Source organism: Panicum hallii, chromosome 5 (genome assembly GCF_002211085.1).
Source record: "Panicum hallii strain FIL2 chromosome 5, PHallii_v3.1, whole genome shotgun sequence".
In the NCBI taxonomy this organism is placed as follows: Eukaryota; Viridiplantae; Streptophyta; class Magnoliopsida; order Poales; family Poaceae; genus Panicum; species Panicum hallii.
This window is the reverse complement of record NC_038046.1, coordinates 26,374,140-26,446,228: the sequence shown is the minus strand read 5'-3', so window position 1 is coordinate 26,446,228 and position 72,089 is coordinate 26,374,140. Positions and strand designations below refer to the sequence as shown.

The 72,089-nt window shown below is 44.1% G+C and overlaps 1 protein-coding gene across 1 annotated transcript; it reads right to left on the bottom strand.

The window, feature by feature from the left end:
- Positions 1 to 24,528: 24,528 nt before the first annotated feature.
- Positions 24,529 to 32,628, bottom strand: LOC112893467 (ATP-dependent Clp protease proteolytic subunit 3, chloroplastic). Its single transcript, XM_025960817.1, has 5 exons — positions 32,245 to 32,628; positions 31,266 to 31,380; positions 26,329 to 26,504; positions 25,262 to 25,357; positions 24,529 to 25,172 (listed from the first exon to the last, which is right to left on the bottom strand). Exons 1-5 carry the CDS (start codon positions 32,530 to 32,532, stop codon positions 24,894 to 24,896), a joined length of 954 nt encoding a protein of 317 aa, XP_025816602.1. The 5' UTR covers positions 32,533 to 32,628; the 3' UTR covers positions 24,529 to 24,893.
- Between the last annotated feature and the right edge of the window lie 39,461 nt (positions 32,629 to 72,089).

Sequence of the window (72,089 nt, the reverse complement as noted above, 5' to 3'; positions counted from 1 at the left end):
TTTCAACATCGGGATGCCTACCCCTTGGCCATCAGAAAGGCTCTCCGCTACCTGTGCCGGATCTTCGAGGAACACCTCATTCCCACACCGATGAGGCTTTTTCCTCCGGCCATCAGGATGCAAGTCTGGCAGGCCCGCATGAGGAAGTTGGAATGGCGCCGCCATCAAGAAGACCTTTTGTACCATGTGGTCGCCTACCTCGTCTCCTTGGATAAGCTCTTCGACGAGCAAGCCCGATTCCTAAGGGAGCAAACCCACCGGGCCGAGCAAGCTGAGCTTGCAGTGAGGATGCACCAAATCTGGGTGGCTCAAGCCAAAGCAAGGACCACGGCCGCTATAAGTAGCGAAGCCGTCGCTCATGAAAACCTCAAGCAGATCCAGGATCGGCGCATGCAAGAATGGACCAGCAGTGGAACGCCCGTCCCGGCAATCGGGGAGACCCAAGTCCTAATTGGAACACCCATCATAGGATGGGGAGGACTTTTTGGGACCCCACAAGCTCCACCCGAAGGTGCCGAAAGGACAACTGCAGCCACAGAAGAAGGAGCTGTCGAACAGCCCCGAGAAAATGGGATCCTCGAGGACGACAAGGAAGAGCTACTCATTCCACTGGAAGTGCACTCCGCCCCGGAAGACGACTCGCCCCGTGAGTAGCATGCCTTAGAGATGCCCCCAGGGATAGAGCCGTCCCGGCCCCAAGCTTAGAGTTGTGCCCCCTCCCATCTATTGTGCCCTTTGTACCCGACCGTGTAGTGCGTGTTTTGGTTGTACCCTCCCAAGTATTGTACCCCCAGCTTAATAAATAAAACTATTTATGCTTGATGCTTGTTAGTCTGTGTGATTGTCGGCAGTAGGTGGAGTCTGCCTTTTCGAAAATACAAAAATAAAATGTCACTTAATTCCAAATCTAAGTCTCATAAAGGTTTTACCCAATCCACAGATGGCCCCCAGGCGTAACACCACGACCTTCCAAAGTCAGGCACATACCACTCCGAGTGCGGAGAGGCAACAGGGTGTGCAAGGACAAGCCCCCGGCCATGAAGATCAGGAAGATCAGGAAGTAAGCCAGCAGGGAGGAGAAAGCCAAGTAGGATCATGTCAGGCCCCACCCCCACTAGCCATTGACCTGGTGCAAGTGTTGAACAACCAGAACCTCCTACTGGAAGCTTTGACCAATGTCATCACCAACCCAAGGCCCCGTGAGCAGAGTACAAATGACAAATTGACAGCTTTTCTGAGGACCAAGCCACCCACCTTTGCAGGATCCTACAACCCCTTGGATGCAGATGACTGGCTGCGTGTTATCAAGAGAAAACTCGAACCATTTGAGCATGGAGACCATGACAAGGTCCGTTTGGCTGCTCACCAGCTCACTGGAACTACTTTGGCTTGGTGGGAGAACTACTGTGCAGCTGCTCAGGATGCCTCCACTATCACTTGGAAGGAATTTGTGGATGAGTTCTGTCGCTATCACATCCCAGCAGCCACCATGAAGCGCAAGGCAGATGAGTTCCGTGAGCTGCAACAAGGCAACAAGTCCGTTGAGGAGTACACATACCAGTTCATAGAACTAGCTCGCTATGCACCGGAGAAAGTAGACAAGGATGAAAAGAAGCAGGATATGTTCAGAAAGGGTTTAAATGCAGAACTTAAGAAGCTGCTTTCCCCATGCATCTACCCAGACTTCAACACACTGATGAGCATGGCTATCATCACCGAGAGAGCCATGGCAGAGGAAAAGAGAGACAATAAGCGTAAGTTCCTGGAAACCAAGGCTCGCCAGCAGGACCATTTCCAGAAGCCGAGGCACTTTGGCCCTCCAGTGACTAGGTCCCAAGCCCCTATGCAGTATAGGACCCAGTCACAAGCTACTGGCTCTCAGGCCCCCAACACCCAGTTTAGACAGTTCAAGAGATAGAACACCATGAAGGCCCCACAGAGCAATGCAAGCCAAGTTACTACCAGCAACAATGCCCGAGCATGCTTCAACTGCCGTGAGACAGGGCACTTCATTGCCAATTGCCCATATGCCAATAACAAGCCGGCAGCATCAGCCCTCTCCAACTCGGTGAATGGACCAAGGCCAGCTCTATTAGGAGCCAATCGTGTACCCATCCGTAGTAACAATACCGACAACAACAACCAGCAGATGGGGCCGCCCCAGCAATCCTTCGGACGAGCCCGCATCAACCACATCAATGCGCAAGAGGCTCAGGACGCTCAGGGCGTAGTGCTCAGTGAGTTTCTAGTCAGCTCAGTTTTGGCAACAATATTATTTGATTCTAGAGCATCACATTCATTCGTATCCTCAAGTTTTGTGGAAAAGCGCAATATACCTACAGTACTAATAAAAACACCCCTATTAACCCGAACGCCTGGAGGTGACATTAAGTGCCGACTGGGTTGTTCTCGGGTAAGGATCATTTTAAGTGGGGTAGAGTTCCTAGCAGACCTAGTAGTACTTAAGTCTAAAGGTATAGATGTGATCCTTGGAATGGATTGGCTAAGCCTGCACAATGGCCTTATAAGTTGTGCTGACAAGGTGGTACACCTAACCAACCCAGAAGGAGTACAAGTAACCTGCCATACTCGGGGAAGTGGACCGGACCCAATGGTTTTTAGTATGGAAGCTAAATCCTTGGAAGAAGTTCCAGTAGTAAACGAATACCTAGATGTTTTCCCTGAAGAACTCCCGGGAATGCCGCCAGATAGGGATATAGAGTTTGTCATTGACCTTGTCCCTGGAACCTCCCCTATAGCTAAGAGACCTTATAGGATGGCAGCCTCTGAATTGGCAGAACTAAAGAGATAACTGGAAGAGTTACAACAAAGTGGTTTCATTAGACCAAGCTCATCACCATGGGGAGCTCCGGTCCTGTTCGTCAAGAAGAAGGACGGAAGCATGAGGATGTGCGTGGATTACCGTGCACTAAATGAAGTCACCATCAAGAACAAATACCCCCTTCCCAGAATTGATGACCTCTTTGATCAGCTGAAGGGAGCCAAGTATTTCTCCAAGATAGACTTAAGGTCAAGATATCATCAACTCAAGATTAAGGAAAGTGATATTCCGAAGACGGCCTTCGTCACCCGCTATGGGCAATATGAGTTTACGGTGATGTCCTTTGGACTCACCAATGCACCTGCTTATTTCATGAACCTCATGAATAAGGTGTTTATGGAAGAGTTAGATAAGTTTGTCGTAGTTTTCATTGACGACATACTTATTTACTCTAAGAGTGTCGAAGAACATGAGCAGCACCTACGAGTGGTTTTGGAAAAATTGAGAGCACACAAGCTCTACGCCAAGTTCAGCAAGTGTGAGTTTTGGCTTGAGAAAGTAGCATTCCTTGGTCATATCTTGACCGCGAAAGGAGTAGCAGTGGACCCCGAAAAAGTCAAAGCAGTCTCCAATTGGCAGCAACCAACCAATGTTACTGAAATCAGGAGCTTTCTCGGTTTAGCCGGATATTACCAGAGATTTATTGAAGGATTCTCCAAGATAGCCCGACCCACAGAGCTACTCAAGAAAGAGAAGAAGTTCACCTGGACCGAGTCATGTGAGAGAAGCTTCCAGGAGTTAAAGAGAAGACTGACAACCGCCCCGGTATTAACCTTGCTGGATATTCAACGGGACTTTGTCATTTATTGTGATGCATCCCATCAAGGATTAGGATGTGTCCTTATGCAAGATGGGAAAGTAGTGGCATATGCTTCCCGACAACTCAAGCCTCATGAGCATTACCCAACCCATGATTTGGAGTTTGCAGCCGTAGTACATGCCCTCAAGATTTGGAGACACTATCTGATTGGGAATAGGTGCGAGATCTACACAGACCATAAGAGCTTGAAGTACGTCTTCACCTAGCCAGATTTGAACTTAAGGCAAAGAAGGTGGTTAGAACTAGTTAAGGATTATAATATGGTAATTCATTACCATCCTGGTAAAGCAAACGTGGTAGCAGATGCCTTAAGCCGGAAATCTTATGGACCTAAGGATGCCCACCTACGAGAAGAAATGGCACGATTAAATGTGCACATCGCCCCCCATGGTTCCAGTCGCAAGTTGAGTGTTCAACCCCCTTTGGAGGATAAGATCAGAAGGGCCCAAGGTTCAGATAAGGACTTGATGAAAATCCGCATGCATACTGGAGAAAACAAGGCACCGGATTTTAGAGTGGATGACAAAGGAACCCTATGGTACAAAGATAAAATTTGCGTACCTAAGGAAGGAGACTTCCGACAGAATATTATGGATGAGGCCCACAAATCGGCATATTCCATCCACCCCGGATCCACCAAGATGTATGTGGATATAAGACAAAAGTATTGGTGGAGTGGAATAAAGGCGGACATTGCACGGTTCGTCGCCCATTGTGATACTTGTCAAAGAATCAAGGCCGAACATCAGAAGCCAGCAGGTTGCTGCAACCCTTACCCATCCCGGTTTGAAAATGGGATAAGATAGGAATGGATTTTGTAGTGGGTTTACCCAAGACACAGAAAGGACATGACTCCATATGGGTGATGGTGGACCGGCTCACAAAAGTCGCTCACTTCCTACCAGTACGGACCAATTATGGTGGAGAAAAGCTAGCCCGGCTCTATGTGGACAACATAGTGAAGTTGCATGGTGTGCCTAGCAGAATTGTTTCGGATAGAGGAACCCAATTCACCTCTAGGTTTTTGGAAAAGTTTGCATAAGGCTATGGGCACCAAGTTGGATTTCAGTTCGGCTTATCACCCGCAGACTGATGGTCAAACAGAAAGGGTGAACCAGATTATGGAAGATATGCTGAGAGCATGTGTCCTTACTTATGGAAAGGATTGGGAACAAAGTTTACCGTATGCTGAGTTTTCGTACAACAACGGTTATCAAGCAAGCTTGGGCATGTCACCATTTGAAGCTCTCTAAGTGCAGAACACCCCTGATGTGGTTAGAAGTTGGAGAGCGTGCCCTAGTTGGACCCGCACTCATAAAGGAAGCGGAAGAAAGAGTGGCCGAAATTAGAGAAAAATTGAAGGCTGCCCAATCTCGACAGAAGAGTTACTCAGACAAGAAGAGATGAGAAGTAAGCTTCAATCCAGGAGACTTCGTCTATCTCAAGGTTTCACCTATTCGAGGGACTCGAAGATTTTAGGTACATGGGAAACTAGCCCCTCGGTACATTGGACCGTACCAAGTACTGAAGAAAATTGGAGCTGTGGCATACCGTCTAGAGCTACCAGAAGGAATGGCTGACATACACCCAGTATTCAATGTATCCCAACTGAGAAGATGTCTGAGGGTACCCGAGAGAGAGCGTGTGCCGGAAGAAGAAATAGCTTTACAAACAGATCTTCGGTACCAGGAAGTACCTGTCAAGATTTTGGACACTGTCACAAAAAGGACAAGAAACTCTGAAGTACGGATTTGCAGAGTTTAGTGGAGCAGACATGGAGTGGAAGAAGCTACATGGGAACGTGAAGATGCCCTGAAGAAAGAGTTTCCCCATCTATTTAGGAGCCAGCCGAATCTCGAGGACGAGATTCATTTTAAGTGGGGTAGGTTTGTAACGCCCGCATTTTTATCTTATTTAAATTACGTTACCAATCACTCACTTAAAAATCTTTTAAACCTTTTCCGCCGCTTGAGCTCCTGAAGCCCACCTCCCAATTTTCCGCCGTTCCGACATCGCGCAGTCTCTTCCTCTTTTTCCGCCGAGCTGCCCGTCCCTTTTCCTTTTCCACCAACCCTGCCGTCCCGTTACATCACCATCATGTCGCGGTCGGCCGCGTGCGCCTGCCCGGCCGCAACCGTCAGCGCTGCGCGCGTGTCCTATCTGTTCTTTTCTCATATTTTGTTTAAATCCATTTTATTTCTCTCTTCTAATTTTTCCAAGACTCTTTTTTTTGCGCTGGCTTCCTCTTTCTTTTCTCCCCTGTGCTACCTGCTGCCTGCTCGAGCTGTAGCCCGCTCCTTGCACGCACGCGCGGGCCAGCGCACGACCCGCTGCTGCCCGTGCACGCCAAGCCGGCGTGCGGCTCGCTGTTGCGCCGGCCTGTCCCATCCCGTCCCCTCACCCTTGCAGCTCGCGCTTTGTCCCCGAGCATCCCGGCCGCCATTAATGGCAAGGCTCCTGTACTGCCCGTGACCCCCCGCCCACGCCGGCCATCTCCCCTCTTCCTCTCGGCCTATAAATCTGACCCCAAGCCGCCCCTCACTCCGCCCACACCGCCCCAACACCTCTCCTCCTCTACCTCACGCTGCAGCTCGCCGCCGCTGCTCACCATTGCCGCCCACCACCCATCACTATGGACAGCCCTCCGTAGACCGTCTCCGCACGAGGTGAGGGCCGAAATCGGACCCCCTCGGCCTCATCTCTACTTTTTTCCCCTCCCCGGGTGTTGCCATGCGCCAGGGCGCCGGCGCCCATGGCCTGGCTGCCCCCCCTCCTACTATTCCCCTCCCCCTCCTGTTCTGTCTCGAGGAAGAAGAAAGGTAGACTTGTGCATAACCCCCTCCACTTTTCCTCCTTACGCAGTCCGCAGCCCCCATTTCATGCGACATTATGTTCTGAATCGATTCCAAACTTCACCACGCATCAAATATTCTCTCCAAGTCCCAAGATCCACATCCAACAAATATAATAGCCTCCTCTATTTTTAATCGAAGCTCTCTATTTCCCTTTTTAGCTCGTCGGCGAACTTTGTTTTATTGTGTGATTGTTTGTGTGTTGTAGCCGACGGTGTGACCGAGGAGGAGCAGGACAGCGAGCCAGAGCCCGAAGACCCGTACCTCGAGGAGGAGCTTCCGGAAGGCTTTGAGTACGGCAAGTCCAATCCCATCCTTTGATGCATATTTATCCCAGTTTTATAGACGCAACCTATTGGCCTATTTTATAAAATGCATTGTTTTATTGCAAGACATGGTTGGATAGCCACCCCTTGATTGCTATGACTATTCCTTGATAACCTAGGTTAATGTCTATATAGGATTTGCTCTGTTGGACGTTAACTACTGCTAGAGATGCTTATTACCTTTTATTCCCTTTATTATATTTTAATCATGACCACAAAGCGCTTTACCAAAAATAAGGGTGTGAGTGTTTTAAATGATAAAATAGGATTTTGGGAAAATAAAAGAAAGATATAACCTGATGAGATGGACGGTGTTTTCTGTGTGAAATGCCACTGGTGTGCTTATACCTTTGTGGTTGAGCATGGTTGGGAGATGTCTGTCTTGTCAATGTAAGGATGAACTGAGGTGTCATCTTGCCTAACCCACTTATCGTACAACTACTCGACCGTTGTGTGGGCAACGGCTTATCATAAACACCACTAGTTGTTCTGCTAGCCAAAAGGAGAGCGGGTGAGCAACGGGAGAGCATGGAGAAGGAATACGATCTGTGTGAGTTATGTCCCGGTTATGACTTTGTTGATTGGTCATTAACCCCATGGTTGCTTCCGTGTTGGCTAGTTAGGTTCAGCTAAGGTGGGTAATGGCTTTGTTAGGATCCGCCGCGACATTAAGGTGTTCGTAGTGCGGTACCTTACTTGTGGGTAAAGTGTACAACCTCTGCAGAGTGTAAAATCTATTCGAATAGCCATGTCCATGGTATTGGATGAGTTATGGCATGGTCACTTCAATAGACATTTTGGAATGATTGGTTTTGTGGCGTGAGTTGTTTTGAAAGTGCCTGGCAGTTGTGCAGTGAGCTACTGTGGATGTGGAGTCCGGTAGCATTAAAACTTGGATCTTTTGTGTAGGATCAACCCCACTTATTATTCAATTACTATAAAAATGTCTTGAGAAAACTTTTTTTCTATTAAATGAACCCTTGCATGTGTAAAACCTCGCTTTATCGCAAATGAACCCTAGCCTCATCCTTGATATATTCATGCATGATCTTTATTATTCCCCTCCGCGGGTGTGGTTGGACTTTTTGAGTACGTATGTACTCACTCTTGCCTAGTTTTTACAGAGGAGGATCCGAACTTCGTTCCTGAAGACGTCGAGTAGGTCGCCGTCCTGCACCCAACCTTGCCTGTGGTTAAGGGTCTCCACAGGAAGCTTACCATGGTGCAAGACTCTGATGTTATCTTAGATTTCGTTGGCACTATGGTTTGGTTTGTAGTCCTTATGTTGTCCCTCTTGGTAGTGGCGCTTCAGTGCCCACTACCTCGACGGTTTGTACGGTAATGAACCATCTGATGTAATAAATATGTTATCAGCCTCCTGGGACTGATATTTGTATCACATTTAGTCACCTCTGATGAGGGGACGCTTCATCTGTAAAGCCAAGACTCATAGGAATAGTGCTATAAGGACCACCTGTGTTATTTTTGCTGCAGACTTTGAAATTCCATAGCAATTCAAGGAAAAATCATAAAAATGCAAACTAAATTTGTTGGATTCCTTATTCTAAGATCTACAACTTTCCTTATAGGTTGACTTTCAATTTCTAAATAGTTTCTACTCTAATTTAAATGTTAAGTTTAAGTAGTTGTAGATTAAGAAAATGCATAGTAAATAGTAGAAAAATGGTAAAAATGTGAAACCAATTGAGTTAGTTTTGCTTTGGCATGTAGTATTTAGGAAAAATAATTAACCTACTGTTTGTATAGTATTGTTACAATGTATGAGTTTAATCATGAATAATGTTTATTTAATCCTGGATATTTAATAACTACAGCTCTAGACATTTAAAAATTATGAAAATATTTTGAGATGTTGAATTTGAATAGTGTAACCTATACACAAAAATCTAGAACAAAACCTTGCATATGTGTACAGTTATAAATAATACCTAATAGGTTAGTACTAATATTAATTATCCTTGTGGTTCAATTTTTGCAGAAATAAAATCTTGATGCATCTACAATAGCTTAAACATAGTTTAATCTATAATTTCAACCCCAGTACTATGATAGTTTAGTTTGTAACAACAGATCATATTGTCTACTGAAGCTAACTAGGTTAGTTTATACCCGATAAATGACTGCCCAGTAAAAGGGTAAATGAGATGTTTGATGAGTAAATAATGTTGTCATTGGATTGCAACTTTATTGTGAAATAAAATAAAAGTATATGCATCCGTTAAATTACATCTTTGCATATCATATAGATTCAACTACTCTCGCCGACGGAGACTACGAACTGATCCCGGATCAAGGAGTGGAAATTTCTAAAGACCCCGGGAACGTCGTCAAGAATTTAACTGAAGCTCTGAACCAAAGTTCAGAAACTTTGACACTCCTGCCCCCAACCCCACCCAAGAAGGCAAGCCCCGGACATAACCCCTACTTTATTTACACTGCAATCTATATTTATTTATAGCTATCTATGCACTAAGTTCTTAGGAGTTGTATGGGAAACCCTAGTTGCATCTTCCTAGGAACCAATGTACTGAATACTAGAACTTAAGTTCGAGTAGCTGCTACGCTAATAGGACCGGTAGAAGTCGGGTGATTTCCTGTCACTCGCGTGATATAGGAGTTATATGCTCACTATTTGGCAATCACTATAAGGATGATGGACGGGGTCATGTGTAATATCATGACTCGGAAGGTTACCCCGTCTGTGTTGATAAAAGTTGATAAGGTCGCAGTGTGTGGTAGCGGTGGTTAAGCGTTTAAAAGTAGCCGTGAAATATGGTAAGAGGTAAACCTAGTAACCAATCGGCCCGAGGAGTGGACATACCTCCCACCACTCGTATTTGGTTTTTTCCTGTTACTCGCTTCGACGTGTGGGAATACGTGTTGCCGGGCAACCAGGAGTATGGTCGTGTAGTCGCACTACAAATGTACGTCCTGCACATTGGATGTGCGTATGTGTTATCATCATAATTTGACTGGGCTAAAGGATGGGCCGAGAGCAACATGGGCTGAAGGAAGTCATCGTAATAGTCTGCAAATCGGCTTCTGAGCGAACGTGTCAAGGGTCAGGATGGCCGTGTATCTAAGGATAGTTTAAATATAGTAAGTTAGAGATTGTACCGTAATCAGCTAGGATTAGTTAGGAAAAGATTAAGTCTCCGGACTATAAATATGTATCGTGAAACTCAATCAATACAATCAATCATCCACAACAAACTCTCGGTGCATTGCCACCCCTTCTTCAAGGGCTTTCTCCAGGTAATCGACATGCTGCTCCGATCATGTCTTGCATGGTCGGAGCAGCGTTGCGTTTATCTGTTTATCCTTGTGCTGCTCGTACTGAAGCGTTTTTGATGGCGAGTAGCACTAGTTATCTTAAATGATTATGATGCTGCAATGATTCCGAACAGTGAATCCATGCTTTGCTTGCTGCTTGTAATCGTTTAGCTGTCCTCATGTTCGATTTCGGGCACAGGGGCAGCGCCTTGCTCTGTTATTGCTTAGTAGATCTAATCTGTTATGGTAGTTCTTTGTCTTACAAAAAATTGGTTTAATATCCATATGATTAGGCCCTTCAAACGGGTTAAATGTTCCGGCTGCATGTTTGGTGCCTTATGATAACCTGACGAGGGATTGTTCCGGGAATCGACTTGTTAGTTGGTTTTTAGGCCTCCTTTTGGGTTAGCGTATTGTTATCTTTCATGTTCGTTAGGCTTAACCACGCGTAGGATGTTCCGGTTATACGGTGAAAGCTTTTACTGTCGCAGATTGAATTAGCTTGGTAATTACAGAGCATGTTTCTATTCTTTCTATCGGATTTGTGCAAACGTTCATATGTTTAGTAGATCCGATCTGTTCAACATGGCAATCGGCTTCTTCTAGCCGATTCTGATAAGTACCCGAAAGTCCAACCTGGTATGAAGACAGGTTCGACCTAGTACAGTGACTCCGTCGGCTTCTTTAGCTGATCTTGGGAGTCATTGTAAGAGCCGATCACGGCTCGGACTGATGTTTAACATGTCTGTGCATGCAGGAAGATAGCTGACAAACGACTTCTACACCTTCCTGATCAGGTATAGGTTAGGTGGCACGCCTAGCACTCCATCAAGCCAGGGCGTGTGCCAAACTCTTGGGCCGTTGACCGAGAGACCGGGGCCTACCAGCAGTCCCGGAAGCCTCCCGGCTCCTCGTGTTGCCTGTCGTTGCTCGCCGGTGGGTTTTGACCAACAACACATTCTGGCACGCCCGGTGGGACCACATCAACTACTTCATCGACTTCACCGATTACATCGACTACTGCGTCGACTACATCGACTACTTCAGTGACTACTTCGACTATATCGACTGCAATCGGCTACATCATCTTCTTTGGCTTCATCGACTTCCATTGTCAAGATGCCGAGTGAGAACCCAATTACTTATGAAGAGTTATCTGAAGAGTATAAGCAAAGGTATGATGAAATAAAAGCTGCTTTTGAAGCCAATCTCATTGGCTCATTTGAAAGAACTCGACACCACAGCATCAGATGGAAGGGATTTTCATCTGAGGGTGCATTAGATGAAGTGGATCTGTCTACTCCTACGGAAGAACGTACGCGAGCTCTTCGCTAGGAAGTCAACTACATGGTGGCTCACTCATTGCATCGACATTCTGATAGTTTGGTGAACACCCTTGAGTGTGTTGCGCTGCGCGTGGTGCAGGAAATCATGAAACCCCAGCACTCTCCAACAGGACCTGCTTTAGGGAGTCACAGGGGGGAATTGCCTTCTCAAGCCAGGCCACCAGTGCCCTATGCATTTGCTGCCCTAGAGCAACAGAATTCTCCAGCATATGTCATATACAAGGTGGGAGGTGACCCTGCTGATCACCAGTTCTTCAGCGAACCCCCCAAGGAGGTGCCGCACGGATATGTTTGTGCGTATATACCAGATGGTGGGCACCCGGCGCAAAGAGTTACTGGAGGGACATCCGTGGTCGATGCCGATAAACAGGTATGGCTGGCTACTTATGCAACGAGGCCGAGTCATGAAGGTACGCACTCGGCCCCAAGAGCTCATACAGTAGATCAAATCAGTGCTATTTTGAGGGATCAATTTGGCATTCTCCCAAGAAGGTGAGCGATCAGCTACACCAAGCCGTATCCAAGTGAATATGATTTAATTCCCCTACCGCCCAAGTATCGGCTACCTGAGTTCACCAGTTCAACGGGGCAGAGCGATCCAGCTCCATAGAACATGTGAGCCGATATCTGGCACAGCTAGGGATGATTTCAGTGTTAGATCCATTACGGGTGAGGTTTTTCTCGTAGTCTTTCATAGGGCCGGCTTTTGGATGGTACACATCATTGGGTCCTGATTCTATTCGCACTTGGAAGCAGCTAGAGGAACAGTTCCATGTACAATATCATTCAGAAGCTGCAGAAGCTGGGATTGCTGATTTGGCACAGGTCCGCCAGAAACGAGGAGAAACAGTGGCGGAGTACATTCAGTGATTCAGAGAAGTCAAGAATCGATGCTACTCGATTCGAATTTCAGAGAAAGAAGCTGTTGAATTGGCAATCTTGGGATTAGTGAAACCAGTCAGGGATTTGGTTTTCCAGCTGGAGTTCAACTCTTTGGCACATCTAGTATAAAAGATGACAGTATACGAGCAACGCCATCCAGAGTTGTACCAAGACAAGTTCAAGCATCAAGTGGTAATGGTTGACGCTGAAGATTCTGAAGACTCTGAGGATGACCTAGAGGTTGCAGTCGTGGAGTGGGCACGGGGGGGCAAAGCCTGTGTCCTGCAAGTGGGTGAAACAACAGGGTCCTTTAAAAGGACTTGATTTTGATGTAAACAAGGTCGAACAGATATTCGACTAACTCCTGAAAGAAAAGCAATTGAAGTTCCCTGAAGGTTTCAAGATTCCAACAGCCCAGGAGCTTCAGGGGAGATTATACTGCAAGTGGCATAATTCTTTCACCCACGGTACCGGCGACTGCAAGGAACTCCGGCGACAGATACAATCGGCCATTGAGCAAGGCCGATTAATCTTGGGGCAATATGCCATGAAGGTTGATACTCAGCCGTTCCCAAACGTAAACATGGTGGAAGGGTACGACCGATCAACGCGTCGGCAGCTTGATTTCACGCTTGGTATTAACATGGCAGGACATACATCACGTCAACATTCAAGGAGGCAAGAGGCCGATTCCCGCGATCGGCCCCAAAAAGAAGAAAGGGACTATATCACCGAGGAACAGGTCAGGCACGTCAGGAATCAATGACCAGTTTCCTCTCATCTTCTGAAAAAATACCAGTATCAGTATCAGCAGCGTCTCCAACGCGAAACTGAAGAAAAAGAATATGAGCGACGCATCGGGAAACGCCTCAGAAGGCGGAAGGATACACGGGATCATTGGCATTGCCCGTTCTTTATATACTACCGGGATTCTGGTATGAAAAGACTACCTACCCATGAAGATTGCCTAGAATGCAATTCTCAGGAGTGAAATACGAGAAACACCTCAGTTTTTCAGCGTTTGGGACCAGAGCAGCCTTGTCGAGAACAAGTTGAGACATCATGCGCAGGGGGAGATCCGGAAGATGAAGAAAACAGGTGTCACCGACCACGCTGGTGCCCTGACAGGCTCAACCGGTCCTAGAAGCGGAGGGTGCAGCGGCTGCGCAGCCTGGAAGAAGCCGAGGCCCAGTACTTGGAAACATTAAGGAAGGCGCGGCTAGATTTGGCAGAAAAGGTCCACAATCCTCGGAAAATAGAAAGTTCTTCCAAGAAGGTATGGCGGCCCAAGAAGTCGAAAGCCGATGTGAAGACATCGGCTGATGCACACATGGTGTGTGTTCTCCCTGCAGAGTTTCATGCACCAGGCCGTGAAGAAGTACCAGTGGCTCAGCTTGACTTGGGGCCACGACCAGTTATATTCGAGAAGCCCCGAGAAAAGAATTACAGGCACCTGAAAGCTTTATATCTAAACGGGTACATCAACGGCCAACCTGTCAGCAGGATGTTAGTCGATACAGGAGCAGCGGTCAATATAATGCCGTACTCAGTGCTGCGCAAGTTGGGGCATTCTGTTGGGGACTTAATCAAAACCAACATCACACTAAGTGACTTCAACGGACAAACATCAGAGGCGCAAGGAGTTCTCAGTGTTGATCTGACGGTGGGAGGTAAAACTGTCCCTACATCATTTTTTGTGGTCAACAGCAAGGGCTCATACACCATCCTACTTGGGAGAGATTGGATTCATACCAATTGCTGTATCCCTTCTACCATGCACCAATGTCTGATTCAATGGGATGGAGATGAAGTAGAAGTAGTCCATGCAGACGATTCTGTTGAAGTCTCGCACGCCGCCATGAGTGTCTGGGATGCGGAGGACCAGGAACCGATCTTAGGGATCAGCTTGGAGGGCTGCGACCATGTGGAGGCTACAAAAAACGGGGTGAGGCTGGTCTTATCCACTGGCCTTACAGATTAGATGGGGTGCCAAAGTCAGTTTGCACCAGAGAAACAGGAGAGGCCGATCCCCGCGATCGGCCCCAAAAAATAGGACTCGAGTTGTTTTTATTATCCATGTTACATTACACAGTGCACAAAGAGCCCCGTTCAAGTAACCGGCCATGTGTTAATTGTAAAGAAGCACAAGTTAATGAAAAAAACAAGTCGGCCGATCCCTGCGATCGGCCAAATCCTTTTACATCATATTCGTTGTTTGTTTGCAGTGTGGACTTGATGGATGAAGGGAAGCTAGGATACGGGTTTACATCTGCTGACGAGCTAGAAGAAGTCGATATTGGTCCTGGGGATAAGCCACGGCCAACATTCATCAGCAAGAAGTTAAATCCGGAGTTGCGAGAGGCGATGATAACACTACTGAGAAAATATACGGATTGTTTTGCCTAGGATTACACAGAGATGCCTGGGTTGGATAGGAGTATTGTTGAACATCGACTCCCTCTCAAGCTAGGATTTCGGCCGTTCCAACAACGAGCATGACAAATGAAGGCCGAAGTTCTAGAAGAAGTCAAGAAAGAAGCCGAGAAGATGATAACAGCAGGCTTCATCAGGCCATGCAGGTATGCTGAATGGATTTCCAGTATTGTGCCTGTACAGAAGAAGGACGGCCGATAGAGAGTCTGTGTAGACTTCAAAGATCTTAACAGAGCCACGCCAAAAGATGAGTATCCGATGCCAGTTGCGGAAACATTGATTAATGCAGCTGCTGGTCATAAGATGTTGAGTTTCATGGATGGCAATGCTGGTTATAATCAAATTTTTATGGCTCCAGAGGATATTCACAAGACCGCATTCAGAGTGCCAGGTGCAGTGGGATTATTTGAGTATGTAGTCATGACTTTTGGGTTGAAAAATGCTGGTGCTACGTACCAACGGGCCATGAATTATATGTTCCATGACTTAATCGGTAAGCTGGTGGAGATTTACATTGATGACGTGGTGGTAAAATCTGCATCGGCTGAAGGACATTTAGGAGATCTACGGCGAGTTCTGGAACAAACTAGGAAGTTCGGGCTTAGAATGAATCCTAAGAAATGTGCTTTTGGTGTATCGGCTGGTCAGTTCCTGGATTTTCTGGTTCATGAACAGGGAATCGAGATCGGCCTGAAGAGTCAAGAAGCTGTAAAAACAATGGTACCACCTACTACGAAGAAGGAACTCCAACAACTCATGGGTAAGATCAACTTTGTTAGGAGATTCATTTCCAATCTGTCAGGAAGAATCGAGCCATTCATGGAGTTGGTGAAGATTAAAGCCAATGACGAGTTCTGTTGGGGGGCAGAGCAACAACAGGCGTTTGAAGATATCAAGGAATATTTATCCAAACCACCTGTGTTAGTCCCACCCCAGCAGGGTAAGCCATTCTATGTTTATCTGTCAGTAGGTGCCGCCTCCATTGCTTCAGTTATCGTACAAGTGCAGGATGGCAAGGAAAGAGTTGTTTTTTATCTCAGCAAGAGGATGCTAGATGCAGAGACAAGGTACCCTAAAATTGAGAAACTATGCCTTTGTCTATTCTTTACTTGTACAAAGCTCCGCCACATCCTGCTTTCCGCTGAGACAATTGTCATCTGCAAATCAGATGTTATCAAGCACATGTTGTCGGCCCCGGTGTTGAAAGGCCGACTCGGTAAATGGATGTTTGCTCTGTCAGAATTTGACATCCGGTACCAGCCCGCAAAAGCAGTCAAAGGGCAGGCGCTGGCCGATCTCGTTGCGGAAAGAACCAGCTCAGACATATCGGTGTATTTTGATGGGTCGGTCTGTGGAGATGGTTCTGGCATAGGTATCTTGCTCGTTTCGCCTCGGGGGGCAACATATTCCTTTTCAATCAGATTGCCAACACCTTGCACCAATAATCTAGCCGAGTATAAAGCAGTGCATAAAGGTATGGAGTTACTTCTCGAAGCTGGAGCAGAGGCAGTAGAAGTTTTTGGGGATTCAAAACTGGTCATCTCACAGCTCACGGTGACATATCGATGTGAAAGCGAGTTGTTGTTTCCTTTGTGGAGACAATGCCAGGAGCTGATGGCCCAGTTCAGGTATATAAATTTCTACTGGATACCAAGGGTACAAAATTCTGAGGCCAATGATCTTGCCCAGATGGCTTCAGGTTACAAGCACATGGCGGATGAAGCCGATCTTCCAATAAACCTGCTGAAGCAGGGAGATTGGAGAGCCGATATCTTCAATTACTTGAAGGATCCGGCTCGGGGGGCACATAAGAGGATATGTTACAGAGCCATGAAGTACGTCCTGATAGGGGATGACTTGTTCTACAGGACTCTGGAAGGGCTATTACTTAAGTGCTTGGGGCCGATTGAATCCAATCGGCTTTTACATGAAGTCCATGAAGGTACATGTGGTACTCATCAATCAGCCCACAAAATGAAATGGTTGATCAGACGCTCAGGATATTATTAGCCTGATATGCTGGAAGATTACTTCAAGTATTATAAAGGATGCTAGGCCTGTTAGAAGTTTGGAAGGGTACAAATAGTATTAGCATCAGCAATGAATCCCATCATTAAACCTTGGCCATTCAGGGGCTGGGGCATGGACATGATCGGTAAGATTAATCCTCCATCAAGTAAAGGCCATCAGTTTATCTTGGCCATCATAGATTATTTCACCAAATGGGTAGAGGTTGTGCCTATGAAGTCAGTAACATCAAGGGACGTCATCAATTTCATCAAAGAACATGTTATTCATAGGTTTGGAATCCCTCAGACCATTACAACAAATGGAGGGTCGGTGTTTATATCTGATGAATTCAAAAAGTTCGCTGCCGACATGGGGATTAAATTGATCAGGTCATCTATGTACTATGCTCAAGCAAACGGACAAGCTAAAGCGTCCAATCAGAGCTTGATCAAGCTGATCAAAAGGAAGATTGATGAATACCCACGGCGTTGGCATGAAGTATTATTAGAAGCATTATGGGCTTATCGTGTTTCATGCCATGGGGCAACAAGAACTTCACCATATCATCTGGTATATGGGCAGGAGGTCGTATTGCCATGGGAAATTACGGCCAGTTTAAGACGAATAGAATTTCAGAATGAGTTGACTGCTGAAGAATATGCAGCGCTAATGAGCGACAATGTGGAAGACATTACAGAACTCAGGCTTTAGTCGCTGGAAAAGATCAAGGAAAATAAGGCCAAGGTAGCCTGCGCGTACAACAAAAAAGTTAAACCGAAGGAATTCCAAGTTGGGGATTTAGTATGGAAGCGGTGTTACCATTGGGGACTAAGGATGCGGAGTATGGTAAATGGTCTCCAAATTGGCACGGGCCTTATAGAGTTGATCAAGTTTTGCCAGGGAATGCATACATGCTTGAAGAATTAGATGGTGTTAAGTTTCCGGTGGCTGCCAATGGTCAACATCTCAAGAAATATTTCCCGAGCATGTGGGAAGATGAGTGATGAAGCCGATGTAATGCATCAGGCTATGGACTAGTATAATCAGGGTATTTGCAAGGGTATAATCGAGTACTTCGCAGTACATCGAGTTGATCTAATCGGGTACCTCGTAGGCTGCAGGACAGCATCTACCGGGTACTTTGGAAGCCGGTGCAATGCATCGGGCTACAAGGTGGAATGAGATGAGCAAGCCAGATCTGTAGAGGAAAAAAGCAGCGCCGGTCCATACACCGAATAAAAGAAAAGCGTGAGATTGGATCAGATAACTCAAGGGAAGGGGCCGATGCGATGCCATCGAACTTTAATATTAAATGTCAGACATTAGCTTGTTGAAATAAAAGGATTTATTTACAAAAGGTGATTACAAAAGAAGCCGATCTACCGGCTCTGCGATCAATGATGGAGGATCCTATGAACTACCACCAGTAAGTTCCTAAGGTCTTGCGGCGCTTGTACGGAGGGGACGCGCTGGTGTCGTCGTCGCTGCTGCCATCACCGCCGCCGGTGCTGCTGCTGTTGCAGCCATCATCGCTGGCGTCGTCGCTGGTGTCCCCGTCGCCTTCTGAAGTCGACGATCCGCCACGCAAGAATCCTCCTGCTACTGAGTCGTCGTCGATGGAAGTCTCCTTGGCATCTTCTTCTGAGAAAGAGAGGAAGTCATCATCCCAGGAATCTTCATCGTCGTCTTCGTCCAGGTCCCCATGAAGGAGAATCTGGAGGTCTTCATCGTCGACCAAGGGCTCATCATCCTCTGACCAAGTGTTGTAGTCCCACTCCTCTGCGTCCCAATGCAGAGGAGCGTGAGCTTCATACGAAGCTATTGGATCGAACTCCGGCGACGCCTCTCTGGAGGTGTTGGAGTCAGGGGAGGTGATGGAGATTATGGAAGAAGACGAAGGGGAATTGGAGGAAACAGGAGAAAAGGAAGCCATCGTCGGGGGATGCTGAGTGTGCTGGTACGACTAATGCACGAGGGAAGAAGATGGATAGAAATGAATCTGCTGATGCCGGTTTATAAAGGCAGAGATGGAAGGCGAAGCGGCATTATCACGATTCCCGAGGAAGAAGTCGAAGGGTCGCGCCCAATGGGATTGGAAGGCAGCGCGTGTGTACAGGCCTTGGAAGTCGAAGGGCCGCGTCCAATGGCGCTGGGAGCGGTATGCGCGTACACAAGTCTAAGAAGTTGAAGAAGCGATGGTTTCGGAATTATCATTGCCAAAACCAGGGGGGCATGTGTTATCGCCATAATTTGACTAGGCCAAAGGATGGGCCGAGAGCAACATGGGCTGAAGGAAGTCATCGTAATAGTCTGCAAATCGGCTTCTGAGCGAACGTGTCAAGGGCCAGGATGGCCATGTATCTAAGGATAGTTTAAATATAGTAAGTTAGAGATTGTACCGTAATCAGCTAGGATTAGTTAGGAAAAGATTAAGTCTCCGGACTATAAATATGTATCGTGAAACTCAATCAATACAATCAATCATCCACAACAAACTCTCGGTGCATCACCACCCCTTCTCCAAGGGCTTTCTCCAGGTAATCGACATGCTGCTCCGATCATGTCTTGCATGGTCGGAGCAGCATTGCGTTTATCTGTTTATCCTTGTGCTGCTCGTACTGAAGCGTTTTTGATGGCGAGTAGCACTAGTTATCTTAAATGATTATGATGCTGCAATGATTCCGAACAGTGAATCCATGCTTTGCTTGCTGCTTGTAATCGTTTAGCTGTCCTCATGTTCGATTTCGGGCGCAGGGGCAGCGCCTTGCTCTGTTATTGCTTAGTAGATCTAATCTGTTATGGTAGTTCTTTGTGCTACAAAAAATTGGTTTAATATTCGTATGACTAGGCCCTTCAAATGGGTTAAATGTTTCGGCTGCATATTTGGTGCCTTATGATAACCTGACGAGGGATTGTTCCAGGAATCGACTTGTTAGTTGGTTTTTAGGCCTCTATTTGGGTTAGCGTATTGTTATCTTTCATGTTCGTTAGGCTTAACCATGCGTAGGATGTTCCGGTTATACGGTGAAAGCTTTTACTGTCGCAGATTGAATTAGCTTGGTAATTACAGAGCATGTTTCTATTCTTTCTATCGGATTTGTGCAAACGTTCATATGTTTAGTAGATCTGATCTGTTAAACATGGCAACCGGCTTCTTCTAGCCAATTCTGATAAGTACCCGAAGGTCCAACCTGGTATGAAGACAGGTCCGACCTAGTACAGTGACTCCGTCGGCTTCTTTAGCTGATCTTGGGAGTCATTGTAAGAGCCGATCACAGCTCGGACTAATGTTTAACATGTCTGTGCATGCAGGAAGATAGCTGACAAACGACTTCTACACCTTCCTAATCAGGTATAGGTCAGGTGGCACGCCTAGCACTCCATCAAGCCAGGGCGTGTGCCGGACTCTTGGGCCGTTGACCAAGGGACCGAGGCCCACCAGCAGTCCCGGAAGCCTCCCGGCTCCTCGTGTTGCCTGTCGTTGCTCGCCGGTGGGTTTTGACCGACAACAGTATGGTCCTGCAGTCGCTTGTGGTGGATCTGATCCATGAGTCGGAATGAAAGGCAAACGGTTGCTTCGGAATACTCTTTGGATATTCCAAGCGTGTGAGTTAGGTTTACCCTTGCAAGACTGAAATTCGATTCAGTAATCGTCCGTTTCTCGCGGAGATTGAGACTGCTTGATCCCTTTGCCACATAGAGTAACAAGAGAAACTTTATGGTTATCAAAGATGATGTTTGTACCATGCTTGAATAGTTATAGGTGCTTATCTAGAATGGATAATCACATGGAACTTGAAAGCTAAAAGTTGAAATTAAGGATCTACTCTTTGTTGCTTTTCAGCTGAAAACTTTACTTATAACCAGAAAAGCCTTCATAAGTCTAGTTACATGGCAAAGTATACCATGAAGCGGGTAAGCCTTGCTGAGTACTAGAATACTCAGTCTTGCATTGTGACTTTTATTCAGGTAATCCCCCTTGAAGACTCTGCTTTGCCTATGCCATGCCCTTACCCTCTGCCTGATGGTTGGTCCGTGGAGTGGGACCCGTCCCCGGCCAACACTGATCATACCGAGTGATATCATGCCAGGGCTTAGCATGATGTCTGGATTGGCGACGTGTACAGTGACCATGTTTTAAACTCCGCTGCCATGACTTGAAACCTTAAACTATTTTGTAATAATTTCCATCAGTTGGGAACTTATGTTACTTTTGAGCACTCATATGATATAAATGCCTGTGATGTAAAATATGTTGGCGATTGTATCTCTGGACTCGCCTTCGTGCGAGGTACCTTGTTTGATCCTGCATTCGGTGGTTTATCGGGACGTTACCCGACAGGTCAAGGGTTTACACCGTTTGACGTTGGAGCCCTTGAGAGAGGACTTGCATACTTAAGGCGGTGTAATTCAGGTTGGTTCTACCACAGCAGTTTTGCAAATCAAATTGCTCCATACTAATAACCCCTAGAGGCGGTCAAAGTATGCCATCTTGGTAGCCAAATTTGCCAGTGGGGTGAAAGACAAGCTGACCATTAAAATTATCTCCTTGGCAACCTAGGAATCAATTCTACGATTGCGGACATCAATTTATCAGACTTTTACTGTTGCATATTGTAACACCCTAATTTTCAAATTAGAAACCTAAATAAATTTTGTTAGATTTCTTTTAGGATCCATCACAAAAAATAGGAATTTACTTAACCATAACAAAAAATATAAGGAAATAAAGTTTTTGTGCATTTCATGCCATATTGCATTGTTTTATTGTTTGTCTTTCATTTGAATTTAAATTTCAAATTCAAATTTAAATGCATTTGAATGCAATTCTTGTTTCCCCTCTTTTTCTAATTGAGCCCGACCCACCCTCTCTTTTCTTCCTTGCGGCCCAACCCAACTTGGCCTTTTTCCTCCCCTTGTTTTTCCCTCGCGCGGCCCAGCCCAGCTCTTTCTTTCCTTCTTCCTCTACGCGGCCCAGTTTCTCTTTCCCCGGCCCAATCCGCCCGCGCACCAGCTTCCTTTCCCCCTCCCCCCTTCTCTCGCTGACAGACGGACCCCACCTACCGGGGTCATCCCCGACCTCGAGCCAGACTCCGGCTCAAGCCCGAGTCCGGCCGCGGCACGGCAAGGCCGCCCCACCGCGCGTAGCCCGAGCCCGCACGCTAAGGCCCGCGGCCGCCCTATTTAAAGCGCCGCCCGTGCCCTAGGTTCGTATATCTCGCAGCCGCCGCCTCTCGCTCTCGATGGCCTAGCCGCCGCCGCCATTGCCGCCGCCTCTCAGTCACCGCCGCAGCCTTCGCCTCGCTGTTCCTCTGCCGTCGAAGCTCCGCCTCACGGTGAGGATCCTGGCCGACCCCTTCTCCCGCTCTTCTCTATCTTCCCGTGCGCCCGATTCCTCGCCGTCGCCGCCGTGCGTCCCTCTTTGGCAACACCTCGCCAAACCCGAGCCTTTAGATGAGTTCCCCATAACGCCCGCGTCCTTCCTGTGTAGTCCGCGCTCAAAACCGTGCACTGACGGCCGTTTTCGGCCAATTCCGGCGCGCCCGCCACCGTCCGCCGCCACCTATTCTCTCCGCCAGCGCCCAGTGCCGCCGCCCCGCGCCGTCAGCCACCCCTGGCCGTTGGATCCCGATCCAACGGGTTAGATTAGATCTAACCCGAGTCAAGTAAACCTGATACCAGTCAAACCTAGGATATTTTGCACTTTAGCCCCTGAGTTATATAGGAATCAACCCGCAGTCTACGGCAATTCAAAAGTATTCACGAATAGATCCTTTTTCTTCTGAATAGCTCCTGTACTTTTCTAAAATAGAACCCGCCATCCCTAGCCCCTCTGTTTTGCAATCTAAACCCTAGATCTAAGGTTTAATTATGTTCTAGCCCTCGGTTTCTTTGTCCAGAGCTCTTGTAAATGCAAGTCTTTTACAAATAAGCCCCTAGAATCATGTTTTAGCCATAATTTCTCCGTTTTAATTCCGTTTTCATCGATTCTCATGCTCACGCGACCCTTGCGACATATACAGTGGCTTTATAAAATTATGTTGCTCTATTTATATTGTTTGGTATATTGTTTCTTATTTATTGTATTGTTTGTTTGTATGTACTTGTTTGTTACGATAGACGGTGCGCAGTTCGAGGGTCCGCGAGAGCAAAGCTTTGAAGATGTTCCCGAGCAGCAGCAGTTCTTTGACAAAGGCAAGTGGTCTTTGATCATACTTCAGCCCCAATAACTTTATAAATACACACATTTACTTTATATGCATGCATGTGTCTAGAATATGATGGATCCTAACTAAGGATGCGCCTAGTTTCTTTTGAACTTTCTTGATTAAATCTGGGTTATTATATTTATGTTGTAGCTACGCTAGTTGCTTTTACTTAGACTTTGGTTGGATAACCTAAAATTATGCTACACTGGTTTATTCATGTTCTTGAATACTTTTATGGTGATAATTAAGATCATTGCATTAATTGGAACATGGAGAACCACCCAGGAAAACGGTGCAACCACAATACTACATGGCTCTGGTCTTGGCTAATTAATTAGAAACTTTAGCTTATGATAATCTTACGGAAAGGGCAAGAGCGGTTGCATCGTCGGGGTATAGCTCGGTCCTCTTAAGGGTGTGATATGATACTGGTTAAAGCGTCTGCCTCATTAGGGAGAGGTATGACCGTTTTGACTTGAAATCTTAACGGATTATCATAAGTTAGGGAATCTTTGTAAAGGCCTCGTAGCGAATCCCTGCCACTCACCTTGAAAGTGTTTTAAGGGTTTTGCAAACCCGGGCATCAAGTGAAACACGAATTGTGGGTAAAGTGTACAACCTCTGCAGAGTGAAAACTGATATATCAGCCGTGCTCACGGTTAAGAACGGCTTGGACCCTCACATGATAATTGAACTTAAAGATGATTTAAATTGATATTTTCTACTTATTGTTGTTATCTTATATCTTTTATTTACCCAAGAGTTGGTATATACTTAGGGTTTAGGGTATATACTTACACTTAGTTAATGCTTGCCAAATAAAATTTGATCAACTAAAAATGCTTATCGTAGTCAAACCATATCAGCTTATCCTTAGTTAATGCTTGCCAAATAAAATTTGATCAACTAAAAATGCTTATCGTAGTCAAACCATATCAGCTTATCCTTAATTTTGGCCTTGCATGTCATATAAGTTACTCCACTTGCTGAGTACCAACCATAAGTGTACTCACACTTGTTTTATTAAAACCAATGCTGCTCAGAACAAAATAATTATCCGGAGTTCCCTGGAGATTTTGAAAAGTAGTAGGCGTATATCTTCTAGTCATCTAACTATGAAGTTGAAATCCGCTACTAGTTATAAACGTTTATTTATTCGCTTAAGATTAAGACTTTCGATCATGTAATAAAGTATTATGATACTCTGTTCCTTTATGATATTATTTCGGATATAAACTTGTACGGTCTATCATATATGTGGAACTTGATCCTAATACATTCAGTTCCTTTTTTTAAACCAGGTGTGACATGCGTTTTTTGTGTGTGTCTCACTCATGTATCAGGAATTACACCCTAGAATCATGTTTTGAGTGTTGCATGCATGCAGGATTAATGTCTCGTCACACTACCCATGCACAAGTAAGCCTTAAATGCGCCTGGAATCCATCTCTTGCTCCAAAATTTCATTAACTGCAATGAACCTCCATGGTTCCATGGAGTCCGCACACGCTGCATGCAGAGAAAAAAAATCATGCATGTGTCATTATGGTTTAATTGGTAATCAATCCTTCGACAAGCATGAGGATGGAGGCGGTGATCACGCCTATCCACTTCACATCAACGGTGTGGTGACAAACTTTGTTGTCAATGACATGGCATTAAAATGAGCATTACATTAGAATCTGAACTGGGATGCTACGCAATTTTACTACCCATGATGAAAACGGAGTAAAAGGTCATCGAGAGGGCTCGTTGGAGCTTCAGCCAAAAGCAGCAATGCACGTTGAATATTACTTATCGGAACTCCATCATCCTATCATCGCCTTCCGCCATAGCAAAGCCACCTTCCATTAAATTACTGTAAGCTAGAAGGCAGGCTTCAACTTGCCGAGGTCTTCTTGACCTTACCATCATCTCCAGTTGCACTACCATTACCATTGAGAACTAGTTTCTCCTCGGAAGGTAGATCCTTCATGATCTTCCTAGTCGGCCCTGAAGCCTTCCACAAGTACCACACACGTGATTTTGGAGGCGGCACAGCTCCTGCCAAGGGAGCCACCAACCCTGGTTTTCCCTCGTCTATAATGCTGTCAACTATCCCATAATCCTTGGCTTCCCAAGGACTCATGAAATAGTCAAACTTTGTGTCCTCATCAATCTACAAGAAATGGCAATCAATACATGTCTGCAACAAAACTTTCTGTTGCTTCACGAAAAGCAAGCATCATGCAAGAAATTCTGAAGTACCTGCTCTTCAGGTTTTCCAGTAATTCTCGACAATATTTTATTGATCTTAATCTTCTCGTACATCATCTCTCTTATCTGTAGTCCCATCTCTGTGACCTACAAGAATAAGCAAGGTAAACCCATAAATCAGTGTCACTGTTTTCTACATACTAGAGTCAGAAAAACAGTATAATGTGCCTTGGCAGCATATTTATTTGACATGGATCAGAAACAAAGCCAAGTCAGCAGTATTGCAAAACAAAGGATAGGCCTAGAACATCATGCAGCCTACTTCTCAATTCTCATCAATCTGTAATGGAAGATTCTGGTTGAAGGTTCCAATCTCAGTTTCTCAAGGCCCTTTTCTCTGATTTTGACATATTTAGTTCAGTTTCAGACTCCAATTTCACTCCTTTCAAAAAAAAGGACTCCAATTTCAGAAGTTATAAGAATAAATGTACCACAAACGAACCAGATATGAGCTAAGGAGCTGTTTATCGCTACCGCACTCACAAGCCTATTGTCAATGGAATATAGTGTACCATGATATTGTTATTTGTGCCACTAGTTCAGGTAATTGTGACATATGGTTACACCAAATCCCCCATTTTTGTATAATAAAAATCTAATAAGATGAACATGCCTTTTCATGCAGAAAAAAAAAAACCAACACTCTCACAGTGACTGGTCAGCCAAACACGTCAGAGAAGAGGTTCGCTGAGTCAGCCCGGATTTGAGTCGCGGCACAATCTTCTTAAGACAAAAATCAGGGGACGCCTCTCCCCTGGTCGAGTTCTTTTTAAGAAAAAAGGGGAAAAAAGGAAACAGAATCTTAGTCGTAGCAACAACAAAGACATTTAGTCCCAAGCAATATGTTTAGGCTACAGATGAAACACAGCAAGAGCCACAAAGTAAGAGCATAAAAAATAGGCAGTAGTAAAAGAATATTAAGAAAAAAGATGCTCCAACTTTGATCTCAATGTTATATTCTGTCTCAACTAAATAGAAACAGGTAACACAGCACATCTTACAAGAAACAAATAGCACAAAGCAACAAAACAACAAAACAACAAACAACTGTTACTTACTTTCCCACCAGCACCACCTGATGGCTGATGGATCATAATCCTCGCATTTGGCATGCAATACCTCTTACCCTTTGTCCCAGCAGCAAGTAAAAATGCACCCATAGAAGCCGCCAATCCAAAGCAAACAGTTGAGACGTCAGCCTTACAAAATTTCATAGCATCATATACTCCCATACCTGTAAGTTGATGTGTCATATGTTATAATTGTGTTCGGAAACTGCTCTTTGCATGAAATTAAGAGAAAGAAATAATCTGTACAGTTGGACAAGGAATTACCACTTTTACTTAGTTTAGTATTATACAAAATTCAAATAGACAAATCCCCAAATTCTTTACTTCCATCCATGTTTGGGTAATACTTGACAAGAGAATCTTAACTAAAGGGGAGAAGAGGAAAAGAAAACAAACCTTACCGGCAAGGTTTAGGCCAACCAGAAACAATGGAGAAGGGGAAAAGAAAACAAACCTTACTGGCAAGGTTTAGGCCAACCCGAAACAATCTGGGTCTCAAAGAACTTACAAGATTTAGGGTAGACCAAAAGGAGTCAATGAAAGACTTTAAAATACTGGTTTTCTTAAACGACTGTACTGCCATATTGTTGTTAGATGAAGTTCATGCTTTAAAATTTCAGGACATGCTCTTAAATTTGTTTGAGTTTTTTTTTCTTTTGGAAAGATGTTTGAGTTTGTCCAGTCATGGCTAGTTGAAGGGTGAGGACGACTTTTGACAAACCCCATCCTCGTAAGTGGCATTGGCCTTGACACCACTATCAGCCTAAGCGGTGGCACCTATGATTTCTTGTGTCATTTCACAATACTTTAATACAGACAGCAGAAGGAGAATATGTGTTTGTAGGTGGAAGTCCTTCTAGTTGAGCAAATAAAACACCAATTCAAGATTAAAATAGGAACAAGGTGTAAAATATATTATGAGTAGTACTGCAAGGGGATCACTTATCTCCTATGCTTTTTGTTCTGAGTTATGGATGTGCTGAACAGCATATTTATCAAGGCTGGGGACGGGGGGCTTGTTAGAACCTTTGGCTAATCGGGCTGCTGATAAGCGTTTATCACTCAATGCAGATGATGTCGCTTTATTTATCCGGCCAGCACAAGAAGAGTTGCAGATCACAAAGGAAATATTAGATTGCTTTGGTAAAGCTTCTGATCTGCAAACTAATATTCAGAAAAGTTGTGTGATACCAATTAGATATGAGGAGGGGGCTGTACAGCTGGTCAGTGATATCTCCAGCATCCTTCATCTGAAATCCCTAGCACTTACTGTTGGACCAAGGATAAAGGCCCCCACCCCTCCCACTATAACACCTGGGTTTTATGGTCGGGTTGGTTAGGTGGGGCGTTCTAACTGCACGGTTGTTCTTTGACTGATTTGGGATCCGCCATGGTCAGTAGTGTTTCGAATAGGTGTGTGAATAACCGGACAGTGGCACAGGTTCTTGATAACCGAAGATGGGTAAGTGATATCCAAGGGAGCCTTTCCATGGAGGGTCTGGTACAGTACTTGCAAATCTGGGTTTCCATACAAGGATTCACACTGATTTTTTTTTTTTTGAGATTAGGATTCACAGATTCAGGAAAATGATCAGCACTCCTGGAGATATATGAGGGGAGTGGAACCTTTTCCTCCAAATCTACTAACAGGGCCTTCTTTTATGGTGCAATAACATTTGAACCGGTGCCCAAAAAAAAACATTTGAACCATGGAGGAGGCTTTGGAAATCTTGGGCTCCTCCGAAATGAAAGATGTTTTAATGGCTAGCTATTAAAAACAAGTGCTGGACTGCAGATAGGCTAGCACAAAGAGGTCTCCCCATCCGGAACAGTGTGCATTATGTGATCAAGAAGAGAAGAAGATGCAGCACATCTTGACTATTTGTGTTTTTGCTCAGCAATGGTGGTATAACCTGCTGCCCCCCTGGCCTAGAGCGCATAGTTCCTAGGAGGAATGAGAAGAACTTCACAGAGTGGTGGAGAAAAGTATCCAACAGAGTTGAGAAAGCCCAAAGAAAAGGTTTTAACAGTGCCGTGATCCTAGGAGCTTGGACCCTGTGGAATCATAGAAATAGGGGGATGGAGTAACCCCTTCTCTGCTGGCAGCACAACAATTCTTTAAAGAGGAATTGCAGCTCTGGTGCTTTGCTGGACCTGTTTGGTTGAGGAGAGGGATAAGTGTGAGTGTAGGGGTTTCACTGTGGTGTGTCTTTGGGATTCCACACACCCACCCACCCCGATCCCCACCCCCTTGGCCCTCACCGCCATCCCCCACTCCCCCACCCCACCCTTTTTCTCTCTTTAATATAAAGATACACAGCTCTCCTGTGTGTTCGAAATTTTTTTAAAAAGAAGGTAGAACTGCAAGGAATTTTTGCAATGAACGTGATACTATATGGTATTAGTTCAGGCCTGAATTAGCGCCAAATCTCTTTGCCCTGATCCCTGGGAGAATCATCAAGTAGAGAACAGTGGCACAGGAACTACAGGGCCGCAGGTGGGTGATATAAGAGGGGCGCTGACAGTCTAGGTCCTCATTGAATACCTACAGATTTAGGACCTGGTTGAAGGGACTGTTCTACATCAAGACACCCCGGACCAGCACCATTGGTGTCTTACTAGGTCTGGGCAATACTCCAGCAAATCTGCCTACATGGCCTTCTTTGTTGGTTCTATCAAATTTGCTCCCTGGAAAAGAATCTGGAAGAGTTGGGCCCCCATGTACTGCAAGTTCTTCATTTGGCTCGCTGTCAACAATAGATGCTGGACAGCGGATAGACTTGCCAAGTGTGGGCTGCCCCACCCTGGATCATGTCCTTCTTGCGACCAGGCTGAAGAAACAATCCAGCATATTCTTGTCTCCTGTGTTATTGCTCGGCAAGCCTGGACAGTCATTCTACAAAAGTTGAATTTGCCTACCTTGGCACCCCAGGCCATGGTAGAGCGTTTTTATGGCTGGTCATGCAAAGCAGCCAGGGGGTTCCTAAAGACCTTAGGAAAGGGCTGAAGTCGCTAATTATCCTGGTCGCCTGGGAGCTATGGAAGCACCGCAACAGTATCGTTTTCAATGGTGGGAGACCAGATATTTCGGAGCTGCTACTTGCAGTGGCCAATGAGAGTGCCCTCTGGGGCATGGCAGGAGCTTCTGCGCTCAGTTCCCTGCTTGCAAGGTCACTTGCCTCAGGATCTTAGTCTCCTTGTGGCACAAAACATCCTCAATGGCGCTTCTGTTCTATTCACAGCATGAGAGTGGGTGTGTTAGTGGGTGTTTTGGGTGCGTTGTGTGTGTTGGGTCCATCTTGTACATATTTTTCTCTCCTTCTTAATGAAATGAAACGCAGTTCTCCTGCGCGTTCGAGAAATTTTTTTTGATATAGTTAGTTCCCATCTTTGATGTGACCATAGAAAATTTTCCTCTGCCAGTGAACTATCTCAAATATGTGCATTTTTAAGAAATTTAGATTTCATTGATAAACCAGAAATTCTTTGTGTGTTTATGATACAAACATGACAAATAGAATATGTATCATATCAGGACTCCTTTAAAGACGACATAAAGTGACCCTACCATAGTTGGTCCAAAGTTTGAGATCTCCAAATTATTGTATGGTGCTTCCATAGGAAGATAAAAGCTGTTAGCAGTGTTAACAGCACCTCAAAAAGGCATAAGCACCGACATTAACAACTGGGCATAAGCACCGAAATTAACAACTTACCAATAAGAAAATTCAAGATTGTGAAAAATTTCTGGTTGCTGCACCACAGCATGACCATGGAATTCTTATGATTCAATGCGCATTCTATGCCTCAACAATTCAGATAGTCATCCCTAAAATCTAATGAAATTTTCTTCTGGCCAAACACCAATAAGTAGTACTTTTTACTATTTGATATAAACTTGTGCAGAAAATTTAAGGACTAACTAAAAAAACTCGACCAACCAAGGAAGATATAGGTGTCTTTTTAATACCAAAGTTGAGCCCGAAGGGGACTCGGACCTGGGTGCTTGGAGTATAAATCCATACCTCCTACCAGCTGGGTTAGGTTGATTAATTAGAAAATGAGTAAATTTCATTACCAGTCCTTAAACTATTGTGCATTCTCATCCGAGTCCCCATACAAAGAATTTGCATTTTTGGCTCCCACAACTATGTCAGTGCGGATGTGGCGTGGCTGACTTAGACGCAGATGACCCAATTAGATAGTTTAGGGAGCCAAAATATGCAATTTCATAGTATGAGGATCCGGATGAGAACCGCCTAAAAGTTTAAGGAGCGGACATAAATTTACTCATTAGAAAATACATCATACATAATGTGAAATAATAAATTTAAATAGTGAAGTTAATGCGAAATAGTGCAGTAGCTGTACATACTTCATTGTGACGTCTCTGTCATTATCAGGTAGCATACAAATTAGGGCTTTATTACTAGATTAGAAACATACATATTTTATACAGAAACAACACTAATATCACAGGTTTCTATAAATATATTTATAAGTTCAATATTTTTTTGGAGATGTCATTTCCACGAAACGTATCCAATACATAAATCAAAATCGTGGTTCTCCTAATTTGATAACCTTTCAAAAACTTTTGCAGCTATGAGAAAGAAGCATGACTGATTTGCATAGGTAAACTCATTCCATCTTTATTAACTATTTCTAGTTGTACACCTCCATAGTATCTGTGGATATAAAGTGGTTGGCTAGATGTTTTCCAATTGGAGTAATTTGAAGGGGTCAAGGGGATGTACATGACCCTTCATCTCACTGATGATCCAGTCACTTGACCCAATGAACCAAGCCCGATAAGACAGTAATGCCAGTTTATTGCAGTGCATCAAAATTAATTTGAAAAGCTCATCTGTTCACACAAAGAGCACCAGCATATGCTCTTGCAATGGCTAAGTGAAAAAACAAACCTGCTGTTATGGAACCTCCAGGTGAGTTGACAAACAATGTAATGTCTTTAGTTTGGTCCTCTGCATCCAATAGTAAGAGCTGGCTGATAATAAGATCAGCACTTGTATCATCTACCTACACATCATAAGCCGTTCCAACAGATCCATATATTTAGATCGAAATATATATTGATAGGACTGATGGAACAAAGAAAGCTCCCAAGATTAAATTTGCTAATAAATGCAAGCATAGATAATACAAAAGTAAATCAATTCAAATAAAAAGGTGATGTACAAAGTCATTCGCGCTAACAATCCCAATCAAGAAACGCATACTTCAGTCAGCAATCCCAAATAAATAACATTATTGCAGATGTACATGTTGAAAGACCAATGTTCAGGAAAAAGTAAACTGTAACCGAGAGTATGATTACATATGTAACTTAACCAATGTTCAGGTTTTCACAATAACCATGAGTTCGTGACATACATGATGGTCCTACCAAGTATGATTACATATGTACCTTAACCATGAATTCAATATTTCTATGTACGTGAGTCATTGAAGCACTGAACCTAAACATGTCGTGTGTTTACATATGTAACTTCCTTTTGTCTTGAACAAATTCCTTTTGTGTTGCATACAAACATATTAGGATGGATATTTTTAGTACGATTACCACTGGTGGACCTCTGTAGAGGTGAAATGGGGTACTGGCCCCCACTTGGTCAAGGAAATTTCTTTAAGATTTGGTATATTAGCATAGTTGTACATCGGTAGATTAGCTAAGTTAGCAGTAATTGGCCCCTCCTTCCAAATAGCTCACGTTCCGCCACTGACGGCATTAATTAGTGTGAACCATAAAATGGAATTCAAATGTTTTGGCTTTTCCGAGCGTGGCATCTATCTACAGAGTGACTAACCTAACGAAAATTGCAAGAATGGTATGAATATAGAGACAGCGAATTTTTGGGAAGGAAACGAATCAAAGAAGCTAACCGGGGAGCCGAGGAAGACGATGCGCTGGCGGAGGAGCATGTTGGTGGTGTCGAGCTCCTCGAGGCGCACCTTTCTGGCTGCCGGCCTGGCTGCTGCCAGCCCCGACGGGTCCCACCCAACGGAGTGCGTCCCTCGGACCGATGTCGCCGCAGATGCACGGACGGACACCGCCCATGGCGCCATCCTCCGGCCAGTGGAGGAGTTGGGGGTGAGGAACACGGACGATGGAGAGGAGGAAGTGCATGGAGGCGCTGGAAGCGCCGCCATGGTTGCTGCCACGGCTTCCATTCCTTGGCCCGCGGCGGCGGACTTCTGCTGCTGCTAGTGTTATCCGGGAGCTGGCAGCAGGATGGAGGGGTTTCACTCTAGTCGGAGGGCAGACAGGGGAAGTTGGGCCCTACCTTTCAGAGTCTCAAAAATATGGATGCAAACAAATACCCCTCCACAGAATACCCAAAGCACCAAAACATATATCTTCTGATGCTGGTTGGATTTATTTGATTAAACACGAGGCCAAAAATGCGCCGCTGTACAGAGTGCAATGCCTCCCTAACTGGACGATGCATTACAAATGTAGATACACTCTACATCTGCATTTCCATGCTTCTTTGGCCAGATTGTAGGCAGGAGTATTGTCAGCCCTGGATATCTTGTTGCAGTGATTGTTCTTGTTTTGTTGGTGGTTAATGAAATCTGCAAGGAGGAAGCGCAGCCTCCAGTCTCCAGGTTGATCCGTGATGTTGGAGCTCTGCATAGTAGCGGCTAGGATTTGACTGTCCGTGGAGTAAGTAACACGATCAAATCTAATTGCTGCTACAATGGTGGATGCCAACAAGTTTGCTTGCGCCTCTGCATGCAGAGGTCCTTCAGCTTGTTGTGCTTGTGCTTGTATGAACAGGCCATCTTAGGCTGTCTCCAGCAGCGTTCTGTAAAGCGTTGTGTACTCTATATATATAGAGAAAGATTCCGTTCTCTATTGCTCCAGCAGCGTTCTCTAAATGGTCCTCTAAAACAGGTTTCCTCTATATATAGAGATTCTCTCTCCTCTTCTCTATTTTTTCTTTACGTTTCAAACACTGAATTAAATAAAAATAAAATATGTCCATAGCGTTTGAGGTATGATAAATACGTACGTACAAAAATTTGGAACAAAATACGTTTCTAATATAGGGTTTAATGTACAGAGAACGAGATTTAGAGAACGTTGTTGGAGAGAAATGAGATATAGAGGAGAGAATCTTATAGAGAATTCTGTAAATGAAGGATGTAGAGGATGGGATTTGGAGAATATCGCTGGAGACAGCCTTATATAGGGTCTACCACTGGATCTAGAGGGTGGGCCACCCTAAGATTCGGCCAGCTCAAAGACACCGCACCTCCCTCTGATTTTCTTTTCCTGCCGCTGATGGCTGAGTGAGCCATGGCCGCCCGGCCGGGTGTCCTTGTCTGATTTCGTAGCTTGAAGATTGATAACCATGGTAAGAAATTTGTAACTAGTACTATCATTATACAATAGAATTGTTGAAATATGAATAAAAGTGAGTCATTGCATCTCTCTTGGTAAAAATTTATTGTAGATGCATGAAAATTTTTCCCAACTTGGACCACCCTGGCTTCAAAACCTAGATTTTGTTGGTGAGATGCCCAAGAGGCAATCATGCATGGCCGGATATTGATCCGAGAAGAAGTAGAACCCTAATGAGCTTCTGGGGTGATGGCCCATTAGTGAGGTCTATATAATGAGAGGCGAGGTTGTGGCCGGAGCAATACACTTGCGCCATAAACTCTAGCTACAGCTGCCTCTCCACTTCTCCACGAAGCCCTAACCGAGCGCGCGGTGCTAGCACACCGGTGACCGGCGTTCCCGCCCCGTACGTGTGGACTTCGAGGAGGCGCTGCTGCGTTGCTGTGGTGCTGATTGGCGGGACAAGGAGGAGGAACTGCGATCTGCTTCCTCTTCACCGACGCGCAACTATGTTGGTGCGAGCTATGCCAACTCTACTTCTGCTACGCTGCGCGTCGAGTGGTAATGATCCATGATCATCTGCTTATATGAGATCCTTGGTGAACGTGGTAGAATTATGAATTCGCGCTAGCGTAGCCTTCGTGTTTACTTACAGGGGTACGAGAGCTAGGTTATGTTTAGCTTTTGGTCTGGATGCACATATAGAGATATGCTTTGTTTAGGGTTTTGCAATCTGTTCATATGCGATGTATAGATTGGTGCACGGTGTGGGATCGGTACGAGTTGATAGCATCAGGATGATTGTAGATTGATTCATGTTCTTTCTCTGCTGTGCGCACAATTTGCCCATACCGGTTGGAGTCACCATTTGGGCTAGCTGTGCAAACGAGAAGAGATTGAACCAACGTATTTATGTCGTCTGTTGCGGTCTTCTCCGATGTACCTATCGCGATGGTCAATGTGATTGGCCTAGTGAAAATAAAGGATATTGTGAATGGCCCCAAATCAGCTTGATTGGATCAATCTATGAGATTTTCATAGAGGTTCTATAGATGCGATCTATGTTTTCCCCAAGAGCTTTCAGAACCGTCGTTGCAATATATTAATAGCAGCCTCTTCATACCCCTTCGGTAGAATACGTTCTACGCCTAACTCGTCTTCACAAGGTATGATGTGAATGGTATGGCCTCAATATCATGTGATGATCTATGTGCAATAAGTTGTGTGACCTGCATGTCACCAGTTAAAACAACCGGGTTGAGGTTGTCCCATTATTGTATAACGACATGTGTGTCGACATGTGATGCTTGATCTCCTCATGTAATTTACTTTACTAGTGCTATTAGATGTAGTAGCATGGAGGCTTCAAGCATGATGGTGATGGATAGGAGCATGGAGGCCTCGGACATGGCGATGGAGATCACCATGGAACCACGGCATTGGAGAAACCTATGATTCAAAGAGGCCATACTATTTCACTTTATAATATGATTATATGTGATGTTTATGTTTCCTATCTTACTATTCTTTCATGTATTTCATATGGTCGATATGCTTTTATCATGATAGAATAGCTTCCCTTAGAAAAGGTGAGATTACTAGATGCCTTTACCAATAGTTGCACCTATTAAAATTTGATCATTGTGTGGTAGGTCTGCCAAAGTAGAGTGCCATCAATAATCATTGTAAATAGGGTAGATGTTGGACATTCACAAGCATAGTATTGGTTACTCAACATAGCTATCAAAACGGTTTTGGGCTATGGGCATAGTGTTGGATCCGGGGCATAGGATGCCACCCAACAAACGAAAGTCACATAGGGATGTGATTAACAAGATTGTTGTTTACATATGTCATTAGATCTCTAGCTGTGATGGCAAAGCTCACTAGGACTTCAATGAATATGGATCTTGGTCCCCAATATGTCGTTAGAGGGAAGATGATGTTGATATAGTGGGAGTGTCTTTTATTAAATTTGTTAATAGAATAATTATATAAACTTAGTCCTAAAACTTTGCATATTTATTTTATGTTGTAGATCATGGCTGCTAGTAACAATTCCGCTTTTCGACTTGTGATATGTGCTTGGGAAAGAAAAGCTCAATGGGGCAAATTTTATTGATTGGTACCACAACCTAAGAATTGTTCTCAGGAATGAGAAAAGGGAGTATGTTCTTGAGCAACCATACCCTGATGACCTCCTTGATGGTGCACCTACTGTAGTCAGGAGAGCTTATGAGAAGCACTCCAATGATTCACTCGAAGTTAGCTATCTCATGCTTGCCACAATATCCTCTAATCTGCAGAAGCATTATGAGAATGTGGATGCTCACACTATGATTGAGGAGCTACGTGAAATGTTTGAGAACCTGATGTAGCACTGGCCTGATCTTCCGATAGGTATGATAGTTTCAATTGGTGAAGAACTCGACATTGGTGATCCAAGCTTCTAATCAGACACAATTCGAACCCCTGCAACCGTTACACCGCTGCTCCGTTGGTTATCAACCAAGCACAACTTGATTGACCTCGCCAAGAAGGCTAATCCTATAAGCAAATCGAAGAACACAAGTAAGAAAAAAATTACGGATGTGTATGAAGTAAAGACAAGTATGGGATTCAAGGTCTGATCACAAAATGACTAATCGCCACAATGGTAAAGAACAAGAACAGAGGCCCTGATTCACAGCAAAAGGACTCGACGTCACAGTTACAATGAAAGAGATCTGTTTCTCGATGGAAAACTAGAACTAAACAAAACCCAAACCCTAATGTGGCAGCTGCTACTGAGTTTATACCGAGGGGGGACGTCCTAGGGTTGAGGGCGACCAGGTGGGGGGCGTCCTCAACTTGGGCTTAAGGCCCGACATGATACAAGGCCGACTTGGCCCAAAATAGATGACGCAACACCTTATCATGGTCACATAGAATGATCCACGAATCTTCTGGCGCTCAGACTAGAACCAAAGAAAGCTTTCATCATCTTCTTTCCAACGCATCAAAGAATGCCTTCTTTAGACATCATATGAAGGAGATATCAGGGTTTCCATTCAGGGTGGTCGGCTGAGTCCGAACGTGAAGACCAAGTTGGAGACAACTTGTAACTCGTAGAAGACCAAATCTCGGGTGTATCCAGCATGGTAATATCCTCATCAGAACCAGGCCAGGACTGAGAGATACAACATCTCAAAGTCCTTGTTTGCATGCAAGCTGACTAAAGGTAGTCCAGTTAGCCCTCATGTAATCAAGATGATTGGTTACATGAGAGCTTGGAGAGACTTGGTTCTCCCCTCAATGCTGATCTAGCTATAGATGTTGTTCTCCGGTCGCTCCCCCTGAGCTATGAGTAGTTCATTATGAACTTCCATATGAATAGCATGGAGAAGACATTGAGTGAATTGCATGGCATGCTGAAAACAGCAGAGGAAAGCATTAAAAAAATGACAATCATGTGATGATGGTTCAGAACAAGAACAAAAAGAGGAAGCGTTGGACGCCTCCTAAAGGCAAAGCTAAAGGAAAAGGTTCATAATGAGCCCTCGAGCTCCAAGCAAAAGCCAAAGGTCAAATCTGGCCCTACTCCTAATGATGAATGCTTACATTGCCATGCCAAGGGACATTGGTCAAGAAACTGCAAGAAATGCTTGGAGGATCTGAATAAGAAGAAGGGAAGTGAGACTTTCGCCTCAGGTATAAATGTCATAAATATTATAGAAATTAATATTGCTACATCTTCTAGTGAATCATGGGTATTTGATACTGGATCGATGATTCACATTTGCAAGAGGCGAGTTGGATGTTCATGTTGGCAATGGAGCAAAGGTTGCGATCATGGCGGTCGGCACTTATCACTTGTCGGTACCGTCAAGATTAGTTTTGGAATTACATAATTTTTATTGCATTCCTGCTTTGAGTAAGAACATTATTTCTTCTTCACGTTGGGGAGAAGTTGATGGTTATGAGATTGTAATAAAGAACAAGCGTTGTTCCATTTATTATAATGATATTTTTTATGCTCATTGTCCATTGGTGAATGGATTGTATGTTCTTGATCTTGAGGATAAACCTGTTTATAACATTAATGAAAAAGGCTTCAACCGAATGATTTGAATCCCACTTTTATCTAGCATTGTCATTTAGGTCATATAAATGAGAAACACATAGAAAAACTCCATAAAGATGGTTTATTAAGCTTATTTGATTTTGAATCATTTGATACGTGCGAGTCTTGTTTACATGGGAAGATGACTAAAAACGCCTTTCATTGATCAAAGTGAGAAGGCAAGTGACATGTTGGGACTTATACATACCAATGTATGTGGACCAATGAGCTCAGTAGGCAGAGGTGGTTTTTAGTACTTCATCACTTTTACTGATGACTTTAGTAGATATGGATACATTTACTTAATGAGGCACAAGTCTGAATCATTTGAAAACTTCAAAGAATTTCAGAGTGCACTAAGAAAATCTTTATCAACTTTAGGTGCAAACTTAGAGCTTTTGGGCTCCTTGTTGAGAATAAAGCACTTAATTCCAAAAATTCTAAAGTAAGACATGTTAGGCTTTTCACCGGTTAGAAGCTCGTAGGCGGTCTTTTGCAAGATCTTGTGTAGGTAGAGACAGTTGATAGCATGACACGCTGTGTTAACCGCCTCCGCCCAAAATTGATCTGAAGTCTTGTACTCATCAAGCATGGTTCTTGCAGTTTCAATGAGAGTTCTATTCTTTCTCTCCACAATACCATTTTGTTGAGGGGTGTATAGCACCGAGAACTCATGAGCAACACCTTCTTCATCAAGATATTCTTCAATGTTGGTGTTCTTGAACTCGGAGCCATTGTCACTTCTCACTTTCTTGATTTTCACATCAAACTCATTTTGTGCTCTTCTTGCAAATTTCTTGAAGGTTTCTTGCACCTCACTCTCATCATGCAAAAAGAACACTCAAGTGAAACAAGAATAATCATCAACAATTACAAAACCATACTTGTTACCACCAATACTTATATAAGTGACGGGTCCAAAGATATCCATGTGAAGGAGCTCTAGAGGTCTTGTGGTGGTGATGATGTTCTTCATTTGGTGTGGTGCTCCAACTTGTTTCCCCGCTTGACAAGCACTACAGATTCTATTTTTCTCAAAGGAAACATTAGTAAGCCCAAGGATGTGCTCCCCTTTAGAAGTTTATCAAGGTTTCTCATCCCAACATGTGCTAGCCGATAATGCCATAACCAATCCATGTTAGATTTGGCCAGCAAACATGTATCAAGTTGCGCTCTTTCCGTTGTAAAATCTACAAGATAGAGCTTTCCCTTGAGTACACCTTTGAAGGCCGCCGAGTCATCACTTCTTCTAAATACGGTCACACCCTCGTTGGTGAACAAATAATTGTAACTCATCTCACAAAGTTGTGACACGGATAACAAATTGTAGTTCACGGATTCAACCAAGAAAACATTTGAAATTGAATGATCGGTTTGGATGGCAATTTTACCTAGTCCAAGTACTTTTCCTTCACTACCATCGGCAAATACAATATTGTCACTTGCATTTTCATTTTGCTCAGATGATGTGGACATCCTCTTCTCTCCGGTCATATGATTGGTGCATCCACTATCTAGCACCCATTTTGATCCGCCGGAGGAATATGCCTACAAAATAAGTTTAGGCTCTAATTTTAGGTACCCAAAGAAATTTGGGTCCTAGAGTATTAGTGACAAGAATCTTAGGTACCCACACACTCCTCTTGATCAATGTGTCCTTTGTGCGTTACCCAATATACTTGGCAACCACCTTACGCTTGCAGTTCCAAATCAACACATAATCGGCATAGAATGAGCTTTGTGGAGCATGTGGCTTGGCTTTGCTTGCATGTGCAGTGTTGGTCTTGTTCACCTTGACTTGATGTGATCTACCCTTAGGTTTCTTACCAACATCCTTTGGACGAATGGTGCCATTCCCCCAAGAATAGCTACATTGGCCCCAACCCACGTACGACCTTGTTTATTCTTACCTAAACCCTTCCCTTTCACAAAGTCATATTTCTTCATGTAGCCACTTCCAAAGGCTTTGGTATGCTTCTCAAACTTACCTATCCTTTGGGTTGACTTGTCCGCTTTGATCAAAGTTGTAAGCCTTGTGTGGCAGAACCGCCCGAATTAACCCGGCTCAAGTACGCTAACCATCATCCATAAAGATGAACCGGCTACCATGCACTTCAAACGGAGTAATCCGACAGTCTGTCGGGTAAATCCCGATGCGACCACTTAATATTTCGATCAAAACAAAGCATACACTTAACTTGCATGAAGGCAAGTCCAGAGATTACAATATTCTATAGCTTTTATCTCACAAGTCTGATATCAATTATTACAAGTCGAGTTCATCAAACGAGTACTTTTGAGTTCAAACATAGAAATTTTATTTAGAGTTTTAACAGCAGTGGAAATAAAACACGATACTCTATAGTTGATTTGGATACCACGATGAAGCCCGTACGTGGCTTCACTTGGCAGAGTCATTGTTGGCTGGGGACAGATCCCACTCCACGGACCAACCAGTCGGCAAGGTACACAGCCAAGTCAAACCAGCTATCATATCTTCAAAAGACACACTTGAAAACATAGCCACAAGCAAGACTGAGTATACTAATACTCAGCAAGGCTTACCCGACTAGTGGTATGTAAATACCGACTTCTAAGCATGCATGGCTCTAAGGCTCTAGGTTTTATTTTTGCTGAAAAGCAACAAAGAGTAAGTCCTTAATTTCATATTTTAGCTTTCAAAATTCTAGTTCATTTAACCATTCTAAGTGAGCATCTATCTCTAACGAAATATGGTGGAAAACATTTAAGCATCCAACAAGTTTCATCATCGACATAGTTCCTCTTGTTACTCTATGTGGCAGGAGTATTAAGCAATCTCAATTACCATGAGAAACAGAATATTCGAATTGAGTTTCTTAACCTTGCAAGGTAAACCTAACATACATGCCTGGAGTACCGAAGGGTCACCCCAAGCAACTTTTCCCCTTTCTTTCCGGGTTATGGATCAAGGTCACCCTCCCCGAGTACAGAGCCACGCTCTGCACTCGCATGTGTATACCCATCTGAACTTCATTCAAGTAGGGTGAAAGTAAAATCCACTTGCCGGGCCAATCAGGTACTTAAGCTTATCGAGTACCATATTTTTGATATGTGGTTAGTATGTTCAAATGCTTAACCACTACTACCACACACTGCGGCCTTAGCATTTTTCTCTAATCAGACGGGGCCTCAACCATGAGCATCGTACCATAGCCCCGCCTGTCGACCTTATAGTTGCAGCATGTGGTAAATCATTCAACTCCTAAAATTCTCGTGAGTGGCAGGAAACCACTCGAGTTTTACCGTACATATTAGCAGAGCAACTACTTGAACTTCCTATTCTAGTATTCATTATATTGGTGCCTAGGATCATGCAGCTAGGGTTCTGATCAACTCCTATGAACTTAAATGTACAGGTAAAAGGAACAGTAGTTGCATTAATTAAATACTAGGATCATGCACCGGGGCTTGCCTTCTTGAGCAAAACTAGTCGGGGGTTCTTCTGAATGTTGGTTCGGATCTTCATCGACTTTAGTTAGATTCACTTGAGCTTCGCGTTGCTCACTCTCGGACTCAGGCACTAGATCATAGGTTTCGTCGGTAAGAGTAGTCGATTCTATATGAATGCACATGTATGAGTGGTTTTAAAAGTACGAGATAAACAACTATTTCACTAACAAGTAGTCATTCAACAAAACTCAAGTTAAGTAGTCGAGTACTTTATTTTCTTGTCCTTGGGCAATCATTTATTGAGTACTTAACTGGATTAACTGACTTCATTAAGTAAGCGAGTGGTTTTGTCATTTTGAAAAAGGCCATTTTCAAAGTAAGCCTAGTTTAACCAAAACTACTCGTAGAGGTAGTTTTTGGGGTTGAGATTTTTATGTAGAGTATGTTACCTAAGAGCAAACTCACTGTAAAATTTTTAGCCATTTTCATTCAGCAGGTTAATTATGAAAAATATATTAAACAGCTATTGTTAGGATCAAGATCTACTCGTGCAGAACAAATCATGCAAGAACTGGTGCTCCACTTTTTACTGAACAAACTTACTTGCACGAGTATGCTACTATAAATTTTGTAGATTTTTCCTATGCAAGAATCAGAGGCTAAAAATTTTAGTTAAAAGGATCTAGCATAGAACAAAAGTGCTCGAAACATCTAGTTGTGAATGGATTCAGTGCATGAAATTTTTATGGAAAACTATACTCTCAGTACTGAAGCTACCATCCAAATCTCATGAGCAGTTCTTTTCTAAAACTCTTGGAACAACTAAAAGACATTTAAACTTGATTTAAATCTACAGCTAAAATTTTCTCATATTTTAGCTGTCAGGTTCTAGTTTCATTAATAATTCTAGGTAAGCTCCTATTTTAAGCAAGCAAGGTAGAGATTAACATTCATCCCAATTATTCCAGAATGATTACTGTTCTTACTCTATGTGGCAGAAGGAGTAAGCAGTCTCAATCTCCACGAGAAACAGATGATTCTGAATCGAATTTCACAACCTTGCAAGGCAAACCTAACTCACACGCTTGGAACATCCAACGATAGCTCCGAAGCAACCGTTTGCCTTTCATTCCGACTCATGGAACAGGGCCACCACAAGCGACTATAGGACTGTACGCACACCAATTGTGCAGGACATACGTCTGTAGCGCGACTACATGACCGTACTCCTGTCCGCTGCGCGGAACGTACTCCCGTACGTCGGTGCGTGAGAAAAACCAAATTACGAGTGGTGGGAGGTATGTCCACTCCTCGGGCCGATTGGTTACTAGGCTTACCGCTTTACCATATTTCACGGCATGTGGCTAGTACTTTCAAATGCTTAGCCACCACTACCACACATTGCGACCTTATCAATTTCTATCAAAACAGACAAGTTAATTCTCCAGGTCATGATACTGCACATGACCCTGTCCATTATCCTTATAATGATTACAAAATAGTAAACATGCAACTCCTATATCGTGCGAGTGACAGAAAATCACCCGACTTCTGCCGGTCCTATTAGCAGAGCATCTATGCGATAAGGACTCAGGCACAATATATAGGTTCCTAGTGTTAATGCATCTAGGGTTCCATTTCAACTCTTAGAATTAATGCATAATATATAATATATAAGTATAAAATTGTAGTAAATTGAAATACTGGGTTATGCAACGGGGCTTGCCTTCTTGAGTGGGGTTGGGGGTAGGAGTGTCAAGGATTTCTGAACTTTGGTTCGGAGCTTCAGTTAGAGTCTCGGCGACATTTATCGGGTCTTCAGAAAACCCTTGGTCTTGTTCCTGGATTAGCTCGTAGTCTCCGTTGTCGAGCGTTGCTGACTCTACATGATATGCAACGATTTAAGTGAGATGGTTCTTAAGTCAAGGATTTCATTTCACGATAAAGTTGCAATCCAACAAATTAATCAATATAAACTCATGAAGCAAGGGGGGGGGGGTTTGATCCCAAATGACTATGTACACTTAAGTCATGGAATTACTTTGAAGTAATTGACAAGTTTGATTTTTATTTTAAAACCCATAAAGATTCTAACCTTGAATTTTTGGTGGTTAAATTTATGTTCAATAGATAAGCTTATTGTGAAATTCTCTTAATTTTCTGTAAACAGAAACTAAAACATTTGAATTTGAATTCAAATTTCAAGTTTAAATTAAAATCTTGAGCAAACAGAACTTTAAATTCTTGAAAATTTAATTATGAACTATTCATCAATAGATTAGGTCATGGTAAAAAGATCTAGGCAAAAGAGCCTTAGGAATATGTTTATTTAAATCTAAACCTTTCCTAATTTGATTTGCAAAAGGTTAAAGGAACTGAAACTACAAAGCTATTCTAAGCATGAAATTTTTACACTAGCTTACTCATGACTTAAAGAAGCTATATACCAAAAATCACAAGAAAATAAGCTAGTATGTAAAAGTTATGCATAAGATACCCTTTTACTTTAGGTTTAAAATAAATCAAAAAGCATTTAGTTTTAAGTCAAACTTTATTAACAAAAGTTGTAGATTTATATTTCTAGATTCTAACAAAACTAGTTTGGTAATTTTTGGATTTTTCTACACATTCCTATGAATTTTACAAGTTAACAGCTAACACTAGCTAGGGGTCTTGCGAAGAGGTCCTCGGTTTCTTGCACAGGGGACCCTAGAACAGAAAACTATGTTGCAAATAGGCCCTTGACAGCCCACGACGGTGGCCGGCGCATCGGTCCGACGTGTTCTCACCGGCGACGAGGGTTTGATCGGGGAAGAACCGGTCCTATACGACCTCCAAGACCTACTGAGTCTAGGGGTGGGTGATGTGCTCGAGGAGTAGTGGTGGAGCACGGCCGGCGACGATGGATGGCGGCGGCTGTGACGGTGCACACACGTTCTTGGCGAGGGGCCGGCGAACATGGATGGACAAGGCACGCATAAGCATCGCGAGAGCGTGGGGATGCTATAGCAATACCTAATTGGGCCAGAGACGACGTCGGGGCGGGTCGGGTTCTCACCGGCGGCGATGGCGGCGCGGCGTTCTGCAGGCTGGGGTGCCAGAGGGCAGCGGGGAAGTAGTCGAGGAGCTTCTACAGGTTGGTGTGGTGCTGCTGGTGCCCTTGGCTGGGATGAATCGGCTCTGCAACGGCGGGGCGACGGCGAGGCCGAGTGGGCGGCGGAACTGGAGCTCGTCGGCGTCGTGGTCCAACTATTCCAGTGGAAGAATTTGGAATTGGTTGGCTCGGTGAGCTTCGGTGGGTCACGGGGATGCTGTTTGTGCTTTGGATCAGGAATGGGGAGCAGCGGTGGCGGCTGTCAACGGTGAGCCGAAGTCGCAGAGGAGGTCCGGTGATGTGTGGTGGTCGGAGCAGGAGAGAATGAGCGAAATGTGTGTGTGCAAACGCAAGAGCAAATGGGCTAGGAGCTCCAGGATGTGCTCGGGGTCTAGAAGAGGATGTGGTTGTGCGGGAGCAGGAGCTGGCACGCCGGCAGAGGATGTGGCAGCTCGAGCGGCAGCGGCGCAACGTGGGGAGAGCAGGGGCGGCCAGCGCGGGGTCGGGAAGGCGGTGGGCAAGGCGGGGAGGGCACGTGGCTCGGTGCAGTGCAGCGCGGAGGCGGCGGGGACGCTGCACATGGCCGGCTAGAGCGGCGGCGGCGCGGCGCAGAGAGAAACAAAGGAGAAAGGGGCTGGAGGAGGAAGAAGAAGGACTATTTTGTGATTTTCTAAAAGTGCAGGGACCTCACTGTGATGTATAAGTAACTTTCAAACCAGGGCTCAAATGGAAATGGGCCCAAAAGCAAAAGTGTAGAGTTTTCCAAAATCTACAACTTTGTTTTAAGGTTCATTTGCAGAAAAGCTAAGGATTTGTAATTAATATAAAACTTAGCAAAGTCTCTAAACTTTATATAAATCCTATTTAAAAACTACACTACATATACATCCTATGTGTAGTTTCACCTATATTTGCGATTTAAACACAAGTTTTTGACTTTTGCCAAAATAACCTTCATGTATTTGGATTCTACCTCCCATGTTCACTCATTTAACATTATAGGACCTTTATTAATTTATAACTATATAAACACCCTTTTTCCTTAGCATTTAAATTTTTAAACACACTTTCACCATATTTTGAACGCAACTTCATACTAAAATCTAGTGGATGACAACACTAAGTACCTGAGTGTCACAGGGCCAATGCGGGGTGGGGAGCGGCGGTGCGGGTGCTGGGGTAGCACGTGGCGCAGAGGAAAGCGGCGCGGGGCAGCTGGTGCTCGGCACATGGCCGGCGAGGGTGGTGGGATCGGGCAGAGAGAAAAACAGAGAGAGGGGGACTGGAGGTAGATGAAGAAGAACCTGGCTGCAATTTGTCAAAAGTGCAGGAACTCCACTGTAAAGCAAGGTTAACTTTGAAACCATAGCTCAAATGAAAATGTGCCCAAAAGCAAAAGTGGAAGTATTCCACTTTTGACAAAGAACTTTATGCTTTAGTGCGAGTCTTACAAACTTGGCAACATTACCTATGCTCTAAAGAATTTGTCATACATTCGGATCATGAATCTTTGAAGTGCCTTAAAGGGCAAGCTAATCCAAACAAACATAATGCTAAATGGATTGAGTTCATAGAGTCATTTCCTTACATCATTAAACATAAGAATGGGAAAGACAATCTGATTGCCGATGCTTTGTCTAGACTTTATATCATGCTGCCCAACTTTCTCATAAAATCTTTAGTCTAGAGACCATAAAGGGATTATATGCTACTGATTTGGACTTCAAAGATGCTTTTGAAAATTGTAGAGAGGGAAGAACGTGGCAAAAATTTCTGCTGTATGAAGGCCTTCTCTACCGTGCTAACAAGCTGTGTATTCCAGCTAGCTCTATTCGTCTTTTGCTGTTGTAGGAAGCGCATGGCGGTGGTTTGATGGGATATTTTGGTGTTAAAAAGATGGAGGACATGCTGGCCGCTCACTTCTTTTGGCCACGGATGTGGCGTGATGTGGAGCGCTACGTCTCGCGTTGCACCACATGCACCAAAGCTAAGTCTCGACTTAATCCACATGGTCTTTATATGCCTCTTCCTATTCCTCGTGCACCTTGGGAGGATATTTCTATGAACTTTTTTTTAGGATTGCCTAGAACAAAGAGGGGGAGGGATAGTGTCTTTGTGGTTGTTGATCAATTCTCTAAAATGGTGCATTTTATACCCTATCACAAGACCGACAATGCTTCACATGTTGCTGATTTGTTCTTTAATGAGGTTGTGCGTTTGCATGGTGTACCAAATGTGACATTTCTGGTACTTGGGAGTAAGATACACTAGAGTTTAGTGTAAAGTTTGTATTTGTTCTTGTGAATGGGTTTAAAACCTAAATGCAAGTTACAGGGTATTTTTGTAATTATGAAATTAATTAGAGTTTTTTTGTAAAATGTATTTGAATGAAAGGTAATTTCAAAATGTATGAAGGTTTGTGTTGCAAAAGAAAGTATTTACTTTTAAACCACTGTAAGAAGTGGAATTACCCTAAGGTTTCATTTGAAATGTGAAATTTAAATTTGTTTTATTTGAAATTGCATAGTTTGTCGGATTTTGAAATAATTTCAAAACTCTAACTCTTTTGAAGCTGATCCTTAAAACAAAGTTGTAGTTCTTTTTAAGCCCTACACTTTTGATTTTGGGCATATTTTCATTTGGGATATGGTTTGAAAGAAAATTTTACTTTACAGTGAACCCCTTGCACTTTTGGAAAATTATGGATAAGTCCTCATCGTCTTCCTCTCTCCTCTCTGTTTAACTGCTGCGCCGCTCATCGCCCCCTCACCGGCGATCTCTCTGGCCGCCAGCTGCCCCCTCGCCGCCCTACCCGCACCACCTGGCCTCCAGCTCGCCCGCCCCCGCTCGCCCGATCCCGCTGGCGTTTTCCCCGCCCAGCCACGTCGCACCGCCGCCGCCCGAAGCCGCCACGTCACGCCACGTCCCCGCACGCCCGTGACTCCTCTTGGTCTTGCAGCTTGTCCAAGAGCCCTCCTCGACTTCAATTCACGTCCTCTTTTTCTTCTCTGCTCGACTACCGTCGCCAGAGCTCCACCGCGGTCCTGCTCGCCGTCGTTAGCCACCTCCGCCGCCCCACGTCCGTAACCCAGTGCTCCCCTAGTGATGTGAACCTGTTCGGGTTTGTTCCCAATCTTTCGGTGAGAGGGGATGGATAACTCGATTGGTGGATGGAGATGACGTTCACGGCCCGACTACAACCTTCCAAGGATACTGCGCCTTAGCAACCGATACACCACCTCCAATGGCTGCTGCGATCTTGTGGAGCGCAACACCCGGCCACTAGGGCACTCGTCCTGCAAGCAATCGAAGAACAAGCAAGAACAAGTAGAAAAAGCAACTCAATTGCAAATATGGAGATAAGAACCAATCTAAAATCATAAAGGTGGGGTTCTAAATCGAGTAGAACGGATGGTCTACCCGACACACGCGTCTACAAGCAAGTAGCAATGGCTAAACTTTCAACAAAATAAAACCCAATCTGTTCATGGTGGCTATGGAGGTATATGAGAGGGTAGAGGATGACCAGGACGTGGTGGAGGTCATCTCTAAAGCCTAGGACGCGTCCCTGTTGGGCCCCACTTGATACACGCCCCATCCGGCCAAAATCAGGTGACGCAGCACCGTGGACACAAAAAGGTCCTTGTAGTAAATCAACAATTGCGGCTGCCTCGGAGAAGATATGGACATGAGTCCAGATCCATATGAATTTATACTTTATAAGCTTTCCGTGAAGTCCAAGAACTCCCCAATCGAAGTCCATATGAAGTCGTGGCAGCCGTTACAACTTGGTTCTGTCCTGCAGTCCGAATCCAATATCCAAAACGTGTTGGATTTGGACTCTTTCTTTCCTTGCACCAAAAGTGACGTGGTGGCCTGGTGGAGAACATTGGGAAGACTTGGTCTTGGTCCCCAATCAATTTCTTTAGTCCTCCGTGTTTTCCATATAATTTCCACACACGGCTTTATCCAGTCAAGTAATTCTGAAAATGAGAATGCAACGAAATCATAGTGCAGCATTAATTATTCAAATGTATCAAATTTAATCTTGATATAGAGATGATTCACCTTTGGACAAGAAGGTACTAATATGGTCGTATCCATGCTAGTGATATCCTCATCATTCTCCCCTTCTTGGCTGCAAACCGTCCTCGGTTTGGCGTTACGAGTGTTGTTCAGTAATGGAGTCTTTTCAAGTTCTTTCAAATATAATCATGAAACTCCCAATAAAATACAAGGCAGCAAGATTTGCTCCCCTTCTTGAAAATTGACCTGCAACATGTTATCAATAGCAAAGAAACTCGATATGGTATAATTAGTTTCAATGCAAGTCATTTGCTGATCGCTTTGAGGCACTCTTAAAGGAGGTTTCAAATCTAAATAAATATACACCCGACGCACCATGTACTCTCCACGAGTGTTATATTTTCCAATTCCATAGAATGAACAATGATCAAAACATCATGAAATGCAATTCTGAAATAATTTCTTCTCTGAACAATCTAGATTGCAAAGAATATCAAACTCAATGTAACCCAAAGTATTCAAACATGATATGAGTTTCAGCTCTTTGTTCTCATTATTAACGCAACGAACATGAGGAAAAGCAACATGTTCATCATTCAAATCAGATTGCACATGTCCATGTACTAGTTGTGTGATAGATTTGAGTGAAGTATGATCACACAACTCCTCTTTATCACAAGGATCAACAAACAAATCACCATGTAACAAAGGCAAATCAGCAATGATTTCCACTATTTGTTGTTCTCTAGTAGCATGATAAGTGGACAATTGCATTTGATCTTGATGGCACTCACCTCTAGTATCTGAAGCACTCCATACATTACCTATATGAGCCTCCTTAGAAAGGATGGCAGAAGAAGCTTGTCTTCTTGATTATCCATTGATGCATATGGCAGCTCATCTCCCGAGTTGGAGATGGGCCTAATTTCCTGCAAATTGTTAAAACCATACACAGGAACAAAAGGAATCTCCTCTGCTGAAAGCACTTCTTCATTGCAAGTATGCAAGGCTAACAAAATCTCATTTTCAGCAGTGCAAGCTAATTTTAACAATTGAGGCAAGGAAGTATATGTTTCATGAACAAGAATATCATAGATTTCTTTGTTCAGCCCTCTTAAAAATCTATTTTTAGTAGCATCTTCGCATTCTATCAAACCACATTGCAACATGAGAATCTGGAGATCTAAGTAGTATGTTTCAACGGTGTTACTACCTTGTTTCAAACTTTGTAGCTTAGCAAGCAAATGATTAGCATAATATTCAAGAACAAAGTACTCTCTCAAAATAGTTTTCAACGCATTCCATGTTTTAGGTACCTTATCATGTCTACACAAGTGTTTCCAAACAGCCAAAGCATAATCAATAAGAACTCCACCAGCAGCTAGAATTTTTTGCTCTTCTGACAAATCATGTTTGCGAAATTCTAAATGTACTGCTAGTTCCCATTTAACATATCCTTTAGGATCAAACTTACCATCATATAGTGGCAAGTGTTGAATGACATCCTGAATCTGAAGGTGTAGTTCCGTTAGCTCAAAAATCACCGTATCACCTGCCACGATTAGTAGAAAACAAGAAACACAAAAATAATATGTATTCTCCAGTCAACTAATAGGATGTGTTGGTTGTAAAACTCTCAAACTCAACTTGTTTAAAACAAGCTCTTACAAGTTCTTACCAACCAAAATAGGATGGGTCGGCAACCACAAGTCAAGCACCTGGAAAGAAGTGTATCGGTGCTGCAGCAACAACACCTATCAAGCCATAGTTGGATATGTGGAGCTGTAGGTGGGCTAAAAAAAGCACAAGGAAATACTAGCACCACATTAGTCACAAAAGCAAGCTCAGTAATCGTTCAATGGCGGGAGTGTGCTGGTCCTAACCTAGACCGTGCTAGAGGCGCGAGCCTAGACACAAAGGAAAGTCACAACACACCTCCAGAATCAAAATAGAAACACAAAGAACAGACCCTTTCTTTTTTTTCCTTTTCTCTTCTTCTTTTTTTTCTTTCTTTTCTTTTTCTTCTTTTGTTTTCTCTTCTCTTTTTTTCAGGGGAATAAAATCTTTTGTTTGACAACCAAAATAAAAAGATTACTGCATACAACCTCTACCAACTCAGAATGACAAAACTTGTTTCAGATAGCCAAACGCACAAATCTCCAAGTCGATTCTGGAGCACTCAGATGGAGTTTGTGACCAAGGTTAGATCCGTTGGAAAGAGCACGAGTTAAGCTCTCTAGATTGTCTTAAAACTCCCAAATCGGAGACCGAACATAGAAACTACTGCAGTTTTCTTCCCGGGCTAAATTGAAACTCCGAAACAAAATTTGGTGACAAGAACTCGAAACTCTAAAGGATTAAACTAAGACCAGCAACTCAACGCAACCGATGCAACCGAAGACTCAACAAGCCCTAACTAAGCAGTACGAGTAAAAGGATCAAAAGGTCTATAGGATTGCAGGCAAACTAATCTACTAAAATTCTTTTTGGATTTTCTGGACAATAGGAAATTAAAAACAGCGAAGAATTGGAAGTCTCTCACCGAACAACCTTGCTCTGATGCCAACTGATGTGAACCCGTTAGGGTTTGTTCCCAATCTTTCGGTGAGAGGGGATGGATAACTCGATTGGTGGATGGAGACGACGTTCACGGCCCGACTACAGCCTTCTAAGGATGCTGCGCCTTAGCAACCGATACACCACCTCCAATGGCTGCTGCGATCTTGTGGAGCGCAACACCCAGCCACTAGGGCACTCGTCCTGCAAGCAATCGAAGAACAAGCAAGAACAAGTAGAACAAGCAACTCAATTGCAAATATGGAGATAAGAACCAATCTGAAATCATAAAGGTGGGGTTTTGAATCGAGTAGAACGGATGGTCTAGCCGACACACGCGTCTACAAGCAAGTAGCAATGGCTATACTTTCAACAAAACAAAATCCAATCTGTTCATGGTGGCTATGGAGGTATATGAGAGAGTAGAGGATGACTAGGACGTGGTGGAGGTCATCTCTAAAGCCTAGGATATGCCCCTGTTGGGCCCCACTTGATACATGCCCCATCCGGCCAAAATCAAGTGACGCAGCACCGTGGACAGAAAAGGTCCTTGTAGTAAATCAATGATTGCGGCCGCCTCGGAGAAGATATGGACATGAGTCTAGATCCATATGAAAGTATACTTTATAATCTTTCCGTGAAGTCCAAGAACTCCCCAATCGGAGTCCGTATGAAGTCGTGGCAGCCGTTACAACTTGGTTCTGTCCTGCAGTCCGAATCCAATATCCAAAACGTGTTGGATTTGGACTCTTCCTTTCCTTGCACCAAAAGTGACGTGGTGGCCTGGTGGAGAACATTGGGAAGACTTGGGCTTGGTCCCCAATCAATTTCTTTGGTCCTTCCTATTTTCCATGTAATTTCCACACACGGCTTTATCCAGTCAAGTAATTCTGAAAACGAGAATGCAACGAAATCATAGTGCAGCATTAATTGTTCAAATGTATCAAATTTAATCTTGATATAGAGTTGATTCACCTTTGGATAAGAAGGTACTAATATGGTCGTATCCATGCTAGTGATGTCCTCATCACCTGGCATCGCCACATTCCACCGAAACTTCCTAGCCAGCTCTTCTCCATCCTCTCGCATTTACGCCGCCTAGAATGCCGCGCCGGCGATCCTCTCCACCGCCGCCGCTCGGTCTCACCGTCGTCCCGACGCTTCGCCCCTCTTAGCCCTCGCCAAGCTCACCACCAGCACCACACCTACGCGTAGAAGCTTCCTAGCCACTTTCCTATTGCCCTCCTGTATTCCGGCCGCCGGAACACCGCCGCCGCTCTCGGAACTTCGCCGCACCGGCTCGGACCTCCGTCAAACCATCGCCTCTAAGCCTTTCTTCTTCGATTCCGGTCATCCCCGAGTCCGCCGTGAGCCCCTGAACCTTTTCCACCACTTTCCCCTCACCGCCGGTGAGTCGGCTCGCCGGAATTTGGCCGTCATCGTTCGGTTCCTCTGTTCAAACCGACCCGGGACCCAATGCAAGTCTTCTTTTCTTTCTTGGGTCTTTTCTACAACAATATCAGTACCCCCCAATTCAAATCTGCCAACTTTGAAAATCTATAGAAATTTGTAGAAAAATCTAAAAATTATCAAACTAGTTTTGTTGTACTCTAAGAGTCTAGCTCTGCAACTTTTGTTACTAAAGTTTAGTTTGAAACTTAATGTTTTAAGTGTTATTTTAAAGTTTAACAAAAGGGAATCTTGTATGTATCTCGTGCATGCTAGCTTTATTTCATGTAATCTTTGGTATGCAACTTGTATGTGGCATGAGTGAACTTGTGTGCAAATTTCACCATCATTACTAAACTCTAACTGGAACTCATTTAAATTTGTGCAAAATAAGCTTCAAATGAATTAAGACTATTCAAGCATGTTTCTGATGCTTCCATGCTTAGATATTTTTACCATATATCTTTCTAATGTTGAGTAATTGATAGTAATTTTTGAATAATTTATAGCACTATTTAACTTAAGGTTTTGATTTAAACTTGAAATTTGAATTTGATTCAAATACCTTAGTTTCTGCTTTCAAAAATTTATGAAAAATTTATGGCAAGCTCATCTGATAGAACTAAACACACTCACCAAAATTCAAATCCAGAGCCCCTATAGGTTTCAAACTAAAAATAAAACTTGTTAACTTAAGTTTGAATTTGTTCATTTTTGTGTCACTAACCTGTTAGGTTTAAAAATAAGAAACTAACAGAAGCTTTGTATCAACTTCAAGTGTGTGTAGTTAAATTCCTAACCTCAATACTCTTATGCTTGAAGTTATAGAAATTATTTATGATACTAGTAGAGTTAATTGGATTAATGTATAATAAGTAAATTTGAATTCTTGGAATTCAAATCCTTTGCTTTGTGGTGTTTTGAATGTGAATTGTTGGATTGCAACCTTATCGTGAAGGAAAGTTATTGACTTAATAATCACTTAATTCAAATCATTGCATATCATGTAGAATCAACGACGCTTGAAGACGGAACCTACGAATTGGTCCATGATCAGAAATGATCGTCTTAGGTACTCCATGAAGACGAACGATTTGATCAAGATAGATCTCGGCATACTTTTTGGCATTATAAGTAGTATGGACGGGAAGGAAATGGGTAGTTTTGGTTAATCGATCAACGATTACCCAAATAGAGTTATGCCTTTGGGAGGTGTTGGGTAAGCCAACGATGAAATCCATGCTGACATCCTCCCACTTCCAAGAAGGAATGGGTAAAGGTTGAAGAATACCAGCAGTTTTGAGATGACTGGCCTTAATTCTTTGGCAAATGTCACACTCCGAAACATATTTTGCAATTTCTCGCTTCATACGAGTCCACCAAAAGTTTTGTTTCAAATCCTGGTACATTTTGGTACTGCCGGGGTGCATAGAGAATTTGGACAGATGGGCCTCGTCCAATATCTGCTTACGAAGTTTATGGTCCTTGGGTACAACGATACGTTCATTGAACCATAGAACCCCTTCGTGATCTACTCGAAAGCACTTATATTTTTCTTCTCTTTGTGCTAACTTCTGTTTGATGATTCTGACCCCTTTGTTATGCTGTTGTACCAGAATGATGTTATCCCTAAGTGTAGTTCCAATTGAGAGATGGTTCAAGCTACCTTGAGGAATGATCTCAAGATTGAGCTTCCCCATCTCCCAACAAAGAGTCTCATTGAAAGCCTCTACTGACAAACAAGAGCAATGTGCCTTGCGGCTAAGTGCATCCGCAACGACGTTGGCCTTGCCCAGATGATAGTGTACTTCTAGATCATAATCCTTGATAAGCTCTAGCCAGCGTCTTTGCCTCATATTTAAATCTGCTTGCGTGAAAATGTACTTGAGGCTTTTATGGTCAGTATAGATATGGCACTTTGTATCCATCAGATGATGTCTCCAAATCTTAAGTGCATGGATGACAGCTGCGAGTTCAAGATCATGAGTAGGATAATTCTGTTCATGAGTCCTGAGTGCTCGCAATGCCTAAGCAATCACTCGGTTGTCTTGCATAAGCACACAACCAAGTCCGATTCCTGAAGCATCACAATAGATGTCAAAAGGTTTTGAAACATCCGGTTGAGCTAAAACTGGGGCAGTAGTAAGATGTGCTCTGAGGGTGTGGAATGCATCTTTGCATTTCTGATCCCAGGAGAATTTAACTCCTTTCTTTAGCCGTTCGGTCATAGGCTTGGCTATTCTTGAAAAGTCAGGAATGAAACGACGATAATAGCCAGCTAGACCAAGAAAACTGTGGATCTGATGGACTGATGTAGGAGGTTTCCAGTCTAACACTTCTTGAACTTTACTGGGATCAACGGATATACCATCATTGGAGATAGTGTGACCCAAAAATTTAACGGTATCCAGCCAAAACTCGCATTTGGAGAATTTGGCATACAAGTGATGGTCTCTTAATCTCTGAAGAACAACATGGAGATGGCTCGCATGATCTTTCAGATTTTTAGAATAAATCAGAACGTCATCAATGAAGACTACTACGAATTTGTTGAGTTCTTGCATGAAGACAGAGTTCATGAGATACATGAAGTATGCTGGTGCATTGGTAAGACCAAATGATATGACCAGATATTCGTAGAGTCCATATCTGGTGGAAAAGGCTGTTTTTGGAATGTCACTCAACCTGATCTTGATTTGATGATATCCGGAGCGGAGATCAATTTTAGAGAATATTTTGGCTCCGGCTAACTGATCGAACAAAATGTCAATGCGGGGTAAAGGATACTTGTTTTTGATGGTTACTGCATTGAGGGGACGATAATCTACACATAGCCTTAAGCTATTGTCTTTCTTTTTCATGAATAGGGCTGGACAACCCCATGGTGAAGCACTCGGACGAATGTAACCCTTATCAAGGAGATCTTGGAGTTGAATTTTTAACTCTGCCAGCTCATTGGGTGGCATACGATAGGGCCTTTTAGAGATTGGGGCTGTGCCGGGTTGTAGGTCTATGACAAACTCAATATCCCTGTTCGAGGGCATTCCAGGGAAATCATCTGGAAAAACATCTGGGTATTCACAAACAATAGGGATGTCCTTTGTGACACTCAGGTATTTAGCATTGAAACACCCTAGATTTTAGCACGAAGTTGTATGCAAAAATATGGTAAATGTGTGTTGAAAAATTTAAATGTTAAGGGAAAAGGGTTGTTTATATAATTATATTTTAATAAAGGTCCTTTAGTGCTAAATGGGTAAGCATGGAGGGTAGAATTTAAATGTATGAGGGTTGTTTTGCAAAGTTAAAAACTTGTGTTTAAATCGCAAATTTAGATGAAACTACACATAGGATATATATGTGGCGTAGTTTTAAAATTGGATTTATGTAAAGTTTGGAAATCATGTTAAGTTTCAAATTAATTACACATCCTTAGTTCTTCTGCAAATAAGCCTTAAACCAAAGTCGTACATTTTGAAAAACCATACACTTTTGCTTTTGGGCCCACCTCCATTTGAGCTCTGGTTTGAAAGTTATTTAAGCATTACAGTGGAGTGCCTGTCTTTTCTGAAAATTACAACCGGGTCCCTTTTCGTCTACCTCTCTCCCCCTCTCCTCTGTTTTCCTCTGCCGCGCGCCGCCGCCACTGTCCCGGCCATGTGCGCCACCCCTGCCGCCCCAGCGCCGCTCTGCGCCCGTCCACGTGTCGCCCAGCCTCTGCCCTGCCGCTTCCCGACCTTGCGCTGGCTTTTCCCCCGCCGCGACACGCCGCTCGACTGCCTGCCCGAGCCGTGCTTCGCCGCCGCTCGCCGTCGCAGTGACTACAGCGCCACCTCCTGCTCCTGGCGATTCCACGCGTCATTACCCCGCCTTGGCGCTGCCCTCCCGACCCCGTGCTGGCTCGCCCTTGCATCCTCCACGTCGCATTGCCTCTGCCCGAGCTTCGCCGCGGTCGCCACGCGCGCCGCCGGAGCGCGAGCTCCTGCTTGCGCACAGGCACACCCTCTTCTGGACCCCGAGCGCTTCCTCTAGCTTCTCTAGCACACGCCCTGGCATTTACACACCTCTTGTTCACTCAATTTTCCCTGCTTCGATCATCTCCCGTCAGCCGATCCCCGCCGCCGTCCCTGGTCACCGTCGGCAGCCCCACCGCCGCTCCCCAATCCCCGATCCAGTGCACCGACAGCATTGCCGTGACCCACCGTAGCTCACCAAGAAAACCAATCTCAGTTTTCTCCATCAGAACTGCCGGACCACAGCGCCGGCGAGCCCCTTTCCTCCGCCGCCGCTCGGCCTTCCGCCGACCAGCCGGTACGGAGCCTCCCCACCCCGGCCAAAGGCATCATCAGCACCACATCATCTCCGGAAGCCATTCCGCCCCTCCTTCACCACCCTCCGTTGCCCTAGCCCGCAGAACGCTGGCCGCCATCGCCGCCGGTAAGAGCCCGAGGTCCACCCTGCCGTCGATCACCGCTCTCTGACCCGTTTACGACCCAATTAAGTTGGGGGGAAAGCATCCCTGCACTTCCCCGGTGCTTATGCGCGCCTTGTTTCCCCATGTTCGCCGGCCCCTCACCGGGAACGACGACGCGCCGCCACGGCCGCCACCATCTCTCATCGCCGGCCGTGCTCCGCCACTGCACCTCGAGCACATCACCCCCCAGCGTGTTTAGTAGCTCCTGTAGGTCGTGTAGCACCTATCCCTCCCCACCCAGGACCTACGCTGGTACCATCTGAATCTTCCCGAACCTCTGACATGCTTGACATCCTTTATAATACTTGAAACAATCTTCAAGCATGGTGGGCCAGTAGTACCCTAATCGCCTAATCAGCCACTTCATCTTGTGAGCCGATTGGTGAGTCCCACAGGCTCGTTCGTGGACTTCATGTAAGAGCCGATTGGACTCAACCGGCCCAGGCATTTGAGCAGTAGTCCTTCTAAAGTCCATGTCATCTCCTATCAGGATATATCTCATGGCTTTATAGCGTATCCTCTTGGGTGCCCCCCGAGTCGAATCCTTCAAGTAATTGAAGATATCAGCTCTCCAATCTCCTTAGTCCAGTAGGTGCACCTGATGATCGGTTCCGTCTGCTATAGCTTTGTACCCTGAAGCCATCTGTGCCAAATCATTAGCCTCCGAATTCCGAACCCTAGGTATCCAATACAAATTTATGTACCTGAATTGGGCCATCAGCTCTTGACATTGTACCCACAACAGGAAGAGTGATTCGCTCTCACACCTGTATTCTTCTGTGAGCTGAGAGATCACCAATTTCGAATCCCCAAAAATTTCTACTGCTTCAGCTCCGGCCTCAAGAAGCAACTCCATACCTTTATGCACCGCCTCATATTCTGCAAGGTTATTGGTGCAAGTGGTAGGCAATCTGATTGAAAGAGAATACGTTGCCCCTCGAGGCAATACCAGCAGAATACCTATGCCACATCCATCTCCGCAAACTGACCCGTCAAAGTACATGGCCCATGCACGTATGGAAAGCGCTGCTATGTTAGTACTGACCCTTTCTGCAATAAGATCTGCTAACACTTGCCCTTTGACCGCCTTCGCGGGTTGATATCGGATGTCGAACTCTGACAATGCAAATATCCATTTTCCCAATCGGCCTTTCAACATAGGAGCCGATAGCATGTGCTTTATGACATCCGATTTGCAGATGATAATTATCTCAGCTGATAGTAGGATATGGCGAAGCTTGGTGCATGTAAAGAATAGACAAAGGCATAACTTTTCGATATCAGGATACCTTGTTTCCACGTCCAGCATCCTTCTGCTGAGGTAGAATACAACCCTCTCCTTGTTGTCATGCATTTGTATCACTACCGACGTGATGGAGGTGTCACCAACTGATAGGTACACGTAAAATGGCCTATCTTGTTGGGGTGGAACAAGCATAGGTGGTTTTGACAGATACTCCTTAATCTCTTCAAATGCCTGTTGCTGCTTTGCCCCCCAGCGAAACTCTTCATTGGCTTTAATTTTCACCAACTCCATAAAAGGCTCAATCCATCAAGAGAGATTGGAAATAAACCTTCTGACAAAGTTGATCTTACCAATGAGCTGCTAGAGCTCCCTCTTCATAGTAGGTGGCACCATGGTGCGCACAGCTTCCTGACTTTTTAGACCGATCTCGATTCCCCTTTCATGAACCAAAAAATACAAAAACTGACCGGCCAAGACGCCAAAAGTGCACTTCTTTGGATTCATTCTAAGCCCAAACCTTCTGGTTCGTTCCAGAACTCGTCGTAAGTCCTCCAGGTGCCCTTCAACTAATGCAGACTTCACTACGGCATCATCAATATAGATTTCAACTAGCTTGCCGATTAAGTCGTGGAAAATGTAGTTCATGGCACGCTGATACGTAGCGCCAGCATTCTTCAAACCAAAGGTCATAACCACATACTCAAACAGACCCACTGCCCTAGGTACTCTGAATGTAGTCTTGTGTATATCCTCGGGAGCCATAAAGATCTGGTTATAACCAGCGTTGCCATCCATGAAGCTCAAGATCTTATGACCAGCAGCCGCGTTGATCAACGTCTCTGCAACAGGCATTGGGTACTCATCCTTTGGAGTAGCCCTGTTGAGGTCTCTAAAGTCCACGCAGACTCACCATCGGCCATTCTTCTTCTGTACAGGCACAATATTTGAAATCTATTTGGCATACGTGCAAGGCCTAATAAACCCTGCTTCTAGCATTTTTTCCACTTCCTTTTTGATTTCAACCAAAACCTCAGCCTTCATCTATCGTGCTCGCTGCTGGAATGACCGAAATCCATTCTTGAGAGGGAGCCGATGCTCGACTATGCGTCTATCCAACCCAGGCATCTCCGTGTAATCCCAGGCGAAGCAGTCTGCATATTCTTTTAGCAAAGCTATCATCGGCTCTTGTAAACATGGGCATAACTTTTTGCTGACAAATGTTGGTCGTGGCTTATCCCCAGGACCAATATCTACTTCTTCGAGCTCGTCAGCCAATGTGAACCCATACCCTTGTTTCCCATCATCTGTTAAGTCAACACTGCAGATGGACAAAGAAGATAACAAAAAGAATTTTGGCCGATTGTCGAGATCGGCCGCTCCATGTCTTTCATTGCTTTTCGAAACTTTACAAAAAAGGTAAGGCCGACTGTCAAAGTGGGCCTTTCTGTAACAACTATGATTATGTAAAACACTTGACATCAAAGGTTTGTACTTCATCTTTTGGGGCTGATCGCGGGGATCGGCCTCAACCAATGCGCCAGAGCGGCTTGTTCTTCGCGACTCCTCTACTCTGTAAGACCAGTGGATAAGACCAGCCTCACCCCATTTTTTGTAGCTTCAATGCGATCGCAGCCTTCCAAACTCATCCCTGAGATCGGCTCTTGGTCCTCCGCATCCCAAATGCTCATAGCAGCATGTGAGATCTTGATCGAGTCATCTGCAAGAACCACCTCTACCTCATCTCCACCCCACTGGATTAGACATTGATGCATTTTGGAAGGGATGCAGCAGTTGGTATGAATCCAATTCCTGCCAAGTAGGATGTTGTATGTGCTCTTGCTATTGATGATGAAGAAAGAGGTTGGGACGGTCTTGTTTCTGATGGTCAGATCCACACTGAGGACGCCTTAAGCTTCTGAAGTCTGCCCATTGAAGTCACTTAGCGTGACGTTAGTCTTGACCAGATCTCCGGTGGACCGCCCCAAGCAGCGCAGAACTGAATATGGCATTATGTTAACTGCCGCTCCTGTGTCCACCGACATCTTGTTAACGAGCTGGCCGTTTATGTAACCCTTGAGATATAAAGCCTTCAAATGCTTGTAATTCTTTGCTTGTGGCTTCTCAAATATTACCGGCTGGGGCCCCAAGTCAAGCTGGGCTACTGATGACTCCTAATGGGCTCGAGCGTGGAATTCTACAGGGAGCACAAACACCATATGCGTATCAGCCGATATCCTTTCATCGGCTCTTGTTGCCTTCGGCCGCCACTCCTTCCTGGAAGGGCACGACTCCCTTTTCTGCACATAGTGGACTTTATCCAACAAATCCGGGCGCGCTTTCCTTAATGACTCAAAATATCTAGCCTCAGCTTCTTCCAGGCTGCGCAACCGCTGAACCCTGCATTTCTGAGAACGGTTAAGTCCATCAGGGCACCAGCACGGATGGTGATAGTTATCCTCTTCTTCTCCAAAATCCACCCTCCTTTGTGGTGGTTGAATCTGCTCTTGCTGAGATGGCACAGGTCCCAAATGCCGGAAGACTGAGCCCCCCTCTGCATCTCACCTCTCGGGTTCGCACTCTGGGCAGTCCTTGGTAGTAGGCAATCGACTCATGCGGGAATCCCAACAATACCTGAAGAACGGGCAATGCCAATGATCACGCACATCTTCCTGTTTCTTCAAATGCTTTCCAGTACGACGCTCATATTCCTCTTCTTCTGACTCACGCCGGAGATGCTGTTGGTACTGGTACTCATATTTTCTGAGGAGATCAGAAGAAGTTTGTGACACTCTAGGTGTCAAAATTGTAACACATTAGGAAAGAAAGTGTAATGCATGTATTGAATTGAGTGAATGTGTGGAAATAAGGACTTATGTGCAATTTTCAAAAGTATTAGGCCTTTTATGCAAAATATTTGAATTACAAAGGTAACTCTTAAATTTTACTAGGGGTCAAAGTGTAAGAGTGTTAGTCATCATTACATTACATAAAACTTGCAATTAAGTCCAAAAACACATGAAATTTACCCTAATAAGGACAAAAACTTTATAAAGTTTGAATTAAGTCCAAGGTTTTAAATAAAGCTCTATTCTTTTAGTTTTTGAATTTGTACCCTAAATAAAAGTCGTAGGTTTTGAAAAGTTCTACAATTCTTGTTTTGACCATTTTCTCATTTGAATATAAAACAGTGAGAAAATCTAGTTTTACATCAAGGTCCCTGGAGTTTTTGAAACTTCACATCAGCCCCTGGCGCCCCCCCCTTTTCTTCTTCCTCTGTTTCCCCCTCTGCTGCGCAGCCGGCCACCGCCGCTCATCGCCGCTGCAGCTCTGCCGGCGCCACCTTCTGCCTCTGGCAGCTCCCACGTGGCGCCCCCAGGCCAGTCGCCGCCCTAGCCCCTCTCCTCTGGCCTTCTTCCGCGTGCGCCACGCCGCACCGCCTCTGCCTGAGCACCGCCCGGCCGCCACCTCGCGGCCGTTGTGGCTAGCGCCTGTGCATGCCCCCTCACCCTTCTTTTCTAGTCCAAGACCTTTAGTAGCTCCCCCCTCCCTCCATTTTGCTCTCTCTTGCATTCTCATTTCACCCCGAGCTGCTGAATGCCGTCGCCGCCCGTGTTCCTCCCCGGCGAACCCCCTGTCCACCGTGGGCAGACCACCCCAGCCCCTCCCGATCCACGACAGCCCCTCCCATAACTTCACCTGGACCCTGTGAAGCTCGCCCACCCTTCAATCGACTTCTTTGAGCTTTAGTTTGGCCTTCCCGACACTCGCTGGTGTTCTTCTCCTCCGTCGTCATCACGGTCACCGTCAGTCACCCCTTTTCCGTAGCCTTTAGCCTCAATGGAATGCAGCAGTGCATCACCCATGGCTCACCGATGCTCGTGCATAGGGCCTTCGCCTACGTTGATCGCCGGAGCATCACCGTCGCCATCGAACTCTCCGCCGCCGCCTCGATCTACCGTGGGGATCTGCCTTTCCGACCACCCCAACCCTCACCAAGGTGCTCAATCGAACCACCTTGCTCCCCTCGAGCTTCTCCCCAACCTCTGGACCACCACCGGTGAACGCCCTCGTCGGAACACCGCCACCGTAGTCAAGCTGCATCGCCGCCACCTCGGGTCATCGTCGTTCCACCCCTTCCGGTCGACCCCGACCATCACATCGCCCCCAGCAAGGCCCGTTCTAGCCCCCTGATCCTTTCTGGCCAGTTCCCCCTCACCGCCGGCGACCACCGTCACCGGAATTTGGCCGGCAAGTCGCGGCTCTTCTTCCCCGATGAGCCAAGAACTCAATTGCAATGATCTAAATCTTTCTGAGGGCCTGGCTGCAAGATTCCAGTCCCTCCCTTCAATTCAAATCAGTGATCTTTAGAAATTTGTAAGAATTTGTAGGAAATTTAGAAAAATTTCAAACTAGTTTTGTTTGAATTCTTGAAGTAAACTCTACAACTTTTGTGTTATAGCCTTGAGCTGAATGGGTGAATATTTTGAATTAGTATAAATATTAGGAAATAGGTGTGCTAATTAGATCTCTTGATCCATAGTTATGCTATTGATGAAATTTGAAATACAGGATGTGTGTCTCATGTACAGCTTTATGTGAAATTTGCAGACTCAGAACTGTTTTCTAGCTATGATATTTAAGTGTCTTTATTTGATATTGATGAAAGATTTAGGATTTATTCAAGGGTGAATTTGTTAGTGTTTGTAGCTGAAAATTTTACTCTAACTTTCTTTCAGCATGTGTAATCTAGGATAAAATTTTGAATATCAGTAGCATAGAGTAGCTTGAGTTATGATTTTAGACTTAGATTCAAAGATAATTCATGAATAATAGATTTGGTTTATGAAAATTTATGAAATTAAATTAGAGTGTTACTTTTGAGTAGTGTAATATGTTCACAAAATTTCAGCACACGATCTTGTGTAGAACTTCTGATATAAATAGATCTTAATATCACAATGCTGTTTTTGTTTATTGTATAGCATAATTGCTATAAGGATAAAAATCTTGATAAAATCACAGTAGTTTAGATTCAGATCAACCTTTTTTCCAATAAAATTTTTATCCTTAGGTTTATAATAGATCAAACTAGAAAAATAGTTCATGATCTAAATATTGTTTGATCGAATTAATTATTCTGATTGTTATGCTGCATGAAATGTTCTAAAAATTTTATGATAAGCTTATTTCAATTAGACCTATTGATACTAATTTTTGTAATATTAATAATCACTCCTAACTTAGGGTCTTTTATTTGACCAAGAATTAAAATAATAACCCCAGCTCTTATTAAATGAGTGATTTAGTTAATTAAATCAACTAATGATGTTTAATGAATGAATTAGAGTCTTTTCCATGTGTTTAATGTCATTAGTTTGATTGTTTAGAGTATCTAGGTAGGTTATCTGATGAAATTAGGTAACGTAATTTAATACTTGATAAATGACTGCCCGTAGAAGAAGTTTAATTAACTTGTTGGATTGCAACTTTATCGTGAAATGTAATGGAAGTGTATGCATTTCCTAACCTGTGATGTTTGCATATCATATAGACTCGACACCTCTCGTTGACGGAGATTACCAGCTGATCCCGGAACCAGAAGGGGATATTTCTGAAGACCCCGAGAACGTCATCGGAGATTTAACTGAAACCCTGAACCCCAATTCGGAGGATTTTATTAACGTCTCTGACCCCAGCCTCACCAGCGAAGGCAAGCCCCGGACATAAACCACTATTTTTACTACACTGCAATTTATATATTCATGTATATCTAGGAAACTTGTATTGAAACCTTAGTTGCATATTCATAGGAACCTATATATTGAATACTAGAACTTGAGTCCGACTAGCTGCTAAGCTAATAGGACCGGTAGAAGTCGAGTGATTCCCAGCCACTCGCGAGCTTTATAGGAATTGCAATGTTTACATTCCTGCATCCACTATAAGGATGACGGACGGGGTTGTGATTATGGTTCATGACTTTAGCAAAAACCCCATCTGTGTTGATGAAAATTTGATAAGGTCGTAGTGTGTGGTAGCGGTGGTTAAGCGTTTGAAAGTACTAGCTACATGCCACGAAATATGGTAAGCGGTAAGCCTAGTAACCGATCGGCCTGAGGAGTGGACATACCCTCCACCACTCGTAATTTAGTTTTTCGCACACGCACCGATGTGCGGGAGTACGTTCCGCACAGTGGACAGGAGTACGGTCATGTAGTCGCACTACAGGCGTACGTCCTGCACATTGGATGTGCGTATGGTCCTACAGTCGCTTGTGGTGGCACTGATCCACGAGTCGGAATGAAAGGCAAATGGTTGCTTCAGACGATCATTGGATGTTCCAAGCATGTGAGTTAGGTTTACCCTTGCAATGTTTGAAATTCGATTCAGAATCATCCGTTTCTCACGGAGATTGAGACTGCTTGATCCCTTTGCCACATAGAGTAATAAGAGCAACCTGATGATGATCAAAGATGATGTTTGTTTAAAAAGTTTTACCATGCTTGAGTAGCTATAGTTGCTTACTTAGAATGGATAACCAACTAGAACCTGAAAGCTAAAAGTTGAAATTAAGGATCTACTCTTTGTTGCTTTTCAGCTGAAACTTTACCTAGAACCATTATGAGCCTTCATAGTCTAGCTACATGGCTAAGTATACCATGAAACGGGTAAGCTTTGCTGAGTATTAGAATACTCAGCCTTGCAATGTGACCTTTGTTTCAGGTAATCCCCCTGAGGACTCTGCTCTGCCTATACCCTGGCCCTATGCTCTTCTCGATGGTTGATCCGTGGAGTGGGATCCGTCCCCGGCCAACACAGGTTCCTCCGAGTGATGTTGAGCTTGGGCTTAGCTCAATATTCGTTCCATGATGTCTGGTAGTGTTGTATTTTATTTTCCGCTGCAGATACTCTAACTTTGAACAGTTTTGTGTAAATTCATACTAGTCAGGTCTTGCTACCATATATGTTTGAATACTAATGTAATATTATGCCTGTGATGTAAAATTGTCAGTGATTATATCTCTGGACTTGCCTTCATGCGAGGTATCTTGTTTTGATCCTGAGTTAGGTGGTTTTATCGGGACTTTACCCGACAGACCATGGGGTTACACCGTTTGAAGTGCAATTGAATCCTTACTGCCTTCCGAGAAAGGATCAGCGTACTTGAGCCAGTGTAATTTAGGTTGATTCTGCCACAAAGTTGGTCGTTGATTCCTGACATGCCTCACTTGTTCCTCTGTGACATATCCTTTTCTTCTTTTTGGGGCCGATCGCAAGGATCAGCCTCTTCATTCTTGATTTGGCAGTGTGATGCCAACCTTGCCATATTGATGCCAAGCGTGAAATCCAATTGCTGCCTCGCAGACTGGTCACAACCTTCTACCATGTTCACACTCGGGAAAGGCTGGGTATCGACCTTCATGGCGGTTTGGCCCAAGATCAATCGGCCTTGCTCGATAGCCAATCGGATCTGCCGACGGAGCTCCTTGCAGTTGCTTGTGCTGTGGGTGAAAGAATCATGACACTTGCAATATGATCTCCCCTTCAGTTCCTACGCTGTAGGAGGCTTATAACCTTCAGGAAACTTCAACTGTTTTTGTTTTAATAACAGATCAAATATCTGTTCAACTTTGCTCACGTCGAAGTCGAACCCTTTGGCAGGCCCTGTTTGTCTCACCCATTTACAAGACACGGGGTTTGCTCCCCGAGTCCATTCTGCGACTGCCACCTCCTGATTATCCCTAGAGTCTTCATCTTCCTCTGTGTCAATCATCGTTGCTTGACGCTTGAACTTATCCTGGTAGAGCTCTGGGTGACGCTGCTCATACGTTGTTAATTTCTATATCAAATGCGCCAAAGAATTAAACTCTAAATGAAAAGCCAGATCCCTGATCGGCTTTAGTAATCCCAAAGATGCTAGCTCGACCGCTTCCTTCTCCGAAATCCGGGTCGAGTAACACCGGTTTTTCACCTCTCTGAAGCGTTGGATGTATTCTGCCACAGTCTCCCCACGCTTCTACCGTACTTGCGCCAAGTCAGCAATTCCTTCTTCTGCAGCTTCCAAGTGATACTGAATATGAAATTGCTCCTCCAGCTACTTCCAGGTGCGGATCGAATCCGGGCCTAATGATGTATACCACCCAAAGGCTGGCCCTATGAGAGAATGCGAGAAAAGCCTTACTCGCAAGGGATCCGATACCGAGATCATCCCTAATTGCGCTAAGTATCGGCTCACGTGCTCGATAGAGCTAGATCCTTCTGCTCCGCTGAACTTGGTAAACTCAGGAAGCCGATACTGTCGGTGTTTTACCGGCTGCCCACCGAGGGTTATACCCAGGGTGGTAAGTTTTAGGTGAGGAGACACCGAGATCAGGAACTCGAAGATGCAAGGAACACAAGATTTAGACAGGTTCGGGCCGCGAGGTGCGTAATACCCTACATCCTGTATGGTGGTTTGTATTCCCTTGGGTGTTGATGTTGTGTTTTGAATGGGTCCCTGCCCCCCCTTATATATCCGGGAGGTCAGGGTTACAAGAATCCTAGTCCAATACTAGATAAGGAATCGTAACCGAATACAACTCGAGTAGATTCCTTCTGTACCGACTAGTTTTATCTCCTATTCATACGGGATAAATAAGAGATAAATGAGGTAAATAAGAGATAAGACGGGCTTTATCTCTTAAGCTTGCTTAAACTACGTTATGTACACAGCCACGTGGCCCCGGGTCTGACAAGCCCCCGAGCTCTTCATAGCTGAGTACTGCAGGCTTCTCTAGTACTTTCGAAGTAGTCTTCGGCTTCTTTTGAAGCTCCGTACTGAAGTCCTTCTTCTTGGAGTACGTACTTGGCTGCATTGAAGCTATGAGGTGCTCATGCCCCAAATTACTTCTTTGTATGGTGTGCGATTGAAAAATCGCACCCCATATGGAGTAGCCCCCGAGCCTTAGGTTGAATCAGAGAATCAGGCTGAGAGTCACATTAGTCTTGAATCTTCCTTACTTACTTTTTCAAATAAATTTGAAAAAATAAGTAGTCGATGCCACATATCCCGCAGCTGTGGCAGAACCAACCTGAATTATACTGGTTCAAGTACGCGAGTCCTCACTGAAAGACTACATCGTACTTCAACCGGTATAAAACTATTGGTCTGTCGGGTAACGTCCCGATAAACCACCGAACTCAGGATCCAACAAGGTACCTCACACGAAGGTGAGTCCAGAGATACAATGCCAAAATAATTTACACCACAGGCAGTTATATTACAAAATATACAAAATAACGTTTGTTCTCACTGAGGAGAGTTTATTACAACACAAGTTCGGGTTTCTGGTTTAAGCAGCGGAATTTGAAAAGCGGAGTTAATATACACAGCGTCATTACAGTGATTATGCTAGCCCTAGCATAATATCACTCGGCGGGGTCTGTGCTGGCCGGGGACGGATCCCATTCCACGGACCACCCATCAGGCAAAGGGTAAGGCCATGGTGTAATGAATGCGGGCTCCTCAGAAGGGTTACCTGAATTAAATCAACAAAGCAAGGCTGAGTATACTAATACTCAGCAAGACTTACCCGGAATTGGGTATATCTTAGCCCATAACTAAACTCATGATGGCTTTTAGCTTTGGGTAGGGTTTTCAGCTGAAAAGCAACAAAGAGTAGATCCTTAATTTCAATTTTTAGTTTTCAGGTTCTAGTTGATTAACCATTCTAGGTAAGCACCTATATCTATCCAAACATGGTAGAATCTTTAGTCAAACATTATCTTTAATAATCACATAATTGCTCTTGTTACTCTATGTGATAAAGGGGATAAGCAGTCTCATACATCGTGAGAGGCGGACGATTCTGAATCGAGATTCAACCCTTGCAAGGTAAACCTAACACACACGCTTGGAACACCAAAGGGTCGTTCCGAAGCAACCGTTTGCCTTTCATTCCGACTCGTGGATCAGGGCCACCACAAGCGACTGCAGGTCATACGCACTACAAAAGTGCAGGACGTACGTCTGTAGCGCGACTACAAAACCCGTACTCCTGGTTGCCTAGAAACACGTATGCCTACACGTCGAACAAAGTAACCAAAAGAAGCAAATACATGTGGTGGGAGGTATGTCCACTCCTCGGGCCGATCGGTTACTAGGCTTACCGCTTACCATATTTCACGGCATGTGGCTAGTACTTTCAAAAGCTTAACCACCGCTACCACACACTGCGACCTTATCAATTCCACAACACAGACGGGGTATCATCTCAATTATGATACCTCATAAAAATCCCGTCCGGCATCCTTATAGTGATAGCAGGAATGTAACATTACAATTCCTATATCGCGCGAGTGACAGGAAATCACTCGACTTTTACCGGTCCTATAAGCAAAGCAGCTAGTCGGACTCCAGTTCTAGTGTTCATTACATTGGTTCCTAGAGTGATGCAACTAAGTTTCCAAACAACTCCTAAGAACCTAATGCATAAATAGAGATATAAATAAATAATATAGGTTGCAGTGTAATAAGGTAGGGGTTATGTCCGGGGCTTGCCTTCGCTGGTGGGGTTGGGGTTAGTCAAACTAGTTTCTTCCGAACCTTGGTTCGGGGCTTCAGAGAAATCCGCGACGAGAGTCCCGGGGTCTTCAGAATAACCTCCTTCTTGTTCCGGGATCAGCTGATAATCCCCGTCAGCGAGCGTGGTCGAGTCTATATGAGATGCAGAGTTATAACTCATGGAATACATGTATTTTATATTTAATTCACAATAAAGTTGCAATTCAACTTAAAGAAAATTACATTACGACGATAATCTAACTACCCCGTACTGGGCAGTCATTTATCGAGTACTAATTAAACTAATTAGTCTCGTTAGGCAGCCGGGGTGGGTTACCCTAAACATCCAATTTATCTATATTGGGTAGTGTATCTAATTACCTTAAGCAATACTACACATTCTTAGCAATTCCCATTTATTAGCTAAATATTGTAATTAACTTTAGGTTATTATTTAATTATGGTTAACCTTGAATTAATCTTAAGCAAATTATAATTTAGTAAAATTAAATTAATACTTATGGAAATTACCCTAAGAGGGTTTAATTGAAATAACATTACTCTAGATATTTTATACAATGAATAACAACTTACTTAATTTTAAACAAGATCAAAATGTGAAATTTCAAAGTGTAATTATAACTAGAGTTTTATATTAAAATTAGGGTTTAAAACTTAAAGACATCATAAACTACTTAAGTCTAGCATACCAAAAAAAAGTTTCATAAATTTTCATGCATTCTAATTATTATTTATGATTTATCTTGAAATTTAAGTTTGAATTTATAACTCAAATTATATTAGGTTTCTGTTTCTCAAATTTTTATGTTATATTACACTCATAAAGACTAGACTATAGTAAAAATTTCATCCCTAATTATGCATAGATACTTCTGAAATTAAATTGCTAAGTTTTTGTTAACTTATAACAAAAGTAATCAAATACTCTAGCTAGAGAGCTGATCTAGGTCTCAAAAATTTATACAAAGCTACTTACATTACCTACAACACATGCTCCAAAAACTAACAGCAACAAAGCTATGGATCACAAGATTTAATTAATGCATGTTTTAACTAGCATTTAAAATACAGAACAAACCATGTACTTTCATGATATGGTGATAAAATAAAAGTTGCAGCGCTTATCATAAGGTTTCTAACCCAACCAATTTCATATTTTTCTGATTTTTCTACTGTTTTCTATGCATTTTCAAAGTTCACAGCAGAGATTTCAAATAAGATTTACAAAACAGCCCCTAGCTTTAGCACAAAACCCCCTGAAACTTTACTGTCTTCTCCATTGGAGTCCTTGGCCGCAGTCAAAGAGGGGCGGCGGCATTTGACCGACCAAATCCGTGATGCTCGGGTCGCAATTGTGGGGGAGAAGAGGGGGATTAGCGAGAGGAGATCGGGGGCTACCTCGGGAGGGGTTCGATTAGGCTTCTAGGGTCGTGTAGAGTTCCGCCCGCGGGGAGCAGATGGCCGGCGGCGGGGAAAGGCTCGACGGCGGCGCTCCGGGCAAGTGGGGCGGCACGGGTTTGGTCCAATAGCTTCAGGGGACTAAGAGGCAGCTTCTCGGAGTGGTGGTTCGGGCGGAGAAGGGTTGCAGGAGCGGGCCCGCGGTGGCGCCGAGCTCGCCGGTGTCACAGAGGCAATGGCGACGGCGTTCCGGGGGCTAGGGGCGAGGAAGTGACTAATTGATGGCGGGAATAGGTTGAGGAGGTCCTAGTGGTACTAATGCGCCCGCAAACACAGGGGTTGGGCACTTGCTTGGAGCTCGCCACGGCGGCAGCTCGGTGGCGGCCGAACGGCGACGTCGTGCGCGTGGCAAGCGCAGGGAACGCCAGAAAGGGAGGGAAGCAGAAGTGGAAAGAGCGAGGGGCGACGCGTGGAGAGAAATTTAGCAGGAGGTGGTGCTCAGGGGAACTACGCCGACGGTGAGCGGCGACGGCAGGCGCAGAGCAGAGGAAAAGCAGCGCAGGCAGAGGAAGAAGAAGCAGCAGGTGTCAGCCGGACTGATTTGCAATTTTTGAAATTTCCAGGGACTCCTCGGTAAAGGAAAAATTCCCATTGATACAAAAGCCTAATGTGAAAAGTGCCTAAAGCAAAGTTGTAGAGATTCTCAAATCCTACCAGATTGCTTTAAGGTTCAAGTTCAAAATCTCAATGATTATAGTTTTATTTTAAACTTTAAAACACCATTCAAATTATAACTTTGTCTTGTAATTCAAATATAATGCTTTCATGTTTAGGGTCTTTTTTGCAAGTTTTCCTGCAGTCATCATTACTAGTTCTTTTTACATTTTAGTCCTTAAGTAAAACTGAGTTTTACTTTTACCTTTTAACCATTTCACATGTAAACCCCTTATATTTTGTGTTAATTACACATAGATCCCTAGTTTCCAATAAAGTACCTTTCTCTTATGTTTTATTTAACTTTTGCCCTGTTCTTCTGTATCATGATTTAGTTTTACCACTTAAAAGTACTTTTACACACTTATACTCAAGTAATTACACAATTCCTAATTTACAATTATACCCCTGATGTCTGATACAACTTGTATATATTATAACATGCATACATTATACACCCAAACTTGGTACCTAGTTGTCTTAACTACCTGGATATCACAGCCTTCCCCCCTTAAAAAGAATCTCGTCTCGAGATTCCGAAGCTGAGCAGAAATGGATAATTAGATTTGGGGATTGGCTTGCAAGAAGTCTGGAAAATTCCGTTGAAGATAAGACTCAGTTTCCCAAGTCGCTTCTTCTTCGGTGTGATGATCCCATAAGATTTTGTACATCTTAACTGCCCTTCTTCTGGTGAATCTTTCTTTAGTATCCAGAATTCGAAGAGGTTGTTCGATGTACGACAAATCAGGTTCAATCTCAAGGGTACCTGTCTCAATGATTTCTGTGGGTACTTTGACACACTTCTTAAGTTGAGAGATGTGAAAGACATCGTGAATAGCCGCCCATTGAGATGGAAGACGAAGTCTGTAAGCCACTGGGCCACAATCATCAAGAATTTCAAAGGGTCCGACATACCGAGGTGCTAACTTCCCCTTTATGCCAAAGCGTTGGACGCCTTTGGTAGGTGATACTCGGAGGTAGACAAAATCTCCTATCTGGAATTGCAGAGGTTTTCTCCTCTTATCTGCATAACTCTTTTGTCTGGACTGAGCGGTTTTAAGATTAGATTGGATAACCTTAATCTTATCTTCGGCTTCAACAACTAGGTCTGGTCCGAAGACTTTGCGTTCACCGGTCTCTGACCAACTCAAAGGAGTTCGGCATCTACGACCATATAACGCTTCGAAAGGAGCCATTTGAAGACTAGCTTGGTAACTGTTGTTGTAAGCAAATTCAGCTAGACCAAGACACTTGTCCCAACTTGTACCATAATGAATAATACAAGCTCGAAGCATGTCTTCAAGAATTTGATTAACTCGCTCAGT

Bases quoted from the DNA above. Each gene is read 5' to 3' on its own strand.
- LOC112893467 (XM_025960817.1), bottom strand. From the start codon at position 32,532: ATGGAAGCCGTGGCAGCAACCATGGCGGCGCTTCCAGCGCCTCCATGC. The intron at 31,381-32,244 runs GTTAGCTTCTTT...TATGATGTGTAG, and splicing joins TCGTCTTCCTCGGCTCCCCG to GTAGATGATACAAGTGCTGA. The intron at 25,173-25,261 runs GTACTTCAGAAT...CATTTCTTGTAG, and splicing joins CTGGAAAACCTGAAGAGCAG to ATTGATGAGGACACAAAGTT.